The sequence below is a fragment of the Artemia sp. Qi Xiang Cuo genome, chromosome 4 (assembly GCF_049724085.1).
Source record: "Artemia sp. Qi Xiang Cuo chromosome 4, ASM4972408v1, whole genome shotgun sequence".
Taxonomy (NCBI): domain Eukaryota; kingdom Metazoa; phylum Arthropoda; class Branchiopoda; order Anostraca; family Artemiidae; genus Artemia; species Artemia sp. Qi Xiang Cuo.
The window spans coordinates 6,480,025-6,552,113 of record NC_142797.1 but is presented as its reverse complement, the minus strand read 5'-3'; the positions used below and the strand labels follow the sequence as shown (position 1 = coordinate 6,552,113).

At 35.9% G+C, this 72,089-nt stretch overlaps 2 protein-coding genes across 3 annotated transcripts in view; one reads left to right on the top strand and one right to left on the bottom strand.

Annotated features, from left to right (window-relative positions):
• Positions 1–149, bottom strand: part of LOC148952724 (transforming growth factor-beta-induced protein ig-h3-like) — a 41,420-nt gene extending 41,271 nt beyond the window's left edge. Inside the window, exon 1 of the mRNA XM_089087381.1 lies at positions 11–149. Within this exon, the coding sequence (XP_088943507.1) occupies positions 11–70 (60 nt within the window). The 5' untranslated portion in view covers positions 71–149. The remainder of the gene's footprint in view (positions 1–10) is intronic.
• Positions 150–22,574: 22,425 nt separating this feature from the next.
• Positions 22,575–64,889, top strand: LOC148952723 (uncharacterized). Of its 2 annotated transcripts, none has more exons than XM_089088055.1 (4): positions 22,575–22,655; positions 31,124–31,318; positions 52,439–52,547; positions 55,946–64,889. In XM_089088055.1, exons 2-4 carry the CDS (start codon positions 31,148–31,150, stop codon positions 56,086–56,088), a joined length of 423 nt encoding a protein of 140 aa, XP_088944181.1. In that variant the 5' UTR covers positions 22,575–22,655; positions 31,124–31,147; the 3' UTR covers positions 56,089–64,889. The 2 variants fall into 2 exon arrangements, with proteins under 2 accessions (XP_088944181.1, XP_088944182.1); XM_089088056.1 differs by having other exon boundaries at positions 22,637–22,655; positions 31,137–31,318.
• The last annotated feature ends 7,200 nt before the right edge of the window (positions 64,890–72,089 follow it).

Genomic DNA, 72,089 nt, shown 5'->3' with positions numbered 1-72,089 from the left:
ATTAACTTACCGCCAAAAAAGTCTTTGATAAAACTGAAAAACAGAAAATTGTAATTAGAAATGACTTCATTACTCCTATTCTTTCCTCCGTTAATTTTTTTTTTGAATGAAGGTATAATCCAGAACTATATATAGGAAATGATAAGATAATTTTCTTTTGGGATTGATGACACGCATTGGATTAGAAAAAGAAAACAAAGATATCCATAAAATATTAATGACTGATTTGATTCACAATGGAATTTTCTTACAAAGAGGTTAATTCAAAGTATTAAGTTCGCCTAGATAGAACTGAGGGGAAAATGGCAAATCAATCAGCACGGAAGAAAGTCAATAGTTAAGTGCAAATAATATTTGTCTATTTCTATTGCGACATAATGATTTTTCAATTACTGATAAGAATTTCATCACCAAAACAAATATTTACCTTTTTTCTTTTTATATTGTTAATTTCTACTTCCCTTTTTTTGACAGAGATTAGATTTTAAGTTTACTTCAATTAGATAAGATGTGGATGGATTTAGCTAAGGTAATCTGGATGTAAGACATGAATCAAGTTACACGACTTATTTCATTCAGCAGTACAAAAAAAACCAAAGCTATCAAATTAAAACTTAAGATTGACCAGCCCTAGGTCTGTTCATTCCTAAAACAGTGAAATTCGAAGATTTTTCTTTTTGTTTTCTTAAAATTGTGAATATTTAGGATAGTACCACATTTTTGTCATTGTTGTCACGTTGAAAATAAATAGATTTGACATTGCGTTTTCTCCGTAAAAATTCAAGCATTAACTTCTTGTTGATTCTCAATGACACCTAGACAACATGACAAATAGACAATATGAAAACTCCATGATATCATACTCAACGAAAAGCTATTTCTTCTTTAGCTGTTTGGTTCCATATGTTTTTAGTTTGTTTTTTTTACTGATCTTTTATCCACATTTCTTTTTCTTTAATTTGGTGTCTGCTTCTATGAAAACTGCAAACTCTGTGTGAAGATCCTGTTCTACTAAAAAATAAATTCCCCCATATTTCCTGATTTATATGTATATGTTTATGTTTTTATATGTTTGTAGGTTTATGTTGTTGTATATGAATACATAATATATATATATATATATATATATATATATATATATATATATATATATATATATATATATATATATATATATATATATATATATATATATATATATATATATATATATATATATATATATATATAGCAGTATCTAAATTTTCTTTGTAGTGAAACTATAATTGTCTTGACCAATCTTGGTAAAAACTAATAAATTAAACTGAATATTTTATGTATAGTGATATTAATTCCTGAAAGCTCATCAGTTCAATATTTTACTGTAATTTTAATATTTATCTTCAATATTAAGTACAAAAGAAAACATTTGTAATATAATTCGTTTTCAGTAAACCGCCAATGACGCAGTAGGGTTTAGGCTTTTGCGTTGAGACGATACCCAAACTCTTGTTTGTAGTTATTTTTATTCGTTTCAAACTTGATTTGCATATTCAATTTAATTTTCACTTGTTTTAAGATTTATTTATTCATTTACATTAATATATATTGTATGTTTGTTCGCATTGATCGTTTATTTTATTTCTGTTCGTTTTAAGTTTCATTTAAACTTTAATAGCAAACTATTTTTTTTCGTTTTAAGCTTAATTTTCATATTCAATCTAAGCATTACTCGCTTTAAGATCTATTTATTCATTTATATTATTACTTGTTGTGTGTTTTTTGCTATGATTGTTTATTTAATTTCTGTTCTCGTTTTGGGTTTCATTTATTCTCAACAGGTATTTGCGTTTACTTAGCTTAAGTGTAAAATGGCGTTTAACTTTATTTGAAAACTCATTTTTTAGTAAGTTGTTTTAATTAATTTCTTTCATTTTTGATAAAAAAATGGTTAATGTTTTTATTAAATGGAGGTGGGGGGTTGCTTACTTTCAGATTATTCTTGACTTTAAAAAAAGGATCTAGAACTTTCAATTGAAATCGAATGAGGTTTTTTTCAAAGTCTATACGATAACCTCTTTGATAAAAACCTTATATATGAACAATAGACAGCTTGCATAACTTGTGGACAGCGATTGACAACAATGTATGGATTGAAAAAATAGCAAGTTTAATTAACGCAATCTTGCGTTAATTAAGTAAATTACATTACTTTATATATATATATATATATATATATATATATATATATATATATATATATATATATATATATATATATATATATATATATATATATATATATATATATATATATATATATATATATATATATATATATATATATATATATATATATATATATATATATATATATATATATATATATATATATATATATATATATATATATAAGGGGGGGCCCTCGCCCTTCCCATGGATCCACCACTGCCTAACACTCTCTGTTTCTTTCCTTGTTAGGGAGGAGAGCAGATGCCTAATAGGTGTGTGTTAATACCAAAACATTCTAACTCTCATTGGGCCTTCAGGTTTAAACAGAATTAGTTCAAAGGAAGAGGTTGGGAGAAAGGGCGTGGGGGGGTTATTTGCCCTTCGATCAATTTTGACTCTTAAGAGCTGGACCAGAACTTCCAATTTCCAATCAAATGAGCCCTCTCTGAAGTTTATACGAGAGTCCCTTCCTGCCCCTGGGCCCTGGGGGGTTTTGTCAACGCCAGAGTTTTTTTACTTAACCTTTCAACTATTTTTAACAAAATGGCATTTTTAACCCTTGCATATAAAGCAGCTCTGGGAGGAAAATAATAAAAAAATATTGAAGCTATATAAGATTTATTCATCTATTTATGTTTGCACCGGTTATCTTTATGTTTGTAAGATAGTTAATTTTAATTTCTGTTCGTTCGGGTTTTTGTTTATTCTTTAACAGTAATTTCTGGTCTTTTTGAGTTTTAACTATAATAGGAATTAATTTCTGCTGGTCCTGAGTTCAATATGGCTCTTTACTCTTCTTAGAAAACTTATTTTTATGTAAGTTTTTTTAATTAATAATAATAATATAACATTGAAGCCTTATGGCCTTTGCTGTCATCTTAATTACATGCCTCTGAAAAATTATACCTGATTTTTTCACGCAACAATGAATGGATCGAAATAATAGCTTCTAAAAACAGTAGCCAGGTTATTCCATTTGTTGATGCAGAAAGAAAAGGATCGTTTTGATTAGACCATTTTTAAAGATAATTTCTTAAACCACATTGGCCTGACATCAGATAAAGAAAGAAAAACGAGCAAAAATGGGGTTTTTATAGGCCAAATGAAAATGCTGAAAAAACAAAGCGAATATTTCGAGAGGACAAACGCCTCTCTTCTTCAGCGCGAAACGAAATAATGTATCCAAGGAAAGCGCCGAAGAAAAAAACAACAAAAAACAAACGCGGAAAGTCAATGTTAAAAGAACCTAAAAACCAAAGAAAAAACCAAAAACTTAAAAGATGAATAAAAGTCAAAAATTAAAAGAATTAAAACCAAATACCTAACAACCATAAAAGCGAGTTATTCGCCAATATCTGCGATTTGCACAAAATCCAAAAAAATATGAACTGCCCTCGACGGATACTAGCGAACAACTGACAAAGAAAAGGAAGCAATTCATTCACTCCAAAACAAAACGAACCAGCAATTAAATAAGTTGGAGAACTATGTCATTTGATTTCGAATTTTAATTAATGCATTTCTTTCAGACACCCTTTGAGACCTAAGGGGTTGTTCACGTGTTTGATTAGATGACTGGGAAAGTGGTTCAAGGTTTATTTTAGGGATTACTAAAGTATCGGCTTCTCTTTTGAGAAAACCGAAATATGACTCGTTTATTCTTAAATCACCAGAATCTCTGTTTAAAGCTAGACCTAAATGTTTGTATTTATAAATTTCAACAGCTTCTCTGTAGTGCTGGACAATACCTTTGTCATGCGAAATAAGGCTAGCTTGATTAAACAAAATAGTATGGTCTGGTTTTTCAAAACTGTGCTCTGCAAGGGCAGAGTCAAAATTTTCTGTTTTTTTTTCGCTTTTTAAGTGTATTATTAATTGAACTAGAGTGCTGAGTAAATCTATCCTTGAGTCGCTGATCAGTTCTTCCGATATGCCAAAGACAATACGAACAAGGAATTCTGTAGACACCGGAGTTTCCACCTATCGGGATAGGGTCTTTACCTTGATAAATTTGGGACCTGATAGTTTTTCTGGGTCTATAATAAGTTTAAATGTTATTTTTCCTTAGATTTTTTGAAACGTGGTCTGAAACCCCTTTAACGTATGGGAGACCAAGATAAACTGAATTTTTCCTTTGATTTGTGTTTTCTGTGGAACTATCTGATAATCTTTTAATGCGTTTTGCAATTACAGAATTTATTAAACTAATTGGATAACCATTCAAAAATAAAATATCTCTAAGGTGGTTGAGCTCTAAATCCAAGAAGCGTGTTGAACAAACTTTCAATGCTCTATCAACTAGAGAAGTGACAACACCTCTTTTCACAGCAGGAGAATGATTAGAGGAATAACTTAAGTAACGGTCATTATGTGTGGGTTTTCTATAGACACCAAACTCGAAACATGAATCATTTCGGTGCACCAGAACATCTAAGAAAGGAAGACGCCTCTCTATCTCTGATTCCTGAGTAAATTTGAGTTTTGGATCCAAGGAGTTGAGCAAGTGAAGAAAAGAACCCAGAGACTCGTCAACATGCTCCCACAAAATAAAAAATATCATCTTTAAAACGAACCCAAAATTCAGGTTTACAAAACTTTGCAAAGTAGCCCTTTCTTCAAGGTCTTCCATGAAGATATCAGCCTGTATTGGAGAAAGGGGCCACCCATGGAGAGCCCATATTTCTGTCTATAAAAACTGCCTATATAATGGAAGTAAAAAGAATTTCTGTTACAAAGGGCTATAAGTGAAAGAAGTGTCTGATTCAAAAGAGTAGATTTTTCTGATATAGATGAGTTAGAATTAAGTTTATACTTCAAATTCAGTTCGGCCTTTTGAGGATCACAATTGGTATACATTGAATCTGCATCAAAACTGCCAATTCTTGTATTTGGTTTAACCGAAACTTGCTTTACCTTGGAAACAAAATCAGCGGAATTTTTAATATAGGATTTTTCAGCCTGAATTAGTGGGCGAAACACAACTGATAAGAATTTCCCTATTTTTGCTGTAGGAGAATTAAAAGAAGAAACAATGGGTCGAAGTGGATTACCGGGATTATGAACTTTAGGAAGACCATAAAAGCGAGGGGCGTGCATCCGCGTGGGTAAAATCTTTTGTACAACTGATCTGTAATTTCACCTTTTCCTTTTAGATAAGAAAGCTCTTTTCGGACTTCCTGGACAAAGTTTTCTGTGGGATCGGTAGCTAATTGTACATATGTGTTAGAATCATTTAAAATTTATCTGACTTTTTTGTCGTAATCATCTGAATCTAATACAACAACAGTATTGCCTTTATCGGCTTTCGTAATAATCCTGGAATAATCTTTAAGTAGTCCGTGTAAGACCAAGTGATCATTTTTACTACAAATGTTTTAATTTGGATTATTAACAGAAGGCGAATCCAACAAGGTTTCAACAAATTGTGGTCTAACCTCAGCATTAATTAAAATCCGAAATCAGATAACATAGTTCTCCAACTTATTTAATTGCTGGTTCATTTTGTTTTTGAGTGAATGAATTGCTTCCTTTTCTTTGTCAGTTGTTCGCTAGTATCCGTCGATGGCAGTTCATATTTTTTTGGATTTTGTGCAAATAGCAGATATTGGCGAATAGCTCGCTTTTATGGTTGTTAGGTATTTGGTTTTTAATTCTTTTAATTTTTGGCTTTTATTTAATTTCACTAATCTTTTATAGTTTTTGGTTATTTCATTAGTTTTGTGGTTCTTTTCACATTAGCTTTCCGCGTTTGTTTTTTGTTGTTTTTTTCTCGGACGTTTTCCTTGAATATGTTTTTTTGTTTTGCGCCTAAGAAGAGAGGCCTTTGTCCTCTTAAAATATTAGCTTTGTTTTTTCAGTATTTTCCTTTGGACTATAAAACCCTATTTTTGCTTGTTTTTCTTTCTTTATATAGACCATTTTTTGGATTTTTTGTGCAACAATAATGTAGCAATTGTCGCAAATTATGTATTTTAACCTTATTTTAAGTATGGCTGTAATTTTAAGTATTTTATAAGAGATTTACTATGTGTTCTTCCCATACAAAACTTCACCTTATTAAAGTCTTTTGAGTGGGGGGGGGGGGGGGAGCAGCGTAGTTGGCATAAAGAAGAAAACTTTAGCGTAGACAGTAGGAGAGGGGGAGGGTGAGGTTGGAGACTCATCCAATACGGGGCGGAACTTCACTTATCTCCTTCGTTCCCGATTTAGGAGATTCAAGAGACTCTTTGGGCTGTAGAATATTGGACCGTTTGAGCTGTGGAAGACGTTAAAATACTCAAAAATACTTATATTTTTAGTTATTGCAGGATTGTGTTCATAGATTGTGGAATGGTGAGCCCCCCGGGCCATGACTTGGGTGAGCCTCAACTCATAATATGCAATTTTGACTAATTATTCCGTGTTGTGTGCATATATTATTCTATATATGTTATTTTGAATTATACTTTTATCGCATTTCGTTCATTTTTAAGCCTTGAGATAAAAACTGAAACCTTAGCGCAAACAGTGGTGGGGGGAATTCTCCCCCCTCACATGCATAATTGAGCTGCCACAGAGAAAGTAATACAAATAAAAATAATCTGTCTTTTGAAAAACGAAAATAATTGTCTAAAGGAACCTGAAGTGCTATCTCTGACATTTCCGTTGATTATTTATTCCCGTTACTTTCAGATGTAAAATTTAGGATATTATCGAATGGGTTTAGTTGTCCCCTCTCTGAATAATTCGCACTTGGAAAACTCATCCCCTGGGAAATTCCTCCTCCTTCCAAGAACATTTTCTTCTTCTGCTGATAATTCCCCGCGTTAAATTCCACCCAGCTGAAATTTCCCAGACGTGGAATATGCTCCCAAACATATTCCCCTCAGATAATTTCGGATATTCATAAAAATGGAAGCTGAAATATCTACTCAACTTTTTAGGTCAGAAGCAATTATATAGCGTTACCTAAGGAAAGAGCAAGAAGGGTTCAATGAATTAACACTTCTTTATTTTTCCAAGGGCACTTTATGTGGAAGAGGTTGTCACATAAACTTTGGAATGTGGTTCATTTAATTGCAAATTCAAATTTATAGTGCCCTTACACCAGGGGCGGATCCAGGGTTTTCTTAGGGGGGGGCAAAATAGGTTTATCCGATAAACTTGCGTGAGGAGCAAGTTTAATTAACGCAATATTGCGTTAATTAAGGAAATTAAATTACTTTCGACTACGTTAGGGGGGCGACTAGTTGCCCTCCAATCTCTTTTGACTCTTAGAAAGTGAACAAGAACTGTCAATTTCCAATCAAATGAGCCCTCTCTAAAGTTTATACGAGTATCCCATCCATAAAAAATAATATGAAGGATTCGGATAATCCTTAAATTACAACCCTTGCCCTGAGGGCTGTGAGGGAGTTGTCATCCTCAAAGACCTAATTTCCAGAACTTAAAACTACGTTTAATAAAATGATATGTCTCAAAATTTTGATTGGATGTGTTGGGAGAAAGGGTGGGCGTGAGAGGGGGGTTAGTTGCCCTCAAATCAATTTTGACTATTTAAAAAGGCACTAGCCCTTTGAATTTCCAATCGAATGAGCCTTTTTTGAAGTTTCTACGACAGCGCCTTCTATAAAAACCTTATATGCTCCCAGGGTATAACTTAAAACCCTTGCCTTGAGGGTTGTGGGGGAGTGTCCTCCTCAAAAACATATTTTCTATCTGGAAATCAACTACGCTGAACAAAATGGCTATCTAAAAATTTTGATTGGATGTGTTTGGGGGAATGATGGGCGTGGGGGGGGCTGGTTGCCCTCCAATCACTTTTGACTATTAAAAAGGGCACTAGCCCTTTGAATCTCCAATCGAATGAGCCTTTTTTTAAGTTTCTACGACAACGCCTTCTATGAAAACCTTATATGCCCCCAGGGCATAACTTAAAATCCCTGTCCTAAGGGTTGTGGGGCAGTATCCTCCTCAAAAACGTATTTTCTATGTGGAAATCAACTACTCTGAACAAAATGGCTTTCTCAAAATATTGATTGGATGTGTTTGGGGGAATGATGGGCGTGGGGCGGGGGCTAGTTGCCCTCCAATACCTTTCGACTATTAAAAAAGGCACTAGCCCTTTGAATTTTTAATCGAATGAGCCTTTTTTGAAGTTTCTACGACAACACCCTCTATAAAAACCTTATATGCCCCCAGGGCATAACTTAAAACACCTGCCCTAAGGGTTGTGGGGGATTGTCCTCCTCAAAAAAATATTTTCTATCTGGAAATCAAGGTTTTGAACTTTTCGCGGAAAAGAAGTTTTTCTCTTCTAAATCTTAAATGTAAAAAATTCACACAAATAAAACCGTCGCAGAATTATGTGAATGTCTTAGAATTATCCGTCTTATCATTTTAATAGTGTATGTAAGGTTATATAAGTTTTTTCTTTTCTTTTAGCTAGAAATAGTGAAGTACCGTTCTTCCTAAGAGCCCATCTCCCTGACTTAATGTGAAGTAACTATGCTTCTGCAAATTATATATTATATATTATATAATTATATAATATATATTATATATTATATTATATACTATATATATATTATATATATATATATATATATATATATATATATATATATATATATATATATATATATATATATATATATATATATATATATATATATATATATATATATATATATATATATATATATATATATATATATATATATATATATATATATATATATATAGATATATACATATATATATATATATATATATATATATATATATATATATATATATATATATATATATATATATATATATATATATATATATATATATATATATATATATATATATATATATATATATATATATATATATATATATACATATATATATATATATATAATATATAATAGTCGAAAGTGATTGGAGTGTGACTAGACCCCTCCCCCCCCCCATGCCCATCATTTCCCCAGACACATCCAATCAAAATTTTGAAATAGCCATTTCGTTCAATTTGGAGGATTTCCAGATTTAAAATTTGTTTTTAAGGAGGGTGCTCCCCCATAGCTCTTAGAGAAAGCGTTTTAAGTTATGCCCTGTGGGTATATAAGGTATTTAAAGAAGGCGCTGTCGTAGAAAATACAAAACAGGCTCATTCTATTGGAAAGTCCGAGGGCTGGTGCCCTTTTAATAGTCAAAAGTGATTGGAGTGCAACTAGTCCCCCCCCCACGCCCATCATTTCCCCAAACACATCCAATCAAAATTTTGACATAGCCATTTTGTTCAGCGTAGTTGATTTCCAAATAGAAAATATATTTTTGAGGGGGACACTCCCCCAGAATCTTCAGGGTAAGGGTTTTAAGATATGCCCTGGGCATATAAGGTTTTCATAGAAGGCTTTGTCGTAGAAACTTCAAAACAGGCACATTCAATTGGAAATTCAAAGGGCAAGTGCCCTTTTTAATAGTCAAAAGTGATTTGAGGGCCACTAGCCCCCCCCCCACGCCCATCATTTCCCCAAACACATCCGATAAAAAATTTGAGATAGCCACTTTGTTCAGCGCAGTTGATTTCCAGATAGAAAATATGTTTTTGAGGAGGACAATCCCGAATTATAGAAGGCTTTGTCGTAGAAACTTCAAAAAAGGCTCATTCGATTGCAAATCCAAAGGGATAGTGCTCCTCAAAAACTTTTTTATAGTCGAAAGTGATTGGAGGGCAACTAGCCCCCCCCCCACGCCCACTATTCCCCCAAACAAATCCAATCAAACTTTTGAGATAGCCGTTCTGTTAAGCGTAGTTGATTTCCAGATAGAAAATATGTATTGAGGAGGACATTCCCCCAATCCTCTCAGGACAAGGGTTTTAGGTAATGTCCTGGGGCAATATAAGGTGTTCGTAGAACGTATTTTCGTAATAACTTCAAAAAAGGCTCATTCGACTTGAAAACTATAGAGCTAGTACCCTTTGTACTTGTCATAAGGGTTTGGAGGGCAACTAGCCCCACCCCCCACGCCCATCATTTCCCCAAACACATCCGATAAAAATTTGAGATAGCCATTTTGTTCAGCGTAGTTGATTTCCAGATAAAAAAATATGTTTTTAAGGAGGACAATCCCCCACAACCCTCAGGGAAAGGGTTTTAAGTTATGCCCTGGGGGCATATATGGTTTTTATAGACGGCGGTGTCGTAAAAACTTCAAAAAAGGTTCATTCGATTGGAAATTCCGAGGGCTAGTGCCCTTTTTAATAGTTGAAACTGATTCGAGGGCAACCAACCCCCCTCTCACGCTGATCTTTTCCCCAAACACACCCAATCAAAATTTTAAGACAGCCATTTTATTAAACGTAGTTTTAAGTTCTGGAAATTAGGTCTTTGAGGATTACAACTACCCCAAAGTCCTCAGGGCAAGGGTTGTAATTTAAGGATTCTCCGAATCCTTCATATTATTTCTTATGGAAGGGATGCTCGTATAAACTTTAGAGAGGGCTCATTTGATTGAAAATTGAAAGTTCTTGTTCACTTTTTAAGAGTCAAAAGAGATTGCAGGGCAACTAGCCCCTCTCCCTCCTCCACGCCCTAAATGCATCAGATAAAAATTTTTATATAGACATTTTGGTAAAATAGTTCAAAGTTCTGATAACAAAAAACTCCGGTGTCGAAAGAGCCCACCAAGGCCCAGAGGTAGGCGTTGTAAGTTATGGGGCATAAATTATTAAGGGGGGTTTATAACTTATGGGAAGGGATTTTGTATGGGAAGAACACATAGGAAATCTATTATAATTATCCAATTATAAAGTTAAAATAAATACTCTGTGATAGATGCAAAATTGCTTTGGCACACAAATTCCTATTAAGGTCAATTCCAATCCGTCTTGATCCCTTTGTGTCAGCAAGTGAAATGGTCTAAACCCCCTTATTGGAGCTATTTTTTCAATCCATTCATTGTTGTCAATCGCTGTCCACAAGTTATGCAAGCTGTCTATCGTTCATATATAAGGTTTTTATCAAAGAGGTAATCGTATAGACTTTGAAAAAAGTCTCATTTGATTTAAATTGAAAGTTCTAGATCCGTTTTTTAAAGTTAAGAATAATCGGACAGTAAGCACCCCCCCCCCCCATGCCATAAAAAATGAAACTTTTTGTAATAAAAAACTAAAAAAAATTAATTTAAAAAAAACTTTCCTAAAAATAATTTTTTAAAATAAAAGTAAAGGCCACTTTAAAATTAAGATAAGGATATAAAAATACGTTTTAAAATTCAAACTAAAAACGACCAAAAATTACTATTAAAGAATAAATGAAACCCAAAAAGAACATAAATTAAATAAACAATCATAGCAAAAAACATACAACAAGTAATAATATAAATGAATAAATAGATCTCAAAGCGAGTAATGCTTAGATTGAATATGAAAATCAAGCTTAAAACGAAAACAAATATTTTGCTATTAAATTATAAATGAAACTTAAAACGAACAGAAATTAAATAAACAATCAATGGGAACAAACATACAATATATATTAATGTAAATGAATAAATAAATCTTAAAACGAGTAAAACTTAAATTGAGTATGCAAATCAAGTTTGAATCGAATAAAAAAAAAACTAAAAACAAGAGTTTGGGTATTGTCTCACTGCAGAAGATGAAGGTGTCCTTACACCTTCCCCCCCACGCCCATCATTCCCCAGAACACACTCACTAAAAAATTTGATACAGCTGTTACGTGCGGCGGAGATGCTTTCCAGACATATAATATATTTTTGAGGAGGTTACTCCCCCACAACACACAGGCTATGGTCTTCAAGTTTTGCCCTAAGAACTCATAAGGTTTTTATTGAATGTGTGGCTATAAGATCTTCTTGACGGGTTCTTTCAATTGGAAATTCCAAGGACTAGTGTCCTATTTAATAGTCAACATCGAGCGGGGGAGACCTAGCCCTCCCCCACGACCATTAATTCCCCCAACACAACCAAAAAAAATATTGAAAAGTCCATTTTTTTCCCTGTCGTTGATTTACGGAGAATTAATATATTGTTAAGGTGGACACTCCCCCAGAACCTTCAGAGCAAGGGTTTTAAGATATGCCCTGGGTTCATATAAGGTTTTTATAGAAGCTGTTGTCGTAGAAACTTCAAAAAAGGCTCATTCGATTGGAAATTAAAGGGCTAGTGCCCTTTTTAATAGTCGAAAGTGATTGGAGTGTGACCAGCCCCCTCCCCTCCCCCCAACGCCCATCATTTTCCCAAACACATCCAATCAAGATTTTCAGATAGCCATTTTGTTCAGTAGGTTTTAGGCAGAAGCCTAAAACCTACTGCGTCATTGGCGCTTTACTAAAAACGAATTATATCACAAACGTTTTCTTTTGTACTTAATATTGAAAATAAATATTAAAATTACAGTAAAATTTTGAACTGATGAGCTTTTAGCATTTAATATCATTATGCAACAAATATTCAGTTGAATCTATTAGTTCTTTTCAAGATTGGTCAAGACAAATATTGTTTCACTACAAGCAAAATTTGGATACTGCCCCCTTCTTTAACTGTAAAACCTAAAGCCTTCTGCGTCATCGGTGCTTCACTGAAAACGAATAACTCGTATATTACAAATTTATTATTTTCCAGTTCTTTGAGCATTGAAAATTAAAATAAAAATTACAGTGGAAAAAATCTTGAACTGATGGATCTTTCAACAATTAATATCATTATATATCTAATTTTCAATTTGATTTTGTTTATACTTTCCAAGACTGTTCAAGACATATAGTTTTGCCATTTTTTTAACTCTTCCATTTTTTGTAACTAATCGTGTTAGTTTGTTATGAAAACATTTTATGGCTTCTAGGCATTTCTATTTGAGTGGAAAACTGCACCTCAAACTTTGTGGAACATGCATTTTCTTGCATGAAACACCAAAATATAATAAAATGTTAAGTTTCGGAGTGTTCCACCACTCGCAAGCAAGGGCCATTGGTATTTTTGAATCCGCATGGTCAATTTAGGGGGTGGAGGGTAGGTTAATTCTCGTATCAGCCCCATTGCGTATGGGTTCACATTTTCAACACCTGGCGTCCGAAAATATTAAAGTGAAAATATTTCAAAGAATTGTTTTCAGTAAAGCGCCAATGACGCAGTAGGTTTTAGGCTTCTGCAGTGAGACGATACCCAAACTCTAAATGAAACCCAAACCGGACAAAAATTAAAATAAATATTAGAGTCAAACTCAAAACGAGCATAAATTAATGTGAGTGGGGTTCAAAATCCCTGTGCTTTCTAAAAGCCAGAATATAATTTTTACTTTTCTGGAAAAAAAAATTCAAATGAGTTAACTGAAAAAAAATTTGCATTGTCAATTTAATATACATATACTGATGTTTATTCCCTAGAAACTTCATTAATTTTTATTTCTTAAAGTTACAAAAGTGAAAACATTCCAGAGAATTGTTTTCATTAAAGCGCCAATGACGCAGTGGGTTTTAGGCTTCTGCAGTGAGACGATACCCAAAACTCTTGTTTGTAGTTATTTTTATTCGATTCAAACTTGATTTGCATATTCAATTTAAGTTTCACTCGTTTAAGATTTATTTATTCATTTACATTAAAATATATTGTATGTTTGTTCGCATTGATTGTTTATTTAATTTCTGTTCGTTTTAAGTTTCATTTATACTTTAATAGCAAAATATTTGTTTTCGTTTTAAGCTTGATTTTCATATTCAATCTAATCATTACTCACTTTAAGATCTATCTATTCATTTATGTTATTGCTTGTTGTATGTTTTTTCCTATGATTGTTTATTTAATTTCTGTTCATTTTGTGTTTCATTTATTCTTTAATAGTAATTTCTGGTCGTTTTGAGTTTTAATTTTAACAGATCTTTGTGTCTCCTGAGCTTAATTTTAAAACGGGCTTTACTTTTATTTGAAAATCTTTATTTCGGTAAGTTTTTCTCAATTAAATTCAAGTAAATGGAGTGTTTCCTACTGCGTCAGATTGGTTTCAACTTATTTAAGTCGATGTATTTTGTCCAGTCTTCCTCTTGATTACGTTGGCTATTTCACAATTATGATCGATCCAACTCCCAAGGTACTTAAAATCGTTGACCAGTTCAATTGCTTTATCTTTGCATTCAGTGTCAGCAGAGAGTCAGATGTAAGCCATGCTCTTTGTCTTAATGACATTCACAGTAGCCCCACTTTTTCGGCCTTTTCATCTATGGTGTCGAGTAGCAGCTGGAGTCGCTGTTTCGCTTCTCTAAGAAGAACAAGATCGTTAGCAAAGTTCAAGCCAGATACCTGTTGGATGCAAATCTTTACTCCAGAGTCCGAAGACTACCTCAGAGTGTAGTCCATAACAATAACAAATAGGGATAGGACACGTCCGCGTTCGACACCAGACATTATCATAGGCAGCGCAATAGCGCTGCCTAAGGAAAGAACGATGTTGGCACAATGTATTATTTTTTTTTCTTGGTCTTAGACCAGGGCACTTCGTATCGAAGGAGCTGTCGTAGAAACTTCGAAAAGGGCCATTCGATTGGAAATTCGGAGTGGTTAGTGCCCTTTTCAATAGTCAAAAGTGATTGGAAGGCAACTAACACCCCTTCCACGCCCATCATTTCCCGAAACACATCCAATCAAAATTTTGAAATAGCTATTTTGTTCAGCGTAGTTGATTTCCAGATAGAAAATATGTTTTTGAGGAGGTCACTCCCCCACAACCCTCAGGGCAAGGGTTTTAAGTTATGCCCCGGGGGCATATAAGAACGATGTTGGCACAATGTATTATTTTTTTTTTCTTTAGACCAGGACACTTCTCATCGAAGAAGTTGTCGTAGAAACTTGGAAAAGGGCTCATTCAAATTGAAAATTGGAGTGGCTTGTGCTCTTTTTAATAGACGGAAGTGAATGGAAGGCAACTAACACCCCTTCTTGACTTACTTGACTTGAGGCTCCTGTCGAGGGTTCGGAGTAGAGAATGATGAGACTAGGTGCCTCCAGGTTAACCTATCGCTTGCCAGGCTCACAGCTGCTTCCAGCGGGATGTGGGCTTGGGTGAGGAATTCATCGGCTTTGTCTTTCCACCTAGTGGTTGGGTGTCCTCTGGGTTACTTCAATTCGTGTAGGTTTGGGTCGACTTCGAATGCGACCCGTACTGGGGCGTCACGTGACATGCAAAGGAGGTGGCCCTACCTCCGAACAGTACGCTGGGCGAGCTGCGTCGAGAAAGGAGTTTGAGCGGTACGTGACATGAGAGCCTGGTTGCTAACGAAGTCAGTCCAGTGAAATCTTTCAATTCTTCGGAGATGTTTCGTCGGTGTGATATCGACGGCACTGAGGATAGATTTTGCAGCCGGTCACGTCTCCACTCCATACAGCACCACGGTGCTGACTGACGCATTGTAAATGTGCATTTTGGTAAAGCGGCTTATGTTTGGCTTTCGCCAGATGCTGCTAAGCCTCCCAAAAAGTGCTGACGCTTTGGCTATTCGAGATGTAAGCTCTTTTGTGATCAAGCCATCCTTCGACAGAAAAGATCCTGGGTAAGTGAAGTCTTCAACCACATCTATTCGGTTGCTTCCGATGTTGACTTCCTTTACAGTAGAACGGAACGTGGGGGGGGGGGGCTCAAAGAGCGAAATTTCGGTTTTATGCCAGTTGATCTTCGGTCCAACTTTCGAGGCTTCTTCTGAGAGCACCTGGAGAACTTTGGTGACCTTTTCGACTGTGTCCGCAGCTAGCGCTATGTCGTCGGCGAAGTCAGCATCAGAGAGTAGTCGGTCTCCGAACTGAAGACCAAACTAAAGAAGATTCGTCGTGCTGGTTGTAACATGGTCTACGACGCAGCTGAAAAGCTCGGGAGCGGCGGCGCATCCTCGCTGGACGCCAGTCTTCACCGAGAATGTGGGACTGCGTCTTCTATTGACTTGCACGCAGCTTTTCGTATCCTCATATAGCTTTTCAAAAAGTGAGCAATATTTCTTGGGTATACCCGTAGTTCTTAGTATCAGCCAAAATGAACGGCGATCAACAGAATCGAAGGCAGCCTTAAAGTCCACGAATCCGATGTACGCTTTTCGGTGGAACTCTCGAGTCATCTCGATCAACTGGCTCATAGTAGAAATTAGCTCCGTCGTCGACCTTCCGGGCATGAATCAGGCTTGCTGGACTCTTTTCTTTCTACGCAAAAAGGGTGGAACACCTGTCCAAAAGTGACGTGGCAAAGAGTTTACCAGGAACGGAGAGACAGCGTGATCCCACGATAGTTGGAGTAGATTTGACGGCTGCCCTTGCGTTTCTAGAGCGGCAATATGATGAAAGCACGCCAGTCATTCGGTATGCTTTCCGTCGTCTGTACAGCTGAGAAGATTAGCTGGAGCCACAGAATCATCGCTCCACTGCCGTACTTGAGGAGTTCTGCAGAAATACCACAGATCCCGGGGGCACGATTATTATTTAACCGTTTTACAGTATTTCGGATCTCGGAGGTGGTAAATGGTTGCGATACGAGGTTGGAAGTAGCCTTAGGTGGGACCATGACTGCTTTAAACAGATCTGGGTCGGAATGAGTAATTGTCTAAGCGTTCAGAAGCGTTGAGAAGTTAATACTCCAGGCGGAGATTTGGCCTGCATCGTCATCCAGTATGCTGCCGTCAGAAGACAGAAGACGGCCCACGGTGGAAGTCTTCCCTTCCGTCAGCTCGTGGAGGTGTTTGCACAGGGAGCAGCTGTCTCCTTTCCTCGAAGCATCTTCAAGATCGCTGACTATATTGTCTACAAAGGTCTTCCTATCACTTTGCAGTAGGCTATAGTGCAGGCCATTGAGTTGTCTGTACTCTGGCATATTCTTTGCTAAGCAGGCCTTCCAGCTCAGCTCGATTATAGAGAGAGTCTCCTGGGATATCCAGGGTTTATTCTTGCGTCTGGTGCGGCCAATGGTACTGCCAGCAGAATCAAGTATGTTATCTTTGAAAGAATTCCATGCTACTTCAGGGTCGTCCAGAACTTGGAGGCAGCTAAATGGGTTAGAGATATCAAGAGCATACTTCTGTTGCATCTCAGGTGTCGCTAGACTACTCAGATCGAGCTTGGGAGGCCGTCTTTCTTGTCGTTGTGCTCTCAGGCGTAACCTCAGTGTGGCGACTACCATCCTATGGTCTGTGTTTCCAAGCTCGGCCGACCTATGTTTCCAATATTCGGCTGTTCGTGTTTCCAAGCCCGGCAATTTGTTATTGACGAGCACCAGCGACCCGAGATCATAACATAATCGATCATCTTCTTTGTCTGGTCGTCGCTACTATACCAAGTGTATTTGTGTATATTTCGTCTCTGAAAGATCGTGTTTGATATGACCAGATTATGCATATTGCAGAGCTGGAGGAGTCTTTGTCCGTACTCATTCAGTGAACCCGGAGTCACAGGTCCAAGAACACTTCTCCACACGCCCTCCTTGTCACTTACCGTCGCGTTAAGGTCTCCCAGAAGAGTGACTATGTCATGGGGTGGGACTCTAGACAGGGTCGCTGAGAGCTCCGCATTGAACTGATCCTTCACTTCCACAGGACTCGGATTGGTGGGAGCATAGCATACAATAATTGTTCACTTTCCATGCTTGTGCTGGAGCTGAACCATCATTATTCTATCTGAAATTTTTTTATAGGAGAGAAGGCATCTCTTGGCTCTGGCGTTCAGCGCGAGGCCTACACCATTTGTCTTGCTTTTTGGGTCACCAGACCAGATCGGGTGATATCCTTCACCAATATCCTCGGACTCTCTTACGACAAGGCGGGTTTCTGTAAGAACCAACCACAGCTATATTAAAGCATTTTAGCTCATAGGCAAGCATTGATTTAGCTCCAGGAAAGTTGAGTGTGAGTACGATCCAGGTGGCGAGTCGTATTCCACCTTGGTCAAAAAGGTTCATTCGATAGTCTGAAATCGGTCCAGGGACATGCTGGGTTTGGGGAAGGTAAAGGGGGGGGGGGTAGGTCATCCAAGGCAGTATCATCGTTTTTGTTGTGGTAAAATTTTAGGGTGGAGGGTTGCAGGCCTGAGATCTAATTAGAGCTAGGACTTGCCTAGATGCTGAGAGTCCCTGGGGTGGGCTCTACCCACCTCATCAGGTTGAGGCTGCCCATTAATATGGACCGTTTAGTTAGGAGAAACCCCATAGCGAGAAGCACGTGGTCAGCAGACATAGTCTGCCTCATTCCGGACGAACTCCATCCGCCTCCACCCCTTCCACGCCCACCATTTCCAAAAACACATCCAATCAAAATTTGAGATAACCATTTTGTTCAGCGTAGTTGATTTCCAGATAGAAATTATGCTTTTGAGAAGGACACTCCCCCACAGCCCTCAGGGCAAGGGTTGTAAGTTATGCCCTGAGGGCACATAAGGTTTTTATAGAAAGCGTTGTCGTAGAAATTTCAAAAAAGGTTCATCCGATTGGAAATTCAAAGGGCTAGTGCCCTTTTAATAGTCCAAAGTGATTGGAGGGCAACTAAACCCCCGCTCACGGCCACATTTTCCCCAAACACATCCAATAAAAATTTTAAGATTGTCCTTTAGTTCAAAGTAGTTGAGAATTCTAGAAATAATTTTTTTCAAGATGACAAACCCCCCACACCTCTCGGGGCAAGGGTTGTAAGTTATGCCCTGGAGGCATATAAGGTTTTTATAGTACGCGTTGTCTTAGAAACTTCTAAAAGGGTTCATTCGATTGGAAACTGAAATGGCTAGTGCCCTTTTTAATAGTCGAAAGTGATTGGAAGGCAACTACCCACCATTTTCCCAAACTCATCCAATCAAAATTTTGAGATTGCCTTTTTGTTCCGCGCAGTTTAAAGTTCAGAAAAATATACCTTTGAGCAGGGCACTCCCTCAACAGGCTTCAGGGCAAGGGTTATAAGTTATGCCCCGGGACATATAAGTTTTTATTGAAATCTTTACCGTAGAAACTTGAAAAAGGACTCATTGGATTGGAAATTCAAAGGTCTAATACCCTTTTTAATAGTCGAAAGTGATTTGAGGGGAACTAACCCCCTCTCACACCCACCTTTTCCCCAAAAACATCCAATCAAAATTTTAAGATAGCCATTTTGTTCAACGTACTTGTCGTAGAAACTTCAAAAAAGGTTCATTCAATTGGGAATTCCAAGGGCTAGTGACCTTTTAAATAGTTGAAAGTTATGGGAGGGCAGCTAACCCCCTTCTCACGCCCGCAGTTAACCCATACACATCCAGTGAAAACTTCTATGTAGACATTTTGGTCAATGTAGTTTAAAATTAAGGAAATTAGGTATCTGAAGATGACACCCCCCCCCCCCACAGCCCCTAGGGCAAGGGTTGTAAGTTATGCCATTGGGGCATATAAGGTTCTTATAGAACTTCCCAAGGCCAGAACAAAATTGGCACTTTACTGGAAAAAATATAAATTTTTTACTTTTATAACTTTAATAAATCAAATAATATTAACATTTTGATTACTAAATATCAGTATATGTATATTAAACTGACAATGCGTATTAATTTGCATTTTTTTCAGTAAATGCAAATTATTTTCAGGCCTTGGGAAGGCATAGGGGTTTTGAGTCCAACTTATGTTAATTTCTGCTCGTTTCAAGCAGAAATCGCTTATTAGTGGTAGTTTCACGCCTAGTAGATTATTTGATTTTATTTTTGCTCATTTTTTATTTAATGAAGTTTTTTACTTTTCTTTGAAAAACTTATGTTGTGGAAAAAGTTTTTTTAATTAATCTAGAAGAAACGCGTGTCTCCATTTTATGTGCGCACACACCATTCATTATCTTGATAGAGTGTGATTTTCAATTTGACTTCTTTAGCAGGTACTCCATAATAATTCAAATTTTCCACAAAATCTGTCGATGAGCAGAATCAAATGCCTTTTCAAAATCAATAAAGAGCATGCATATTTTTGTTTTTGTTCCTCTCTTAGGACTCATTAGCCATTAATCTAAGAATGAAAATAAGGCCGGAGCAAGACCTACCAGGTCAAAAGCCATGTTGTTCTTCCCTGAGGTGAGTCCAGGGCTATTCTTAGGCGTTGTATTTTACTAGGTCTAGGCCTATTTTACGTTAAGTTAATGCCACTCCAGTTGTCAAAGAAAAGCACAGAGTTTGAACAGTATCCCCCTGATCTAATATTTTGGGAATTTATTGTTACTCAAGATAACCATCAATTATAACCTAACCTAATTCTTATAACCTAAGAATTAGAAGCAATCAAATGGGACAAGATAATTAATAATTTTTAAGAGACTAAAGTAAGAAAATTTATGTTTAAATCAATGAATTTTTTTTTATAAACGAGAATTTTTTTAAAATTTGGCCGAAAGATTCGGGAGAAAGGAGGGGGGTGCAAATCAATATTACGCCCCGGGTACGAGAGAGGCCAGAACCGCCACTGATTTACTTCATACGAAATCTAAAAACGTTTCAGTTTTTCTAGCTGAAAAATCATCTAATACAATTTTGCATGCTATTTCCAAAATAAATAAAGGTTTTCTGTATGTGCCTGGTGCCCTGTCTTGTATGTGCCTTGTTTATCTTATGCGACCTCTTTTAATTACGCGACTATGTTTCATTTTGCGATTATCGTTAAATTTGAATTCAAGCAAAAGATTGCGGTTTTCCGCGAAAAAAAGCTTCCGAATTTGCAAAAATATCTTTAGTGCTTGTTTAATATTGGGTAGGCAAAGCTGACATCATTAGCCAACCAACTTTTATCTACTTTTACTTCTCCCAGCTTTTTAGGATTTACATTTATCCTTGCATTATATACAAGTTTTTGAATAAAATAATGGAGATTTTGAAATCCTTCTAGAATTTTCTATTAATTTTTTTTTTAATTTTGTGTTCTTAAAAGTTCTTTAGTAGCTGAAAACTGTGATTTATTATTGAAATGCAAGAAATGCAAGTAAGCCTACTTCAGGTTACTTTTGAAATATCGTAGCATTGTCGAAACTAAAGGGCTAGAAAGACAACACTTTTCTTTAAGCGTTTTAAGAGCGTATACGCTCCTATACCGCTAAAAGGATAAACAACAAGGCGAAGGGCAAGATAAAGGGCAGGAAACTAAGGGCTAGATAGACAAAACTTTTCTTCCAGTGTTTTAAGAGCGTCTACGCACGAGTAATGGACTTTTTTTTTTTGTTTTTTTTTGTTTTTTTCTTTTTTTTTTTTTACAGAAAACGTAGTGTATTTTCGGTAAGTTTTTTAACATTAGACCCGACAAATTGCTTAGTAAAGACAAAAAATATCATATTACCTAAGCTAGTAGACACTTCGAAAAATATAATTTTTAAAATATTTAATCATATTAATAAAATATCTTAGGCTTCAAAGTCAGTCCAAGGAAAGGTCCAAACAAGCTTCAGCCTAAAATAAAACGGTAATTTATAAGCTGGTGTGTGAAACGCGAGGATCGAACAAATACGGCCATTCTCAGCTTAAAAACGCTACTTACATCCAGTCCTTGACCACAAAATCTAGTAAAAGTTAAAAAATTGCTGTTTGTTTGTCCTGCTAAAAATTGGCTTTGTGAAGCCAGGGGAAATGTGCATTGCTAGCGGAGATACTTCAGCATCACTTAGTTTGTTATAATGATTTACTCTATAAGAAATACTGTATTGAAATGACCAATACGGTATAAGAAAGACTGATGTGTAACACCCTAAAAAAACAAGAAAATATAACATCAAAGCGTATACAGTCTAAGCGGATATTTTGGCTATATATACAACAGCCGTATATAGCCAAATATGGCTGAAATATCTGCTTATGTTGTATTCACTGTCTTCTAAAATTTCTTCGTTATCTCCTCTCCTTTTTTATAATGGGAAGGCAGTGAGGTCTCCGTCAGGTAAGCCATTAGGTAATGTATTTGGCTGCTCTCGATGTTGACTTCCTTTATAGTAGAGAGGGGCTTGGCAGGCTCTATGGGTATAACTTTGGCTTTCTGCAAGTTAACCGATAGACCAAATTTTGAGGCATCTTCTAAGAAACATGAAAATATCTGGTAGCCATTTCGACGATGCCATTGTTTACAGCCATGTCATTGGTAAAGTAAACATTAGAAAGTACCCAATCTCCAAAATGAAGACTGAATCGAAGGTGATTTGTCGTGCAAGTTATGACGTAATATATCGCTCAGCTAAAGATCTTGGAAGCGGGGGATCAACCTTGCTGAATACCTGTCTTCAACGAGAATATTTGGCTGCATCTGCAGCCTTGCTTGTCCACAGGAAATCAAATAAAGCAGTAAAATTTTTTACTGTGTCGACAAGGCGTCTTTAGAGCCATCTACGAATGTGTAAGTTATGATGCCAAAAGAAGAAATGATATGTTGATCTCCATGTTGAAATAAAGGACTGAAAAGTATTCTGACTTTTTACCATCTTTTGACATTACTGATTAATTTCCTACGGTAATTTTTTAGATTCCAATTAGTTAATAAGGTGTATGTTTTGATAAGAGTTGCCGAACAGAGAATTTATTTTTCATAGGCTATAATTCTATATGAGAGCCTTCCTGTTAGGCTAGCCGATCCTTGAAAGAAATTAAGCTATGAAAATGAATAAAGGATACATTTTAATAAAAGTTGTTACATTATATTTCGTATTTTATGCTTCTCTTCAATGTAGCGTAGCCTAGCCTATCCTTATTTCCATCTGTGCTGCCTGAGGCACCTAGGGCATCCATGAGATTTTGCCTAGCCTATTGTTTCTGAATTGGGCTGCTGCATTTTTTGTCTTCCTAATGAGGCCAAAGAGAAGCATGGATACTGTGCAGATCAGATTGGTATGTTTGTTGCAATGTGTTCCAAGATCTTCCCTGTCTTTGACTTCTGTTTGGGTGCCAATGCAAAGTGGCTTTTGGGATCTGAGTGTGCTGGTAAATTTCTACCAAATCATATTATTGACTTATACATAAAGTGAATATACCACTTGATGCCTTTTTTTATGCTGATTACTAATATAGTAATCTTTTTTTTTAGAAATGATTTTCCGCCCCCCCCCCCCCCCCTATATATGCCAATTCAGGGTTTAGCCTATATTTCTACAACCTAACCCTGAATTGGCATATATAGGGGGGGGGCTGAAATTCATTTCTGATAGAAATGATTATTATATTTGTAATCAGCATAAAAAAAGGCATCAAATGGTGTATTCACTTTATTCCTCACTCAATAATATGATTTGGTAGAAATTTACCAGTGTGCTATCTGTAAATGCACTCCTCTTTTATGGTCCCATAGTCTATATAGGTTAAAAGACCTCTTTTTGGGAAAGACCACTTTTCTTTGGCATTTTGGAAAAATAGCAATGGGTTTTTGGACTGCCCCTTTTTTACTACAGTATGACACAATGCAAGTGTAGACCCAATCATCTCTCACTAGAGCCAGCCCAGTGGGAGTAATTTGTCATCATAAATCCAATATGTGGTCTCTGTTTTGACAAGTAAGTGAAATGAAAGAAATATATATTTAATATCTGTGATTTATAGAATAAAAATCAAGAAATAGAAGTTATATTTTTAGAATCAGAAGACAATCAGCTTTCTATTAATATGTGAATAATACTGAAACACCAAAAAGATATTTACATCAAAATAGGATAATTGGTATTTCCAAAAAGAGGTCTTTCTAGTTAAGTCAATAAACTAATCATTTTCAGTGAATGATCTTAAATAATTTTAATAATAACCATGTTGTTGCATAGCTTGGATTTTTAGCTATTCATTGGCCTATACAAACCTTTACAACTCTAATTTGATAACAAGATATGAGGTTTTAAGTTTTACATAATTTTGCTCAATTGGATACTGGTCTTTTACCCTAGGCCTAGTCCTACAAATGTATTTTTCTCCATTAGTTTAATCTAGCCACACATCATTGGTTCTTTTATCTCAAGCCAGTGATAATTCCAGCAGTGCCCACCTTTTTGGTGGGCCCCCAATATGTCTAAGGCACAAACAGCAAGTTTACACCATTTCCTAGGGTTCAAGAAGTTTGTTTTTCCCTCCACTGATTTTTTGTGAAATGATGCTACTGAGCTCAATGCAAATTAAAAATAAGAAAGGGTAAAATGTATCCAAAGGACAATGCAGCTCATTGAAAAGGCATAACAGCTATATCCAAGAAACAGCTCTACTAATGACTATGCTGTAAGTAGCCTACATTGCAAATAGCCTATTCTCCATTGTATTTGGCTAAAAAGGTAAAATTCTACTTTAGCTACTTTTGGCTATCTTGGAAAGGGGTTAGATTAAGAAAATAAAACTTTCAGGAATGGGTCTACAGGCTAAAGTATATTCCAGGAAGGTTTTTGAAGTACCTGCCTCCACTCCTCCCTCTAGAGGGTCCTGAAATTTGCCTACATGACAGGTTTGAAATTTTGAAAAATTGAAACAGGTTTGAAAAATTGAAATTCTGACAAAACAAAATTTTACCTTAATTTTCAGTTATCAGTTTCTCTTTTTCTGCCTTTAGTTCTGAAAATCCAATTCCTGTTATTTGAGTAGAATTTTCAGCCATATCAATGTTTTTTTCTTCAAAATTTAGGAAATGTATTTACATATCTTTAAAACCTTATTGTTTGGGATTGAGCAAAGTTGTGATGCTGAAAACAACTTAGTTGTACTTCATTTAAGCAGAAGATCTATTTTGCGAGGTTTCACTTTTATAACACACACATTTCTAAAGGTCAGTACCCTCTAGAGGGAGAAGGAGTGGAGGTAGGTACTTTAAAATACCTTCCCATGACATACTTTAGCCTGTAGACCCATCCCTGAAAATTTCATTTTCCTAACCTAATCCCTTTCCAAGATAGCCAAAAGTAGCTGAAGTAGAATTTTAGCAAACTATTTTAGCATAAGCACTGTAAATATTTCTTGTATTTTAAGCTAATCCATCTTGATTTCCTCCTGAAGTTGGAGGCAATGCTGTAGCATTGCCTATAGTAAAGGCCATACTACTCCAATGTTTTATTTTTTTTCCCAGAGGCACTTCATACAGAAGGGGTCATTGTAGAAACATCAAAGGGGGCTCATTTGATTGGAAATCAAGAGTTCTAGTGTCCTTTTTAATAGTAAAAAATGATTGGAAGGCAACTAGCCCCCCCCCCCACCCATGCTCATCATTGCCCCAAACACATCCAATCAAAATTTTGAGATAGTCATTTTGTTCAGCATAGTTTATTTGCAGACAGAAAATATATTTTTGATTAGGACACTCCCCCACAACCCCCAGGGAAAGGGTTTTAAGTTATGCCCTGGGGGCATATAAGGTTTTTAATAAAAGGCGTTGTCATAGAAACTTCAGAACAGGCTCATTCAATTGGAAATTCAAAGGGCTAGTGCCCTTTTTAATAGTCAAAAGTGATTGGAGGGCAACTAGCCCCCCCCACGCCCATCATTTCCCCAAACACATGTTTTTGAGGAGGACACTCCCCCCCCCCCCAACCCTTAGGGCAAGGGTTGTAAGTTATGCCCTGGGGGCATATAGGGTTTTTATTACCTTAAAAATTACCTTAAATCGCACTTGCTAGCAATATGGATGAGTCCAGTGTACGCCAGTTAGTGATGATAGGGCCGCGGGACATCAGCTTCATCCCATTGCGAGAGCCATAGTTTGGTTTCCCATTCCTTATCGAGATTGGCTTTGAAACTGTCAACGGATGGTGAACTCACTGTCGTTTTGCTAAGATCGCTACAGAGGCTTATGATGCGGTTTGAGAAGAAAATGTTACTCTTCTTTGTATTATCACACTTCTAAAAAAGCTTTACTGAATGACCCCTGGTTCTTGACGACTGGGCAGGCTAAAAGAGGTCCTTGTCATCAGACTTGAGCAGTTAGTAGGTCATTATCATATCATCTCTTCGCCGACAGTATGTCAGAGTTGGTAGCTTGAGGCTCTGCAGTCGGCATTCATACTCCATGTCTCTGAGCCCCTTTACGCATTTTGACGCCCGTCTTTGGACAGACTTGAGAGCCATCTGGTCTGTTTTATTAATTATATATATATATATATATTTTAGGATATAGTTTATCTATTTTTGGTGTATTTATAATAGTTTTAATTAAATAGTTGGGGTTTATGTAAATAGTTGAGTTATTAGGTAAGTAGTTACATGGAGTTTCGCGCAATCGCAAACCTTCATAGGTTTTCTCCAGCATGAAAGTGTTGTTTAATATATTTATTTGTTTATGAATGTGGATTAACAAACTTATGAACTTATAACTTTCCACAAAAATTTATTTGTTAAAATGCTTCCATGCTTTTCATTATAAAACAATATTACTTAAACGCTATTATTGTTATAAAACAATATTTATATATATATATATATATATATATATATATATATATATATATATATATATATATATATATATATATATATATATATATATATATATATATATATATATATATATATATATATATATATATATATATATATATATATATATATATATATATATATATAAAATAATAATAATAAAAAAATATAGAAAAATAAATAAATAACTGAATTAAAAATGATAATACATAAATAAAATATGAAAAATTACTGTGTGCTTATAAATAACTAAGAGATCCTTGCTGTCCACCTAACATATATAGTCTGTTCTGACTCCCTCTACATTAAAGCTATTAAAACGACATTTGTTTAAAATAGAGGACTATCACCCATATACTGTCCTTTGCCTCTTCAAAAAAGACTAGAATACTGTACAGACCACTGAGTAAAAGCTCCATCCAAGTCTTTGGCAGATGGATTGCAAACTTCAATTTTGCTGCAATCTGTGCTATAACTGACATCAATGAAAAGGTCAAGACACTATATTCAGCTCTGCAACGAAAATACAGTGAATTCTTTCCTGACAAAATGCACTTGGTCTGTGAAACAGATAAGCCATGGCTAAACACAGAGCTCAAAATAATGATCAAAAAAGATGCAATCTCCATGCCATAGGAGAAGTATCAGAGGGGGACAAGTTGAGAAACAAAGTCGTTTCAGCCCTCTGCATATCTAGGAAAAGGTATATACAGGAAAAATTAGCTCCACTCCTCAAATCAGATTCCCACAAGTGGCATGACGCAGTAAAAAGGCTTACTGGAAAACAGAAAGGGACTGAAGTACAAATCAGCAACATAGATGGGAGTTTAATCAGAACCTCGGATGTTAATAAGTTTTTTTTACACAAATTTGCACTTCTTACCCCACCATAAGTGATGAATAGATTAGCGATATCATCAACTGTTGAAGTGCTGATGATATTGTAGAAGTGTCTGAAATATCAGTATTCTGTGAAATCAAACGACTATGTAACAACTGTGCCACATACCCAGGTGAACTCCCTGTGAAGCTACTGAAAGAGTACTCACCTTTTCTAGCCAAACCCATGGCATCAATCATAAATCAGTGTTTCTCAGAACAATTGTTCCCAAAATTGTGGAAAGCTGCCTATGTGTGGGTCATTCTGAAAGTAAAGGCACCCCAGTCCTGCAACCAGCTGAGACCTATATCCATAACTCCCAACTTGGCTAAAGTGGCTGAAGGTTTCATCCACCATGCCCTATTACAGCAGATTGCGCCCTCAATAGACACTTACCAATATGGCTGTATATGAGGCAGTAGCATGGCAATATACCTAGTGCAGATGTACTATTTGATAGTTTAGTGGCTGGACAGCCCAAACAGTGTTATTGATTTACTTTTGGCAGACTACAGGAAAGCATTTGACCTTATAGAGCACCTCATTGCACTGACAAATCTAAAAGAGATGGGAGCTGGAAAAAACTTGCTGCTATTAGTGAGAGATTTTCTGCGAGGACAATGGCAATTGGTATATCCATTATTTGCTGATGATACCTGCTCTGAGTGGACCAAACTTACTTGTGGCTGTCCCCAAGGAACGAAACTAGCTGCCGTTTCATTTCTTGCAGTCATCAATAAAATCCTTGCAGAATTTGAGGAGTGTTTCAAGTTTGTTGACAACTTGTCTTTGCTTCTCAAATACATAGTAGAAAATGCAGTAGCAAAACAGCAGTTAGAACCAACACTTTTTTCGGACTTCGTTAACCAGTGTAAATCTAATAGCCTGCAACTGAACAAGCAGAAATCGAAAGCTCTAGGCTTCAACCTGCTCAAACGAGATATTACAATACCAGATGTTCCTTTTCCGACTGTTCTGTCTGCAACAATACTAGCCGTGACTTTTACAAGCAATTGCTCGAATAAACTGCACGTAGACAATATCGCGCACAAAGGACACTACTCAATCCAAAGACTAACAAGTATGCAAAGGCTGGGTTTCTCAGATCGTCAGCTCTTACTGGCTTACACAACATACATCAGGCCAATCCTTGAATATTGTTGTCCTGTCTGGGGCCCCCAAGCACAAAACACTGCCTATATGTCAGAGGAACTAGAAGACGTTCAAAAACATGCAAATAAAATAATTCTTGGACCCAGGTATGAGAGTTACGAGCATGCCCTTGTGGTTATGAGCTTGCCCACTTTGTTCGCCTGAAGACACGACTTGATAATGAGATTCAGGAAATCACTCATGTCAAGCGAGAAACATTGCTCAATTCTTCCTCCAACCACACTGACCCCAAACTCACCAGGCATCTGAACAGACTACAACCCATCAAGTGCCGAACAAACAGATTTGCAAATTCCTTCGTACCATATTTTGTTAGTGTATTAAATAAGTGATATTTTTTTCTTAAATGACTGTAAAGAATAGCATAATTTAGTGTTCAGTTTTGTTTGCTACAAAAGCTATTTGATTAAACGAATACGAAAATAAAATTCAACCAGTGATTCTAATGGAAACTTCCAACTCTTCTCCAGCCAGCCATCTTGGGATCAAAGGAAACACCTCAGTTGATATGGCAGCAAAAATGCATCCCCCCTTCCATACATAAGCCACTGACATATTCTCTTCAGAGACACTCTAACTTGGATCTTAAAGCATATTTAGTTGAAAAATTGATTTTATTTAAAATAAATGTTTGTTAAATTACAAATGGCAATAAATCTAGTAATTTCTTTTAAAACGAGCCATTGAACGACTCTCTACGATGTTCCAATGCCAAGCAATCTGTGGAAAAGAAAAAAGAAAAAAAAAGGATGCCATTTAGGCAGAATGCTGTAGTAGCTGCCACTTTTCTTGACTTTCAAGCAAATATATTTCCCTTGTTGTTCAAGCCAAGGGAAATTAAGTTTCCTGTATAAGGGTTTCAAGGAAAGCGGTTTTATAACTTCTTGTATATGGGGTGTGTTAAAAACCATTTGAGCAAAAAAAAAAAATATTTACAAAGTAATCTGATTTTTTATTATTTTTTTGTGAAGCAACTTCCTTCATACATTGACCAATTCATTTTCAATACTGATGAAAGCTGCAAAGAAATTGTCACTTGTTTCTGTTGTTAGAGCATAGTAATGTAAGGTGTTGACAAGTAATTATGCTTTCCTTAATGTAACTGGAGTAAGCAGCTCTTCCTTTTTATCCTCCTCCTCATCTTAAGAAGAGGAGGAGGATCTATGCTCTGTTGTTAGAGCATAGTAATGTAAGGTGTTGACAAGTAAGGTGTATGCTTTCCTTAATGTAAGCAGCTTGGAGTAAGCAGCTCTTCCTTTTTATCCTCCTCCTCATCTTGAGAAGTCAACAATTAAGCATCAGTTAAAACACCATTGATAACCATTTCATCATCCATGTGAACAAAATCATCAAAGTTAACCTCATCACAGTTTGGTAGAAGTAACCATTCAGTGTATAAGGGGATGAAGACTGTTAATCTTGTGACTGATGACTGTATTGGGTTTTTTGTTTCCTTAGCAAACACGCTTTTTTAAGCAGCTATGTAGGGTGCTAGAACTGACATTTTTCCAGGCCTCATCAATCATAATTATAGAGGTCAAAACTGTTATTTCATATTCTCACTTTTATCAATGCTATGCAGCAGAATTTATATATTTTATACAGTATTGCCAACCAAGATATCCTTGTTACAAATTCAAAATATCAAAGTGTTTCTTTTTCAATTTGTCAAGTGTTTTTCAATGGACTGCAATAAAGTTCTAATTATCAAGAGATTTAAATGATCAAGATTTGACTGTGTTTAATGTTTGAATTCCATTGTAAACATGATAAAAGAGCATGCTTTCCCCTGCTTTAAATATAGGCTAGATGTTTGTATTGCCATTGAGATAGGACCTTGGTTTGCTTTTCTGGTCCAGAGTTTTCTTAAGGTGCCAGACCCCTATCTTGGAAATTAATTTATTCTGGCAGAAGTAATTTCCAAAGAATCATTCAACAATTAAAAAATGTGTTTGTAGATCATTCCTTGTTGGGAAATAGTGACTTTAATGAGATTTATTTTTAATTTGATTTGTATTTATGCTTTTTTCTAAACATATCAAAATTTGTTTATATGTATATTTTTGCGCTATAGGAGTTGGACAAAAATTTCTTGGGGGGGGGGGGGGTCCAAGAGTGGTCCTTAAATTTTCCTCCTAATTTTTTTTTCACTGCATTAATGAAAGGGGCAGTCGTGAACTAGTTTTTGGAAGGATTTTGTAGGAAGATTGTGCATAGAAAAAAAAACACTTCATTACCAAATTAATTAAGATTACCATGGCATTGGAGTGAAAAAACTACTAAATATATAACTCATTTTCGCGTCCAGGCATGTATGAAGGAATATTTAGTTGTTTTTGTAGGGGGGGGAAGGGCTGCTCCCTTGTACTTTTATTTCTAGCATAATCATATTATACAAATTCATGTTAAAAGCATAGTAGGTAATATTCAGTTATAGGAACAGTCATCTGTTCACCTGCTGCTTAATGAATTTCATTGTAGCTTACTTAACATTTCAGGAATTTGTTCCAGAACATTGAGCAATGTTTCCCATGACCAAAAATATGAACTGTATGACATCAAGTGATAGATGTATTATGAAGAAATCCCCACCTGTGGACATCATTGATTGCCAAAAGCTAGGCTCTTCTCAAGATCTTGGCTATGTATCTGCTACTGAGAGTCTAACAAGTAGCAATGCTGGCTTCTCTCAGGTATTTATTTTTTTTATTTTGAAAAGAATATATGACTGAAAGTGGAATGTTGGGATCATCCTTCTTACAAAAAGCTTATACACCCACTAGGGTTTGGACACGTGTGCACCTACTGTCCTTAATATAATGTATCTTCAGCCATTTTGATGGCCTATTTGAATTAGGGGATGTACCTTGACTGCTATGAATTTTAGCATTAGAGACTAATTGCTGATGTAACATGTTTTTTAAATCCAATAGGATCTCCAGGGAAATGGTCAGATTCTGGGATGTAATCAAGCTTGAGGTTTGATTTAAGATAAAAAAGATAAGGTCAAAGCTATAAAGGACTGCATATTTGGATGTAAAAACTTGCCAAAAATAGGTATCTTATATACATCTCCCTTAGGGTTTGGACCTGTGTGTGGACCTTTCTTCCTCTGTTCATTGTTTCCTTAGTCGTGTTGATAGGATATTTGAATTTCTAGAAAACTACTTGTATCTTGGCTGTTATGAATTTTAGCATTGAATTGTTGATGTAATGTGGTTTTTATATGAAATAGAATGCCCAGTTATTGAGGGAAATGGTTTGATTATGGCATGCAAGTGACTTTGAGATTGGATTTAAGATGATTCATCAAAACTAATAATATTTGTATATTTGGGTGCGAAAATTCGCTAAATACAGGCCTCTGATATGAGGCCATACATATGAAGTGTGACAGAAAAGTAATCACTGAATTTTAATTTAGCAAAGTTTTTTTTTCTAACATCAATGTTATGTTCCCTTGGGCAGCTGCACAACAATGGAGACGTTGTTCCCATTATTTGTAGCAGTGTTGAAAGTCTTCAACCATTATGGTCTTCAGCATGTCTGTTGCAGTCTTTCAGATAATTTCAGAAATTCCAAAGTGATGGTCTTTGATAACGTTTTTCAGTCTAGTTTATATGACCACCCCCTCCACAAAAATTTTTTATGTCATAAATAGTCAATTTGCATAAGCTACAGCCCTTGCCTTGGGGGCTGTGGGAGATTTGTCAACCCCCGAGTTATTTGACCTTTGGACTATTTTGAACAAAATGGCTATCTACAAATTTTGATTGGATACATTTGGGAAACAGGGGCGTGAGGGGGTGGCTGGTAACCCTTCAATCACTTATGACTCTTAAAAAAGGCACTTGAACTTTCGACTTCCAATTGAATGGACCCCTTCCAAATTTTATACAACAACCCCTTCCATAAAAACCTTATATGTTAATAATTTTTTTGTCCACACTGCTTTTCCATTTACGAAAAAATTAAGCAAGAAAAAACGGGTTTTAATTTTAATAAAGCAGTTAATAAATAACAACAAAATAAACACCTAATTAAAAACACTCCGAATATTTCGGCCCCACGTCCAGGAGCCTTTCTCAACGGAAAAAAAGAGAAAAACAGAAAAAAATGATCTATATTTAAAAATAACACATCGAAATACAAGAAAAGTAAACACACGAAGAGAGAGAAAAAAAGAAGAGAAATATAAATAAGTAAGTAGGAATCAAACTCACATCTTAAATAAAACTCCCACGCACTGGCGTATTTAACGCAATAAACAAAAGCGAATGTCTATAATTTTCTCTTTTGTTTATTGCATTAAATACGCTAGTGCATGGAAGTTTTATTTAAGATGTGAGTTTGATTCCTACTTATTTATTTATATTTTATCTTTATTTTGTCTTTTCTCTCTCTTTGTGTGTTTCGTTTTATTGTATTTCGATGTATATTATTTTTTTTAAGAACATTTTTTTTGTCTTTCTCTTTTTTTTTGTTGAGAAAGGATCCCAGACATGGGGCCGAAATATTCGGAGTGTCTTTTATTTAAGCGTTTATTTTGTTGTTATTTATTAACTGCTTTATAAAAATTTGAACACGTTTTTCTTGCTTAATTTTTCTCATATTTTAATAAGTGCTAGTATAATAATTAATAAAATAAGCCTACCACAATAAATGGTATAGAGCAAAAGAAAGGAAAGAGGGGGAGGAAATTCACTTATTTAGAATTTCAATTATATAGGGGGAAAGGTTCACCTGTATCTTTCTACTTAAAGTTGTATAGGAGCAACACTGGGGATTTTTATTACGGTGTAACGAGACAGCTGAGCTCTAAGGTGAGGAGGAGGGGGGATTGACTTGGAAAAAGCGAATTTGTTTGGTAAAAACAGTATTAATTATAATAATAAAAATAATCTTATTATCTATTTTAAAAAAAATACAAGTGGAATAAGCAACAGAAAAGAAAAGTAAAAAGTTATCAAAACATGACATTGATAGTTTTCAATATTGTGTTTCAGCATTTCTAAGTACAAACATGATACAATGGAGCGAACTTATGATGCACAAGGGTAAAACAGGGGTTGAAATCGCGTAGATACAGTTCAATAAGGATTTGTAACTTGACTAATACAGTAAAGAAATGTGTAGAACAGTTAGCAGTGGGTCGTGGGCTGGTAGGACTAGAATGGGCATGTCTGTTTCATAGATTTGACTTGAAAATTTAGTTATCTGATTGGGGTGGGTGGTCCAGATAATCGCGAATCCTGGTTACTGAGGGCCAGATAATCACGTTTGTACTGTACTTATCACTGGTCCACTCTTAAGGGAAAGATGGTTTTTTTTAGAAGGGGTTCGGGGGGGGGGGGGTTTAAACGCCAAAGGTAGTTTTTATGCCACTGTTTTTCGACTATTCCAATGTTTTCCATTTTGTTACTAGGCTGTGGCTAGTATAAACTTTATAGCATGGTTACGAATTACAATTCAGCCTAATCTGAAAGCAAGTTTTTTTTTATAAAGTTCTTTTTTGGAATTTTGACTATTCTTCAAAAAGGAGGGGGTTAAATGCGCGAAGAGGCATTTTCAGGGTGCTTTTAGAAGGCTTAAAACATACCACGTTATAAAGAAGTGTCAGCTCCGCCAGCTCCTTGGAGACTATTTCTGGGGACCTAGACGTTGTGCAGTCCTTCCATCCTCTAAATGTGGGATAATACCTTGATTATTCTTGGTTGTAGAGTATGTAATGGGTGGTAATGATGAGCTGAAACTGGTGATTCTCGTTTCTATCTCTCCTAGGTACATATTGGCAAAGGGTAACTTTGTTTTAAAAGGTTTAGGGGCATGTAAGTTTTGGGGTTTAGGGGCATGTAAACAGGAAAGTTTCTCCTCATTTTTTTTTATTGCTTTTGTGTGTGGCTTTGAAATTAGCTTTGAAATACACATCTATGTATGCATAGCGTCAGGACTAAACATTCCTACATCAAGGACCAAATAGTGACATCAATAGCGGAAGCTGCCTTGAACTTCCACCTGTTTGTATAAGGGTCATGTCAATAACATCATCCTTTATGAAGGTAAGGATTCCAATAGGGCAATGTAACAGTCGTAGGGGCACAGATTGTCTATTAGGTTTCATCAGATATGTCACTTCAAAATGATTGCAAACCGCAAAAGCCATCCGATCAGATCCGGGGGGTGGGGGTAGGGGGGTTTAAACCCCCCCCTCCGCAAAATGGATATAAACAAATTTTGTATGCGTTTTTTTAGTTTTTTTATGTAACCCCCCCCCAACCGAAAAAAAAACTTTGAGTAAAACCCCCTCGAAAAAAAAAATCCTGGGTACGGCCTTGGATCAGATGATTTGCCTTCCTAAAGGTTGGCGATATCCAATGACATTGCATGGGCGGAACGTTGTCCAGTCCAAGGATGGGTGGGCTGTTATCCAATCCAATGACGCGGAATTGCCCGGGCGGGTGAGTTTTGTTAGATAGCCAATGCAATTGAGGATCACTTCGGCCCTTGTATTTTGTTGAAAGTGAGATATCTGTGTAAGCATCAATAATCTGTGAAAAGGGGTATAAGCTCATGTAGTTCCGGCTGACGGAGATAGCAGTGATTCAGATGAATGTTACATACAGTTTCAATAACAAATAGACAGGATCCCAGGTAGAAATATTATGTTTTATTAGGCGGATTTTAATGCCTGGTTGGCAGGAATAAGGATAGACGGTTTCCTAGCCTAGGTGAATTTGGTACTGGTAAGGAAAAGGGTAATGGATATAGGACTGCTGCAATTTTGTATGTATAACAATCTACTTATAGTCACTGCAATTGGTATAAAATAACATGATAGTTAACATGATACTCATACATGATATAAAATAACATGATGATATGAGGGTCGGCCTTAATAATAATAATAATAATCTGTATTTAAAAGCCAATTAAAGCCATATACAAAAAGACAAATACTAAAGAAAAATTACACTTCATTTGACATCCTTCCCATCAATACAAAATTTCCTACTGCCACAATATAACGGGGAGTCCTAGACCTCATTAACTAACAAGGCAGCCTATCTCCCCCCTCCTGGATAATTAATCCCCTTAAATGAGATAGTTGCTTACACCGGAGGAGGAAATGGCCCAACCCATAATCATTTTCCCCACATCTCAAGCAACTACACCCGGCCTCCGGACCTTCCCTCTTTTTCCTTGCATCCTTAGTATAAATTGAAAGACAATTTGCTCGAATCTGAATCCAAATCCTCAAATATTTAATGGGCAATCCCAGCTTCAAATAAAACTCCTGACCAAAATTCTCTTTTACTTCTCTATACAAAGTAAGACTCGGAGATTTGTCCACAGCTGCTTGCCATAGTTGCACTTCTTGGTCTTCAAGTCTTGCACTAAATTCCTTGAAGAACTTTTCATGATCCTCTAGCCCTTTTCCCTTCTCCCACGAACTTGAAAATCCATTCTCATCTAATATCCTTTTGATTTGTGCTGCCCATGATGTTTTGTTACACTGAAGGAGAAGATCTTCATATGCTGCTCGGGCAAGTCTAGTCTGGGGAAGTTCGAGGAGTCTTAACAAAAATTTTATGATTTTTGTATATCTTTTTAGTTTCAGGGTAAATTTATCAATATCATATTTAAATACTAACGAAAGAGTTATTTTCTGTAAGTCAAAAACTCGGTTATAACATTGAAGCTGAAGGGTTTTTAGTAGAACTGCCGGCTGTTATCCCCATATTTCTGATCCGTAATGTAGAGTAGGCATAATTTTAGTATTAAATATATGTTTGTGGAGGCTTAGCTCACTTATTTCGCTGACTGGCAGGATCGATACAAGACACTAGGGTGTATAAGGGTGCTGTTAAAAGTAAAGATCATCTAGTAATTTCTTGAGTTAATCTGAAGCTCAAATTTAGAAACGATTACTACTTCCTAGGAAGTAATGACGGTGGTAAACTCTAGGATGAGAATTTGATTGGAACTTTCTAGGACCAGTTGAATATGAAATTGAAGAGTTAAAAATTTGACAATGTTGAAGATGGATAAATAATAGTTAGAAAAATGGAAAGAAAAATAGTTTTCAAAGTAGCAGAAGCTGTCCTATGGAGAAAACAGCAGCCAGCAATAGTGGGAACCATGGCCAGGGATATTAGCGGAAATGCTTTAAGCTTGGTTGGAAAGGTGAGGCTTTTGTTCAAGAAGTTTTTGAGCGATGGTATGAGAATACGGGGAAAGTAAAAAAAAAGTAGAGAAGGTATTAAAGTAGGATTTAAGGAGACGTGAAATGGAACCTACGGAATTTGCAGAGGTTTAATTAAAATTATTAAATATTATGTGATTTATAAAAACATGGAAAATTTTTTCCATGACATTTTCCAAATCAATTTTTGTGACAGTTTGGAAGTGAAGGAAGATTTATTTTGGGAAGAAGAGCTAGGGACAGTAATAAAAGAATTAAAAAAAGAAGTCTCAGCTACTGATTGTGGGGTAAAGGAGTTTTTGAAATATGGTGTCAGCAAAGTTAGAACTACATTTCTGAACATCATTAATATGATTTTCGAAAAGGAGGTAAGTATTTAGTGATTTTAGGAAAACTTTAATTAAACACGTCTATAAGAGAGGTGATAAGAGTGACTGTAGTTATTATAAAGATATTAACCTAGCTTCTGTAGCAAGAAAATCATTTAGCATGATAATACTTATTAGACAAAGAGATGCTTTAGATTAAGTTTTAAGATAAGAACAGTGCAGCTTTAGGAAGGGGAAAGGATTTGCCGACCAGATTTTCACATTAGAGTTAATAATTGAGAAGTGTTGGAATCACTAGACCGCTTTAATCTTCAGTTTTGTAAATTACAGGCATTTGGTCTAGCCAATTCGAGAGCTTCGGCAAAGGCTGTATGCATCTATGCTATACCAAGTATGTACATTTAAGTGAGTAGTGCTAGGTACGAGAACAATTTTGGTTGCGGCTGAGGTAGGAAGTGGGGTTAGTAGTTGGTTTGGTGTTGAGTCAGGAGTTAGGCAGACTTGTGCCCAAGGCTGCATTCAAGATTTTGTTTGGGGTGGGGGTTATTAAAAATATTTTAAAAAACGCATCAAAAATCTGTTTTCATGCATTTTGTTACGTTTTTACGAGTCAGACGAAAATTTCGGGAGAGGGGAAAGGGTTCAAACCCAGGAACCCACCTTCCCATGATACGGCCTTGGTTGTGCCCTGTTCCTGTTTATATGGATTATTTTGTAGGAACACGGCAAAGGCTATAGGAGAATATGGAATAATCTGGGATGGTAAATTTCTCATTAGACTTGGATTGTGTAGATGGTTTGAGTGTTCTAGATAATTTCTTTTTTTAGCAAAATGAATAAGTTTATGAAGGTTTTGTGAGTTCACGATGCAAGAATAGGTTTGGAAATTAATGTAAAAAAGACTAAGTCGCTTGGACTGAAGAGAGGGTGTTGTGTGACGAGAGGTTCGATAAAGTGGGCAGTTTCACTTACCTGAGAAGTGAAAATTGTGGATTCAGTGGAAACTTAAACAGTAGAATTGCCCAGGCCTGTGTGTTTTTTTTTCGCAGTCGAAAAAAGTTTGGAGGAATAGAAATATCAGTCTGCGAACCTAAATTAGAATATTGGAACCTACGGTAATGATAATGGTCAAGCTTTGTTCTGAGACGGGGGCGCTTCAAAAGGCAGAGGATGATATATTAAATTTTTCCGAGAAGAATTGTCTAAAAATAGTTTTGGGTACCCGTTTGACTGACTGTATGTCATAACAAGACTGTGTATGACTGACTGTATGTATGTCAAATAACAAGCTCTACGAAAAATGTGTTCTATCCCACTTTCTAGGGCTATAATGAAAGAAGGGCTGAAATGTCTAGGACACGTTTTTACACATGACAGATTGCCAAATATTTTTTTGTTTGGCCATCCATATGGGACCAAACGAAAAGTGGGTCATCCCTGAGAGGGATTCTCTCATAGGGTCGTCCCTGAGATAAAGAAGGATTTAATGGAAATCGGATTATTTCAGGGGGCACAGAGAAAAACTACGAGTAGATAAGGGTGAGGGAGGAGCGTGTGCAGCTTTGTTGGCCTCAGAAGAGCTGAGGCCAACAAACTGCAGAACTGTTTGTTGTACCTCATATGCTTAGTTTCCGTAAATTCTCAAATATAATAAATCAACAATATTTCAGATAAATAGAAGTGTAAACGTTTAAATTAGAGTTTACAAGATCTACATATGTAACAATTTTGTATAAACAGTTGTCAAAGTATTTAACGCTCGGGTAACGGAGCTTAAACTTGCCCTAATTTAAGGTTGAATTTTAATTACGACAACGGGTTACAAGTCCCAAGATCAAACTCTCCTTTAGTTTCGCGTTGAGTGGAAGTTATGTTGAAAATAGGTAGTATCCTCCAGCAAAATCTGTTTTTTTATAATGGCTCCGTTGGTGTGCAAGATTTGCTTAGCAGTGCTGAACCTTAATGTGGTTATAACTCCCGTCTGCTCAAGACATTACCAATCTTTACAGTCTGCTGAGACGTTAAGTTGAACCTTCGCCCCCTCCCAACAGACTGAGCAATCCAAGTTCTTGTTTTTCAACTGGTGCCATTGTCTAGCCGCAAAACAACAATGGACCGGAAATTTGGCGGTAATTATGTATTAGCTGGTACCCACGCGAGAAGTCAAGTTTGGTTAATTCTAATGAAATAAAACAGAATATGATGAAAATATAATAGTTTAAAAACAAATTTGGGCTATATATTTGTACATTAGGAGTGGGGGGAGCATAGCATATATTAAACACGTAACCTAACCTAGATACTCCCCCCTAAACCCCAAACAACAATAGTTTAAATATTGTAAACGTAATGACAAAACCACGCTTTGTGATCCATTTCTCTATTGACAGATACCCGTTTGACTAGTTTCCTTTAGCACAATATATCGCATGGGTACCAGCTAATACATAAATACCAATTTGGCTAATAAAATGGAAATTGTGTTCGAGTCACGGTACCAACACCCCATTTTACTTACTGGCTGTGAGCCGTGATTTTATTTAGGGGACAAGAGCAAGACCCTATCCATGGAGGGATACTGGGTCCGCCCCCTCGAAATTTTTTCCGACTCTTAGAAACGTAAAAATATAAATAAAAAAGAAATGAGTGTTTTTATATTTTTTTTGTACCCCCCCCCCCCCCCTCGAACAAAAATCCTGAATACGCTCTTTGGCAAGTACCCTTTTCTTTCTTAAAACTGTTGAAACTTTCTGATTGCATTTTAAAAATTAAACTTTTTTTGACATCTATTTAACAAAATGTTAGTGGAAGTGAGATTGTTTAGTTTGGGAGGGATTCTGCAGGTAAAAGGTGATTGTGGAGTAAGAAAACTAATTGTGCACTTTTGGGCAGATAAAATTACCTGAAACTGCCCCGTTGGCAAGGCTGTGTCTAAAGAACAAAGTTTATTATTCAAATAATTTACGAACCTCATAACTGAACGTCTTTATAAGTTAGGGGGTTAAATTTGAAAAGGGATTTTTGCCGGTTTCATAATGTTCTTGGAAGATAAGTTGGAATGATTGTACCAAATATGTAAGTTACGTTATTTATTCTTACGCCCTTTATCTTAATTTCAATTAAAGTCTTTTTGGAGACTTGCAACTTTTATTGTAGAATCCAATTCACTGGGCAACGATTGAGTAACTGCTAGGATCAATGAACTCTTAATAGGGAGGTTTCAGGAATACCGTTATACGCTATTGCGCTCACCTTGTTCTTTTACGGTAACCTTAAATGATGATAGTGATGTAAAATAAGGTAAAAATCCTCCGTACTGATTTTTGGTCTCTGATCTTTTACGCTATTCTATGTACTCACGACACATTGCTCAGCTGTAACTTAATACGTAAGAAGCTCAGTGCTCTTGCGTAATTTATCAAACTGCAAGAACTTCAGGATTCTAAAGATAATTTGTATTTCCAAATAAAGCTGTTAAGTCAATTAAATAAAGTCATTTAATGAATTAATAAGACTTGCAAGTTTTGGACTGCATGTTCAGGATTTAAGTGTGCAATGGAATATATTTCAAATAATCATGGTAATTATTTCAATGTTGGGCTTAAATCATTTTTAAGTTGATGAGCTTCAATATTCTGTTTAGCTAAGCACAGTAAAGCCTATCATGTAAAATTTATTCATAGATAATTTTGCTCTTTCAACGGAGGTAAAGCATAGTATATATTATCACGTAACCTAACCTGACCTAGGTACCTTTCCCCCTAAACCCAAAAACAACAGTTTAAATATTGTATACACAATGAAAACCACGCTATACATTGTATTACCCTATAGCGGTGTCTTAAATTAACCCTTCAAAAACCAGTTTCTTCGTGACTGGTTTCCATAAAAGAGTGCGCTTAATACAGTAGTACCCAAAAAGACCTATCACCTGCAGCTTCACCGAAAACTAGGTTAAGTTACGAAACTAGGTCACTAATTGATATTAACTTTCTTTCTACTTAAATATACCACGTCGATTAGATCTTATCTAAATTTATTCTGATATTTATAATGAACAAAATAATAATCAGTGAAAAAGAACTTTTTTATTAGCTTTTAAAGTTGCTGCCTCATTTAGAGTTAGCGGGAGACGAGCTCAAAATAAATTTAGAAACCTCAATTTCTGTACGCTATTTTGTATAACGTTTTACCTTATTACGTAAAACGTTATACAAACGGGAGGTTCAGAAACCTCCCTAATGATGAGGACTAGACATGAAAGTAAACGAACTTCTCCCAAATGTAAATTCGCGGAAATTTCTAGAACGCCACTATGAATTTTTTTAGTTATTAGATTTGTCAAAATACTATCACATTTAGAGCATAGGCCCACAAAGCCAACATTTATTTGGGGATTGGGATAAGGGGTGGGAGTACAAGGCTTCAAAAGTCGTCCTTCGGATCTGTTCTGCTTGCCACTAGAAATTCCGCTTAACTAGGATTTTATTTGGATTTAGATTAAAGTTTTTTTTTTGCAAAAAAAACGAAAAAAAATGTTTTGTAAAATACCCCCCTAAAAAAGTCCTGGATACGTTCCTGGTTAGGTTTTATTTATTTATACTTATTCTTTTTTTTTTAGCATTAGGGTATTATCTTTTTATGGTACACATATCATGTATACGCTGGAAATATGAAAATTAATTCAAAATATGCTGGGAAGGGACGTAAATAAAAATTCATTTGGAGGGGGCAAGTTCGTCTAAACTCCCAAAATAGGTTAATTATATGAAAAAGTTGGACCTTTTAGAGAATTCCCTCCTGTACTGGCATGCTTTGGTAATGCTTTAGTAAGTAGGCTGAACGAAAAATGTTGTTCAATGTCGCTTTCTAAGGCTATAACGAGAAAAAAGTTTAGATGGCTAGGGCACGTTTTGCGGATGAAGGATGATGGATTGCCAACCATCTAGGGCTAGACGTAAAGCAGGTCGTCCGCGATTCGGGTGAGAGGATGTGTAAGCAAAGATTTAAGGGAAGTGGGAATTTCTTGGGAGGGTGTATAGAGGGAGGTTTTGAATAGATTAGGATAGAGGAGGAGCGTGCGTAGCCTTTTTTTAATTACCGGGTATAAAACAGATATCGTTGGCAAGTAGTTTTTAAAATAGCCATTTGGTGGTCTAGCCTATCAAATATCACCCCCCCCCTCCTACAAAACTTTGTAAAAACTAAGGTTTATGTGGTCTTATAACTGCAATAAATGCTCTATTAATAATATATTTTTATTTAGTTTCTAAACGTTATTTTGTATAACGTTTTACCTTATTACGTAAAACGTTATACAAACGGGAGGTTCAGAAACCTCCCTAATGATGAGGACTAGACATGAAAGTAAACGAACTTCGCCCAAATGTAAATTCGCGGAAATTTCTAGAACGCCACTATGAATTTTTTTAGTTATTAGATTTGTCAAAATACTATCACATTTAGAGCATGAAAGTAAACGAACATGAAAGTAAACGAACTTCGCCCAAATGTAAATTCGCACAAGCATTGCTTCAGGGAATCGATGATGTATATATATTTTTTTTTTTTAAATAAACCCATTGTTACTTAAAAAAAAAAAAAAAAAAAAAATATCCTTATAAAATTCTAAAATTTCATTTGCAAGGATAGGCCATTGGTTTTGAAAAATACCATATTTGTATTAAAGACACTGTAGTTTATCCTCCAAAGCCGTACTGAAATTTTATATAGGCTTTAAGTTTGTGCAAGTCCAATTTTAAAAATAAAAGTTTCTCTGAATACAGGGGCGGATAAAGAATTAATGTTTTTGGGGGGCACTGATAAAAATTTGGCTTCCCCATTGGTATGTTTCGCACCTTTGACGCTCTATTTAGTGTAACTTTCCACCTTCTGGGAGGGGGGCATGTGCAACTTCAAATGCCCACTCGATTCGGTCTACATGGTAGGCCATTTATTACAAATGCCGTGACCGTATTAAAAAAAACATGGTACTCCTGTACTAAACGGACTCTTTTATATACTGCAATGGAAACCAGTCACGAAGAATCTGTTTTTGACGGGTTAATTCAAGACACCGCTATTGGGTAATGCAATATATAGCGTAATTTTCATTGCGTATAGGATATTTAAACTTTTTGGGGGGGTTTAGGGGGGGTACCTAGGTTAGGTTACGTAATGATATATGCTAAGCTTTACACACTCCCACCCTCCCTAATGTGCAAATATATAGCCCAAATTTGTTTTTAAACTATAACATATTTATCCTATTTAATTTCATCAACACTAACCAAACTAGCAGTATATAAAAGAGTCCGTTTAGTACAGGAGTACCAAAATCGTAATTTACCCTCTAAAACCCCAATGTACTTTTTTTTGTCATTTTTTCTGATAAAAATAAAATTCTTTCATTTAGAAATAATAGTTTGATGGCAGTCTCACGCAGGCTTTTAAAAATAAACCGGTTTTTCTTGGCTAATGCGCAGTACTCGCTCCTTTGTTACGTCAAATGTTTTGATTCAAGGACTTCTTTGTTAATGTTAAAGAGAAATCGTTGGCCCCAGATGCAATATTGATTTGGAAGTAAAAACATTAATTTTCCTTTTACTAATAATAGTGGTGGCTACGCTAGAAAAGAACATCATGTTTTTGAATGGATTGAATAAGTTGTCTGATGGTGAAAGAAGTTCGGGGGCTTCCAGTCCGGTAGGTTTCAATTTTATTTTGTTATGGAAGTATGTTTTGAGTCAGCAACTTGAGTTGGTCTTTGACTGACCGTGTTGCATTATTTTCTGGGTAACATGTCTCTAGATGGCAGTGGCGGATCCAGGATTTTTTTTTGAGGGGGGGGGAAAAATAGGTTGATATGAAAAACTTGCGTTAGGAGCAAGTTTAATTAACGCAAGCTTGGTAAAATTTTCGTAAATCATATTATTGACTTACGAATAAAGTAAACATACCACTCGATGCCTTTTTTATGCTCTTTCCAAATATAATAATCATTTTTGTCGGAAATGAATTTTATCCCACCCTCTGTATAGGCCTAGGCCCATACCAATTCAGGATATATATTTGCACATTAGGGGGTAAATTTTATTTCTGATGTAAACTTGCGTTAATTCAGTAAATTACACTAATTTAGACTATTTTAGGGGGGACGCCCCCTCCCCTGGATCCGCCACAGCTAGATGGGTAATGTTTATATTAACGGACTAATCAACCTCTATAGTCAGACTTTGGTAAATATTTACCAAATCATATTATTGAATACACCACTAAAGTGAATATACCATTCGATGCCTTTTTTATGCTGATTACGAATATAATAATCATTTCTATCGGAAATGAATTTTAGCCCCCCCCTATATATGTCATTCAGGATATATATTTGCACATATGAGGGTGGGGGTTAGGTTAGGGGGGAGGCTAAAATTTATTTCCGATAGAAATGATTATTATATTCGTAATCAGCATAAAAAAAGGCATCGAATGGTATATTCACTTTAGTGGTGTATTCAATAATATGATTTGGTAAATATTTACCCAGATTTGTATCCTGAATCCAAATTTAAAACTCATTGCGTCGGAAAAAAGTTTCACCCTCACCCTTATAGGCAATATACCAATTCAGGGATATATATCTGCACATTAGGGGTAAGCGCAAAATTTATTTGTGACGCAAATAAATCAGTGGCGTAATTTCGTCAAAATTCTGGGGGGGGGGACAAAGTTGGAGCCAATTTTCCAAAATCAAGCGAAAATGACAATAAAAACAAAAAATGAGCCATTTGGTATCATTAAGGTATTCTAAAAGTACTATAAAGTTAAATGTGAACTAAAAAACTCATGGTAAAATTTTACTTTTGCTACTTTTGACTATCTTGGAAAGGGGTTAGGTTAGGAAAATAAAACTTCCAGGGATGGGTCTACAGGCTAATGCATGTCCTGGGAAGGTATTTTGAAGTATCTACTTCTACTCCTCCCTCTAGAGGGTCCTGAAATTTTCTTAAATGACAGGTCTACCTATGCAAATTTTGACAAAACATTTTACCTTAATTTTCAGTTATCAGTTTCATTTTATCTCTGGCTTTAGTTCTGAAAATGCAATTCCTGTTATTTGAGTAGAATTTAAGCCAAATCAATGTGTTTTTTTTCTTCAAAATTTAGGAAATGTATTTACATATCTTTAAAACTTTATAAATTAGGATTGAGCAAAGTTATGAAGCTGAAAACAATTTTGTTGTACTTCATTTAAGCAGAAGATCTATTTTGCAAGGTTTCACTTTTATAACACATAAATTTCAAAGGCCAGGACCTTCTAGAGGGAGAAGGAGTGGAGGTAGGTACTTGAATATCCCTTCCTGAGATATACTTTAGCTTGTAGACCCATCCCTGAAAGCTTACCAAAAGTAGCTGAAGTAGAATTTTAACAGGTCCTGAAATTTGCTTACATGCCAGGTCTATGTATTGAAATTTTGACAAAACAACATTTTACCTTAATTTTCAGTTATGATTTTCTTTTTCTCTGGCTTTATTTCTTACAATGTAATTCCTGTCATTTGAGTAAAATTTTAAGCCATATTAAGGTTTTTTTTCAAAATTTAAGCAAGGTATTTAAATATGTTTATAACATTATAAATTGGGATTTAGCAAAGTTGTGAATCTGAAAACAATTTTTTTGTACTTAATTTAAGCAGAATATTTATTTTGCAAGGTTTCACTTTTATAACACAGATTGTTAAAGGTCAGGACCCTCTTGATGAACCCTTTGACGGGTACCGACCTTTGGTGATTTTTGACAAAACTTTTTAGTATACAAATAAAACTTTCAGAAATAGATCGCATAGAATGCCAAAGTAAAGTGTTTAGAGGGTCATAACTTTCCTAAATCCTGGTTTATACAATTTTTAAAGAATTGAGGAAAATTCAAGTTTGACCAGGGAGTTCCAATAAGGCTTAGAATCCCAGGCATTAGCCTAGAATTGGGAATATTGAGAAGGAAAAATGGTAAGAAAACAATTCTTACTTTGTAATCTGTATAAAAATTGTAGTCAACAAATTTTGAAAGCAATTATACTATACCCCTCTCCCTTATGTGCAAATATATAGCCTAAGAAGTATATTTTCAATGTGTTTTGGGTTCTTGATTTCGTCAGAGTTTATTCAATTTATGGGTACATGGTTTGAGACAACAGTGACGCTTAGCAAAATGCATGGGAAATATGTAATTTGGGATATATATTTGCACACTAGGGAGAGTTGGTGGTAAAGTATAGTGGAATCGCTTTCAAAATCTGTTGACTACAATTTTAATACATATTATGAAGAAATAATTCTTTCTTAACATGTTTTCTTCTCAGCAGGGGCGTCCCGAAACTCATTTTATTGTGAGACGATCTTTGTTAATTTTACCGAATCGCTACCTGATTTATACCGAATTTTCTGCAGAAATATAGAATCTTGCTAAAATTCTGCTGATTTTCCAAAATTTTTGCCGAAATTTTCGCCTTCGGCCAACTTTTTTTCTTGGGGGTTGCGACCCTTCCCCCCACCTTCGTAACGCCCCTGCTTCTCAGTAGTCCCAATTCTAGGTTTATACCAAATCGTAATCAAATTCTAGAAATTGGGTCTTCAAAACTTAGTCAAAGAAAATAAGCTTTAAACTATGATCAAGGCATTTGAGGGGGGGGGGGGGCTTATCAGTCATTTCAGAACTGAGCTGCAGTCTTGATGTCCTCTGACTGTGGTTGAAGAGACAGCTCCACACTTGTCGTGTCCAGGCCATACTGCCTTCGTTCGCCCTCATCTGCGCTTCTTCTTGTGACGTCCTTCATATACTGTCTCTGGGAGTCAGGAATCCCTACTTTCAGTGCTTATGTCCCATTCACCATGAGATTTCATCTCTACCAAGATTTACCAAGCTAGTGTTGATTTCAGCCGATCACAAAATTCTATGACAAATCTGTTTGGGTCAAATTAGTGTTTGCTAAATCTCGGTATCAGGAAAATCTTATTGTGGATGGGCCTTTAACCAACCACTTATTCCAATATAAAAAGACAAGTCCCATTTTTCATTGATTAGTGGCAGTCAAATTAAAACCGTTTTGTGACATATATATATATATATATATATATATATATATATATATATATATATATATATATATATATATATATATATATATATATATATATATATATATATATATATATATATATATATATATATATATATAATGATGATAATCATATGAAAAATTTAATATATGTAAAAGTGTTTGGCATGAAAATCCTATTTTTGTTTGCCAGGAAGCTTGTATGTCAAAACAGATGTAAGAAAATGTCTCTTACAGATCAAATCACTTAGATAATTTTAAGTTGCAATATTCAAGAACCAAATATTATAGCAAAGCAGGATGGCGAGATTCTATGCTTCAAATTTTAATGGAAAATTCAGGACTGCTAATATTTGTTGACAAATCTATTACACAAATTCTGGCTTACCAAACGTATTCACCATTTTGTTTTCCTTGAGAGCCCCTTATACCCGCAAACAATTCCTAAAACTTTCAAGTTTTAGGGATTCACTTTCAAGTTAGAACTCTCATTCCAGGCAATATAATGGTCCTATGTCAAATTTAAAATTTTGGTGAACCTGCTTGAGACTCTAGGCAGCCTTTCCAAAAACTAACACACACGTACTTGTCCAATAAGAGAGTCATACTTACTCCCACCCACAGTAGACAGAATATACCAGTAAGCTTATCGCAGATCATTTCTGGTCTTCGTTCTCGGTGCGAACAAAAAGCTCCTCCCACTTATTTCTGCATTAGCGGGAATGCGGGTTAGTCTGTTTCCGATTGTTTCAATGCAATTTGATGGAAACAATCGGAAACAGACTAACCTGCATTCCCGCTAATCTGACTTCGCCTATGTTTATATCTGCAAAAACGTTTTCCGGAGCACTCGCACCCCGGTCCGGGTTTTTATAATGGGTGAGATAGAGAATGATCATACTGCTAATTATATGAACTGTGCTCCCACCATTTACCCGTGTCATTTAAACATTTTTGTTTCTCAATTACTCAGACTATCTGTATTGGCCTTCTTCCTACAATTAGCCATGTCTTGATGCCTACTGCAAAATACTGGCTTTTCAGTTCAAAATTTTGAATTTTTGGATACCCTGTCCAATTATTTCATTTCAGCGAATTGTTAGTCAACAATTCTGTTCCGCCATCCTAGTAAAAACTGCTAGCTTACAAGTGGATGGAGGGAAAGACCTTTAACTTAGGGAAAAAACATTGCTAGCTTATAAGTGGATGGAGGGAAAGAGCTTTAACTTTGGAAAAAAATTGTTCGTTTATTACGACTTATAGTTTTAATCCTATAACATTTCAGACTAATTAAATCAGATATCAATTTTTTTTCGGAATTTTGTACTTATTATATATATATATATATATATATATATATATATATATATATATATATATATATATATATATATATATATATTATATTAATTATACTATAAATATAATATTATATTTATAAATATATTATAAAAACTGATATATATATATATATATATATATATATATATATATATATATATATATAGACCCTGGCGCCGCGCCGATAAGGGAAGACCGGCGGCGGCGGGGCCAAAAACAGCACGCCGCGCCGCCGGTAGGACGCCGGCGGCGCACCGTCGGTAAGATGTCGGCGGCGCGCCGCCGACGCGATCAGTGTTGACCGCAAACATTAATGTTTTCATTAGTCTTTCTCAAATCACAGCTTAAATTTACAACAGATTCAAGCCTATTCATGAGTTCAAAAATTCACAAGTCGCTGGCGGGAACTGGTCTCCTTCGTTATTCATAAAGAGAAGTATAAATGTGGTAGAAACGAAACGGCCGTGGCGTTTCAGAACCCTTGCATAATACGAGTAGTTGAAGTATCTATTAGCTATGTATTCTTAACATAAATAATTATCAAAATTAGTAGTTTTTTTCATCGAGCATTACTGCATATAAACTTCAAATACCGTATCACAAAATTCGTTATTTATCTTTGTAAAAACTTTGAATATAACTTTGAACTTAGAAGCTTAATTTTTTCATAATGCCCTTTGCCTATATCTATTTTGGCACCTTTAAAACAGTTAAAATGGGCGACTTTGATATTGAATGTTTTTTTTTTTGGCTCTTTTGGATTCCTAAAGCCTTCTTGTATTAAAAACTGGTTTTTAATAACAATTTAAAAAAAAATACATTTTAAAGTTTTTTTTGGCTTCTTTATAGAATATGTCATGTAGGCTAAGGCTGAACTGCTGCTTTTTCATTGGTTTTGACTGCTCTTTTGGATATTATTCATTTTTTCTTTTGGGGATTCATTCGAAATTATAAACTGATAAATACCTAATATCAGTCAAATTATAAACTGCAACTAAAAGGAGTAGATTTATCAAATTGAAAATTACATTATAAACACTTCACATGAGAATACTTCAATTACAATGACACAAAAAACACTTAATTGTTTATTCGCTATGAAGAAAAGTGAAGTGCCAGCTAATTTCTTAGGTAAAAAATGAAAAGCTCATCAAAAATGAAAAAATTAAAATGTAATTAAATGAAACAATATGCAGACTGGAGTAGCTCCAGGAAGAAGTTGAAATTTTCATCCTAGTTCGTCACTTTTAATCCAAGCAAAATGTTAGGACACTTAGTATCAGTTATTGAGTTTAAGCTTTGATTTCCAAATGCTCACAAGAATTACCAAATTTAAGAAAGTTGCAACAATAAGTCACCTGTGGTCAAAATACTATAAGACTCCTGTTTGATCCCCACCCAGACTCAAAGCTTCTGCTATGGACATTTCCATGGAAATCTCCAAAGAGTTTCTTTTTAAAATAGCTTTCAAGCGTAGTTAGGCGTATTTAGATTTTTTTGCTTTTCTTCAAAGCTTTGAAAAAAGTGTTATAATATTCCAAATGTTTCATTTGTGGGGTGATCGAATTTTCTAAACCACTGTAGATACGTAAGAACGTTGCAACATCTAGTACCCTGAGGTCATAAGACTGTCAAAGACTCCTCTGCGCCATTGTTACTCGAGCGCAACGTTTGGTGGGGATGTCGATATAGCTTTCGTCACACCAATTCGTTTTAGTGTGAATCTACCTGGTACATATGAATGAATGTTTTCAAAGTAAACCCGTTTCATCAATAGAAAAAAAAAACGGATGTCCGTTTCCCTTTGGACGATAAAACCATGCAAGTGCTGTATCAAGGATAACTCACGAAATATTGTTAATTTTTTGTCAACTTTTCGTCATCCCTGCTTTCAATAAAAAAAAAAATCAAAATACTATCAATTAAATATAATAACTCCCAATGCACTCCTCTGTATAACATCTTGACAGAATACCGTCTGGGCTTTAAATAAAAAAAAATAATTAAGTCATTGGCACCCCTGCTTAAAAAAAATTGAGATATTATCATTTAAATATGATAGCTCAATACCCCCCTCTGGATACCACCTTGATAGGATGCCGTCTCTGCTTTAAATTAAAAAAAAATCAACTTTTTGGGATCCCTTCTTTCAATAAATAAAATTTCGAGCTATTATCATTTAAATGTAATACCTCCCTACCCCCTCCCCCTCTGGATACCACCTTGATAGGATACCGTCTCAGCTTTCATTAGAATAATAATTTACTTAATAATTAACTAGGTCACTATACGGTTCAAACAAACACGCAAAATAACGTTAAACAGCTTAGTGTTCCTTGAAAAAAAAATCGAGGGTATAAGTAAAGGGGTACAAAGACAACAACAAAAATGTCGAAATTATTTAGATATACCTCAAATTATTGGAAAACTGAGTGATAGATTCGCAATGGCACTCGATAAGATCCAAAGAATCTAATTAAAAGGGAGCGCACACATAAGCCAAATAAGGCCAGTAGCCTATGATAAATTGAAAAATACTCAAGACAGTGAACAAGTCCTAATGGGGGACCCTGGGTCTATCACAATATTTCAATTGTTTCCCAAGGCATTTGATATCATTTTCTTCTGTCTCCACTTTAAAAGAAAAAAATAATTATCTTTTTGGCATCCTTGCTTTCAATAAAAAAAGATGTATTATCATTTAAAAATGATAGCCCCCTATCCCCCTCCCCTATAGGCAATAATTTACAATTTATTTATGAATTATATTTTTGGGGTAACTTCCGGTTCAATCTTTAATTCCCCAACCTTGTACATAGCTTAGTCTATAGCTAAATTTTGTCTCAGGCGAAGGTTGTTTTTTTTGGGGGGGGGGAGGGGGTAAAAATGTTCCAGAAAGAAGATTGTATTTTCTATCAGGCGTTTAATAATTGAGTACTAAACATTAAGAAAATATTATCTAAAAACAGAAAAAAAAATCTGCAAACTTAAAATTCAGCTGTAGAAACAATCTGTCGGCTATCAATTTCAAAATCCAACAAAAGGCTGAAGCTGTATAGTAGTGAATGCGTTCTATAATTCTATTCAGCTTGAAAATAAAACTCTTGACTATGAATGATGTAAGAAATAGCGATTGGGAAACTGCATTAAAAATAATTTAAACTCATTTCATAAAGGCGATACTTTTTTTGTCAACATGTGAAGAACTGTGTATATTGCAATATTTGCAATTGCATATTGCATCTGTCTGGTTTTTATGCAAAGTAACAAGAGACGAAAATTAATGAACAAGAGAATAGTAAAGAATTATGGTATGCAAAGTAATTTTTGGCAGGGAAAGTCACTGGTGATAAATCGCTAGGGGTGGCATCGTGATTGGGTGATTTTCGGGGATTCGGGAAACAATTTTTTTTTCAGGGTGACACATTCATTTTCAAGGAAACACCCAAATATTCGGGGATAGTGCAACCCACGCCTGATTTTTCATCAGGAAAATTGAAATACTAAGCCACACGAGAATGAAAAGCTCCGACATTATAGTTAACACAGTACAGACCTGACGCAAAAATAATTTAAAGTCGACCAAACGCCGCCGTCTCTGCCGGCGGTGGCGTGCCTGCGGTGCGCCGGCGGCGTTACGACACTTCGGCGGCGTTCGACCGGGCCTCTCGTCGGCGGCGTTCGGTCGATCCGCCGGCGCGGCGCCGGGGTCTATATATATATATATATATGTACGTATATATATATGTAAGCAGTGCTCTTACACTTTTTTTTTACCTTTTGTATGCTTGAAGGCTTATAGATAATATTTTTTTTCTTTTTCAGGCCAATTCTGAAGGTTATCGTACCCCACCCCGAAGGATCCCAAGCTGGTCTGAGAGTTCAGGTAGTCCCCGATCGTACTCTCCTTTTAACAAGGATATATCATATGCTGGTAAGATACCACTTAATTTATTTGTTTTGCATTTCACATTGCAGAACAGTAGTGATTAAGTTCCCCATGTTCACCATCGTCCTAATTAGTATAACAAGGATCATTTATGCTTCTAAACTTGTGGAAGCTTATACGTAAATAGTGGGGCGTGCGTATAACTCAACCCCATGCAGTTCAACTCCTGTGCAATATAGCCCCATTCCATATAAGAAAACATTCAACTTAATCTGTTGCAAGAGTTGGAGTTAAATTAGGGTTCAGATGAACAAGCGTTGATTGGAACAAAGCTTGAGTTTAACAGGGGTTGATTTGAAGGGGGGGTCAGTTGAAGAGGGTCGAATTAAATGGAACTAAGATTAAAAGAGGCCACGCCCTACTCAACGTTCAATCAATAGTAATCCTGAACCTGTATCAGTGTATTGTTTTAATGTAAGTCGAATAAGAAAAATAGTGGGGGGTTCTGCTTTTAGCGTTATTAGTGCTATTAATCTTATTCATATTATTGTCCGAAAATGAGAAATCCTTAATCATGTTGTTTGTTAATTAAGACCAGCCATTACACCAGTTGAGACAGGGGCGGATCCAGAATTTTTTTTTTAGGAAGGGGGGGATAGGTTGATCCGATAAACCTGCGTTAGGAGCAAGTTTAATTAACGCAAACTTGCGTTAATTAAGTAAATACACTACTTTAGACTACATTCCCCCTGGATCCGCCACTGAGTTGAGACTGAACTGGGCGATGGGGCCAACCTGTCACTTCCTGGGTGTGTTTTAAAACTAGCTCTAACTAAGCACCCTCGTTTGGATCTGTTTGTCTGGGTGTGTTTTTTTCTTGTTTGAATTTGAGAAAGCCCTCCCTGGTGTTATCAGAGCCAAATTATTGGGTCTATCAATAGGGGTATAATAAGACAAGGTTTTCACAAAAAAACATTCCCAAACTTGCAATGCTTGTCAAAAGGACAGATCATGCAATTAAAAAAACGAACTAAAATCTCAATGAAGGAACACTATAAATGGTGTTTAGAAAAATTAAGATTAGTACGCCACGTTTTTAGGGAAAGAAATAAGATTATTTATTTTAAGGGTATGCCCTTGTAGTAAGCACCACCAGCAGGGCCGGATCAACTAGGTGTGGGGTCCTATTGGAAAAATTTTCGTGGAAGAATATTGTAAGTATTGCTTTCAAATATTGATTGTCATTTTCACTTGTCTTTTATCCGAGGCTATTGCCCTAGTGAAGCAACAGGTTGATTTAAATCATCCTCCACTTTTCGCATTTTCTTGTAACATTTAGCATAGTTGTTAGTGTTCGCAATATTTCTTCCAAGAGATCCATTGGGTTACAAGAGATCCCATGATCTAAAGGATGTTCAAGGTGCTCTTTAGCAGCTTCATCGGGTTCTAAAAAGTAGATTTGGGGATATGGATGTGGTTCAAAATCACCTTCAGGGGTTTCTGATGGATGTGCCACCAAATTGATTTTGGGATAAATTTGTCCAGCTATTTTGAAGCTGAAAAATTACGGCTATTGATAATCTAATCATCGCTTACGTTGAATGAAGCTAAAGCAAAACATGAATTTAAGTTTCGTACTTGTCTGTGGAACTCTTTAGATAGTAGGCCTAAGTGATGCTTTATAACAGGCCAAACTGATTTATTTGGGAATTATGGAGGTAGGAATGCAGTTCGACCAAGCAGGCAGCAACCCTCAAATGAATTACCTTTGTTGGCTACTTTTCATGCGGGAAAATGGAGGACTCCGCAGTGAATACATACAAAGTTGAAGGGTCCCAATCACTTGTAATTAACACTTGCATAGTTCGCGGCCTCTTTGTAGAATTTTTACTTGGTTTTGTGCCACATTTAGTTAGTGTTGAAGATTGTTATGGTGTTGTTCTTCTAACGTAAAATTTCTTTCTTCTTCACATTCATTTTTGAGTCATTCTGATTCTCGCTGTCCCATGTCCTCTAACAGCGCAATTCTTTGTCCTTCACTTTAATTTTTGACACGTTCTGATACCTGCTTTCGTGTGTCTGATAACCCTACAATTCTTTGCTCTTTACTTTCATTTTTGACACGTTTTGATTCCCGCTGTTGTTTTTAATACTCACTGCAACTTATCTCCTAATTGCATATTTCTTTGTTTTTGCTGTCCTATATCTTCTAATCACACGTTTCTTTGTTCTTCATTTTTGATCTGTTGTAATTCTCGCTGCCACTTATCTTTTAACAGTATATTTCTTTGTTCTTAATTTTTCGTTAATCATTGCTTAAGACATTCTTTCAATGTCCCTTGCCTTAGCTGCTCAGATTTGTCTTGTCACTTTTGATGGTCCAGGTTGTTCATTTTCACCCTTGTATTTACATCTCTCAGGTTGTTGTCTTTATCTGGCCTCAATTGATGCTCAAGTTTGCTTATTTTGAGCTCAGGTTTTTGTCCTCTTGTTCTTTTTTATCCTCAGTTTGAGTTTACGTAAATTTACGCTTTTTCCCTCTAGATATTTTGAAACTGCTGAAAATGCCTTTTGAAATTTACATTAGAAAATATGAATAACTGAATTTACATGTTTCTAGGTTTTGTTCTGTAAAATCTTCTAAAACTGTCTCAAAATCTAATTTCCTTCCGTCTCTTACATTCACTCGACATAATTCCTAAACTGTTTAATCTTTTCTGATTCATTGTTTATACCAGATAATTTTTTATTTGTTTCAGCCTGGAAAATGATCTCTCTGCAAAGGTAACGCTTACTGGAATTGTTAAGAATATTCCACAATTTCGAAAAAACCCATTTTGATGGCAGCGCGTGGCCCCCTTTCAAACGTGGGCCCCGATTGGGCCCAATCGCTCTGTATCCGGGCCTGGCCGCCAGGGTGAAAGAAACGGGGGAAAAGTGCAATATTTAGTCATAATACCCATATATACCCAATATTTAGTCATAATAATTATGATAAAAAATGCAATTATAATAATAAAACAATATATTATAATAAAAAATGCAATTGTTCTTCCTGTTTATTTTTATTACTAACTCAAAGTTGCGCCATGTTTTTTTTTAAACCTCCATTTATTTTCCAAAACCTGCGTTTTTTTTGGTTGTCTAATTTTATATTAACTTACATCTGAATAAAAAAAATACACGAAAATTTGAATTTTTATTTCATAATATGTAAAATTTGTACTTGCACGTAGGGGGCGGGGAGCGGAATGAGTAGACAAGGGGACAAATGGTCAAAAATAAATTTATTTTATTGTTTTATCATAGCTTTTCGCAAGGTATGTCCTCGTGAAAATCCCCCCCCCCTCTTCAGTGCATGCAATGAAGATTACGTGCACTATTTTTTACACTCTCATGAATTCGTGAGGAGTGACGGAATAATATTTTGTATCTTTTTTCAGGTGCCAGATTTGATGAGCCACCAAGTCCAAGAGTTTTGCCAATGCCCCCTGTTTCTTGGATTCCTGCCAACCCAGCCGCAACGTCTCAGCGGCGTGAAGTTATGGAGCTAGGACTTAAGAAGTTACTTGGCATTGAAAAATAAAGACCATCTCACCCTCATGTCCTATTCAGTATCGTCAAGTTAGACATTGCATTAGTGTCATATGTGGCAATGCTGACTTTTAAGTTGGGTGTTTTGATCTCAATTGGTGTTTCAAGTTAATTGATGATTTTTTAACTTGTATTCTGGATTCAAAGGTTTTAGAACGCGTTACATGATTTATCGGAAGGTTTTGATTTTTTTTATTTGCCTATGATGAGAATCGCCAATTACTTATTCAAAGTTTTGGGCTACATTCCAGTCAACAGTGACCTTGCTCTGGACTTTGGGCTGCCAAAAACATAAATCAAAATATTCGTTTTTTTCTCGTTATATGTTTCTTTAATTAAAAAAAAATGATCTAAAAAAAGCCCAAGGTACAAAGCATTGAAACTTCAAAAATTTGTCATGTATGAGTGATTTAGTTTTATGTACGGTCATCTCCAGTCCTTTTGTCAACTAGTCATTGTTTTGAAGTACTGGGGACTTCTTGATTTTTGGTGTGAATTTTACGCGTTGATTTCATTTCTGCTAGCATAACCAATTCGATTTGTCAGGGCTAAGTGAGTGAATAGAAATAGGTTCCTAATTGAAATTTTTCTTCTTTTTTGTTCGTTTTTCATCGTTTATCAACCCTTTTTTCATCTTTAGGTATTTTAAATCGAGCTTTTATCCATTCTGCAATAATTTCCCTTAAAAACAGACTTTTTTTATATAAATAAATGGTAATGTCTATGAAACAGACGTAGATAGGGAACATGTCGGGAAGTATCTTTTTTAAAAGCTCCAAAATCTGGTTATTAGTAAAGAATCTGAATTAGAAGTGAGGCATCCTTAGTGAGGCTTTATTACCCAATCCTTTGGATGTATTTCATGGATTTTTGTTTTAGTTCAAATTATTGACAGAAATTCAAAAAAAAATTCTGTATGATGTTTGTTCGACATGTTTACTTTCTGCAGCATATAAATTAACAGGACAAGTCTCTGTTATGTTTTCTTTCATAAATCGAATTAAATTTAATTGTTGACAACTTAGGTTTATTTTATTAGACTCATTAAAGTAAAGACTTCCCTTTTAAATGCTGGGACCAGTTTTGATAATAAAGTAGCATTTCAGGAAGTAAGTAAAAATTTTATCTTAAATTTGATTAACAAAAGTAATGGTATAAATTAATAAAAATTATGACAATAAATAAAGAATTTATATCCTATTTTCCATGTGAAAATATCATCACATCAAAATGTAATAATTACTGCGCGACTATGGCGTAAAAATTGTTAAGCAGAATTTCGTCATCAGGGTATCAATAGGTCGTATCCCCATAATTGTAAATTTTCAGAAGAGCAAACAAAAAACCACATTTTTTTGTTTCCCCTCCGATAACCATAAAACAAAAACGGATTGATACGTAAATCAATGCGTGTCAATCTGTTTTTGTTTTATAGTTCTCAGAGGGGAAATAAATTATAACGTTTTTGTTTGCTCTTCAAACAAAAACGAAAATTCAGAAAATTTGCAATTATGGAGATACGACCTTTTGATACCTGACTCAAGATTGACTCTTAGTTTAAAGCCAAGCTCGATTTAGATTCGCCTAGCTTATGTGCACTGTATTTGCACATTTTTTTTTTCGTTTTTTATTTGGCTCAAAAGAAGGTAAAATCTCGTTAAATGTTTGAATTTCGGCCAGGAAAAGTGATAAATTATTATATTTTGTCTCTTAATTTGCCACAATGTACACTGTGATACATGTACAACCAGCTCAGTTTTGAGCACAAGTGCCTATTGTATTGAAACAGTCCTTAGTTGTTATATGATGGTGGTTTCTTTTACGTAGCTCGTCTGTGAGATCTTATGATGGAGCAGAAAATAATTGAGTTATTTTGAAAAAAAAATATTTGAGCTATAAACAGGGTGTGTTTAAATACCATTATGACCTATTTAACATCTTTGTAATGCCAATAGCCGAGTGTGTTTTTGTTGTGTTGGTTTTTTGAGTGTTTAATTAGCAAATACTGCAAAACTTCAACTAAGAGCTAAAAAAGAGGTTTTTTAAAAGATGCGTGGTTAATATTAAGCTATATATATCACATGTTAAACGCGTTAAGGGGTTGTTTTTATTATTTGCTTTCATTTTTGTTTTACGAGAACACGAGGAAAGGGCGTTCTAGAGCTAATTTTTTTATATACCATGAGGAGGTCAGTTGGACTAGACGGGGTATTTCAACCCTGTATCAGGTACGCCTAGTCCAACATAGAAATGTGGTTTCCTCAACTTTGTAACCTCTTTGACTCTCCCTTTTATGCATCAGTTAACGCGGCGACTTTATTTCTCTCGGTACTAATATTACAAATGCATTTACTTCAATAACAATGAGCAAAGAAAACTTAAGAATCTATTAAATTTTCCATGTATATTGTTTTACTTTGGGAGATGTGAAGAAAACGTTCAATTATACGAAATTATGCATCTATCTGTGATTTAGTTGAATGTTGATTTTTGTGATAGCCAAGTTATCAACATTTAAATACTCTATGAAAGTCAAAAATAAAAATATGGTATAATTGTTCGTTTTCTACATTTATTTGCGAAATTCTGCGATTTGTTTTTACTTCAATGTTTAAACTGAATTTGTTTTAACAAATTTTGATGACTTAGCTTCACACAGTTGATCTAAAAATACTTATGTTGGCATTTTGAAGCCTTTCTTTTTGAGCTCTTAGTTCTGCTAAAAATGTTTTGACGATGCTATATCTGGCAGATTCAATGAATTACTCAGGTTCACACAGGATGAATTCAGGCACGGTAATTTTAGTTGCCATTTCGATAATTTTACCTCCACAATTTGGCTATTTTAATTGCCAAATTAGCAACCATAGTTAACCACCTTCAAGATTCTACTTGCTTTGTCAAATAATTTATTTGGCTGCTAAATTTCAACTTTTGTCGGGTGACCGAGATATTCTTCTATGTAACATCATCATACGTGGAAAAGGCAATTTCGTATGAAAATAAATGCTACTAAAATTATTCATGGTAAAATTTACGAATTACCTTGTGGTAATTTTTTTGTGTGGACCTAAAGTTATGAAAATGGAGCCTAATCCCATTAAGCATTACCATCTGTATTTAGTCGTTTCATTTGTCATCACTCATGCTTAAAGTTTATCAGATTGGGTAATTTCCACCAATTGAGGCTTAAATACCTCTGATTTATTTATTTTTGATAAATTATTTTAAAATATAGATTTCAATGCTTGTGAAACAAACAAATCATTAACTGCAGATAGGATCCAGAAATCCTGAACAGAAATAACCAATTTATTTAGATACACTTTTTTTAATATTCAATCATACGTATTTACAAAACGTAAATTTAAATATTTTTGATTAGTTATTCCCCATGATTAACTAACCACCTCTAATTAAGCCAATTACATAGTATACCAAAAGCCACAATGTTTATCGTCTTAATGTTTGAAGTAGTTTTGACTGCTTGGGTTTAAGGCCAAACTTTGCTCATGTTTAAAGGCCCTGTTGTCAATCACAAAGGACATGGTGAGCGGTGCAAAGGCAAGGGAACGAGCCCAAAAACAATTTCTACCGCTTTACCCAATGCTTTTGCTAGTCTTGCCAAAAAGGCAGAAAAAAAGCCAGTTAAAGAGTAGTAACAGGAATAATATTAGTTTAATATTAGTATGTGTCTTAAGCTCTAATGTTAAAAATTAGCCTAATCCGTCATTATCGATGTTAGTGAAGAATGACATTAAGAAAAATGAAGGGCTAATAGGATGTTAAGGAAAAAAAAAGAATTAATAGGGCGCTAAGGGAAAAAGGACTAATAGGATGTTGAAAGGAAAAAAGGAAATTGAGAAAAAAGACTAATAAGTCCTAATAGTAATGCTTAATAGAAATTAGGGTCCATTATAAGTCCACGATTTATGCTTCTCTTATTTTATGTTAATATTAAGGATAAACAAATTTCTTCAAGATTAATTGATTAATTAAATCGCTTAAATAATTATTTAGTTAATTATTTTTCCAAGTGCTGAATGAAGAAGTCGCTAAGGAAGTGTTAAAAGGAGTTAGTTTATTCTTTCTTAGTTCTGTTTATTATAATGTATTGTATCTAGGCCTATTACAGTATGTAATAACTTGATGTGGTTATTCGTGAATTTGAATAATTGTTGAGGAATAAGAATTCCAGTAAGAGATGTGAAATTTCCCAACCAAAGCTATTTCCGTTTGGAAACGTATTTGTTTGGAGATACATTGTTGCATGTTTAATACTCATCGAGTTTTTGTCTTCCATGTGGAAACCACCTTAAATATAGAGACAGTGCAGTGAGTAAAGTCTAAGGAACTGTTTACAGTGAGATGGTCTTTTGGACCAGTACAAAAGTGCTTTTTATCTATTTTATTATCTGTGATTAATGGACTGGACACGTCTTTGGACTGAATTAACGGACCCGTAAGTGGTGATCAAATGCTGGATTTATCGACACAACTGCAATAGCCCGGATTTATCAACACAACTGCAATAGCCCGGATTTATCAACATAACTGCAATAGCCCGGATTTATCTGCAACTACATACCCTCCTATCCATAGAACCAAAGGCTCTTTTCAGAGCCACCAAATTTAGAAAGAAACACTTGCTGCGAATAATCACAAACCATTGCTTTTCAGGTTTTTTTTTTGTTTGCTAAATAGCAAATTTTTCGGACAACACGTGCAACAGCAACAAAAATTCATGTAAACAAATCTTTGTTTTTCATTTGTAACCCCCTCCCCCTCCTAAACGAAAATCTGGTTATCAGAAAACAGTGTTAATCTGGCTCTAGTATAATATGTCAATAGGGTCTTCCACATTTTCCAAAGCAGTCTAGACTTATTGTATTGCAGTTTACCTTATTAAAAAGAAATTCGTAAGTTAAACCGTTTTTTTTTATTACACATATCTGTATGTCTAATTTCAATCATCATCCATAGAATCTCCTATAAACGTAGATATGAAATTATTGTTCAATTGATCTTCGTGAGTTATTGCTTCACCGGCCGTGGTCAAGAATTTTTTTCAATTTTCCAAAAAAAAAAGTATTTTTGGCAAAAAATACAAAAAAATGAGTTTTTCTAAAAATTTGGTTCAAATACGCGCCTAATTGGCACCACTGATCTCTAGTGGCAGCAGCTAATGAAAATGTTTGAGGGGGGGGGTATATTTTTCAAAATCTGGGGAGGGGGTCATGTAGTTTTCTTTTCCAATGGCAGCGCAGAAAAAAGGTATTTCAGAAGTCAATCCGAAATCAAAATTTGTCAAATCTGACTTCTATTATAGTTTTTTCAGCCAGTACATCTTAGAAATTGTTTTAAAAGCACTTTTTCCTCAAAAAATAACATTTCAGACACAAACAGGGATCCCTCTGTTGCCTAAACCACCTCACATACTCCTCATGACAGTGGCTATGTAGCTCACCTAATTTAAATTATTCACCTTCGATTGTTAAACAAGATTGAAACAATTTTGGAATGAGTTTCTTAGATCGTCCTTCACTGTAAGCGGTGTATGTCAAAAGATGAATCTAGACTTTAACCCCCCCCCCTCCTCTGAAAAATACTCCTCCAGAAAATACCCTCATATCCCAACGCAAAATTTAGCAGTCAAAGAGAGAGTTTAAAAATAGGTACCTCAAGATGTCCTGAGGGGTAGGAAAGGGACCAGGCAGTTTTAGGACAAGGGCTGGTTGGTCTCCAATAACTTTCTACTAATAGAAAAAGGAATAAAACTCAATATATGATCGAATGAGCATCCTTCGAAGTTTCTACGACCATGAGGCTGATGCGGGAATGAGGAAAGGGCAGTCCCCTCCTATATGGAATAAATTCCGCTCATTTTGGGGTTTAATGTTACTCTTTACTTTCATAATAACAATGTTTCTCCCAATGTTTCTCCCTTGGTTTCTCCCAAGATGCACAAAAAAAATTGTTTTATTCATAACTCATGAAAGATCCTCATAACCTCCGGAGAAAGTTGTGCAATTGGCGTAATTTTTGACTTATTGATAAATATAATGCTGCCACTTCTATTTTTTCTAAGAGTAGGGTCTTCTGTCAGTCCAAAAGTAGGATTTCGTGCGACAATGAATTTTTTTTTTAAGAGAGAAGTAGATTCACGAAAAATGATCGTCTCCGTAAATTGGGGTCCTTGTGTTATCTTTTTCTTTAAGCCTACCTTCTCTCCTATCAGAGATGTTCAGCTAGAATTTTCTGGTTTCTAGCAAAGATGCATGAGAGGCAAATTTAAAGAAAAATACACATTTTAGTGGCAGATCCAAAATTTCACAGGGCTTTACGCTAGAAAAGCTCCTGTTCTAGAATATTCTTCCAGTTTGTTTGCCAGGAAATAAATAAAATGGCATTTTTGACTGCTGAGTCTGTATAATCTTAGACGGTACAATTTCTAAAATATTTTAAAAACCTTTTTCTAAAGGGGAACTACAAGAAATAATTCACTTTTCTCGATTTATTTCAAAGATTTCAGCCACTAAATTTTACGTTTGATTTTCCAGGGCAATAGGATGGCTAACAAAATGTGGCCGGAAGGATATTTTGAGAAAACTCGATTTTACTACTTATATAAGGAAGTATGCCGTTGTACGCAATCGCCATTTTGGCCCATCGGACCTTGTTTGTGAGGAAGAGGGTCTTCACGGCAGATGTCAGGCTAGAGGCTGTTTTCTGCAAGTGACTGTGTTGTGAGGAAGGAGTCTAAGACACTAAAAGAAGATGTCAAAGCAACCTTAAGTGATGCCATGGTTGCAATTCCAAAAATTCGCAAGCTGAATGAAGTTAATTTCACTTTCGTCCCTGCCTTAGAAACCATTAACGAAGAAGAAAATATGTCCCGTTCTTCAGAGGTAACTGATTCTTCTAAGCAAAATACATATTTGCCAACGCTTTCTAGCTGTTCCTTCGTCGCAGTTTGTGATTTGAATCAAGAAGTTTCCCCGAAGGACCAAACCGGGTACGCCATTCTTCGGGACTGGGTAGAGCTCACGAAATCAGTGATGGTAGGGCCAGACCGGCCATCACTGGCATTTCCGGTCTTCCTGGCTAGACCGGGAAGAAAGAGACTTTTTCTAAATGGCAAGACAAACGCTCTTGTCTCTTATAACCAGTTTGATGCAACTCTTAGAGAACGTAGATTCCCCAAAAGAGGAAAATGAAGCTATCCGTGAAAAATCTGTCTTGACAACGCCAAAAAGTAAAGGGCACCATGACGAACCAAATTCCCCCTTGCCTAAAAAAGTTAAAAGGTTGTTTGAAGAGCTGCCTCAGAAATCAACGGGTTGAAAATTAGGGATGGGGGAGATGGTAGAAATAGAGTGCACGGAGCAGTTTCTAAGCTTGAAAAAGACAATGGTATAATGTCAACTCGGGTATACTCGTAAAAAGAGGTTTAGACAGATCATCAAGAATCAACAAAAAATGATATCGAGATGCCGTGCTGGAAATTGTATATTGAAAGCAAAACTGTTTCTGAAACTAGCAAAACAGAAAGGATTCTTGATGTAGCAGAAACCCATCCTAGTGGTCTTACACTAAGGATGATCCAGTCTGAAATTCGGAGAGTTGTGCCTTCGATTGTTCGGATGCGACCTGACCTCTGTTGTGGATTGGGAGGGGGAGTGGGGTCTCTAAATTCTTGTTATCAGGACATATACCAGTAGAGATTTCAAGATCTGGGAACTTGCAGGGTAGTTGTTGGAACCCTTGGTCCCAGTTTTTTTTAGATAAATGTCCCTCCCAGATTTATTTCTTTCGGCCGCTTAATTATTTTCCTTCCTTAAATATTAAATATTAATTTTCCTATTATTTTTTGACGCCATTTTGAGTCATCTTAACTTCGTACGTGCTTAATAGACCACGAGGGACAGAATTGCGCAGTTAGGGAGGTCGGCCAGTAGATTAGTAAGTCCAAGGATTGGCTGGAAAGATTCATTACCACCCTCATAACCCCCGCCGCGGCACGCGGCTAGCAGGCTGGGAGGAAGTGTCCATTTTTTAGTCGGTTCTTTTTATACAGCGTGATTGTTAATACAGTAAGATTTTTCTATGTACTCTTTTAATTTTTCAGCTTAGGTCGAATCTAAAAGAGTTGGTTAGAAAACATTATCCATAAACTTTGGCTTTGAATTTGGCCATAGACCATCCGATCACGTTAGTATACAGAACCGTTGGAGTAACCGCGGAAATCCCACTAATTTGGGGCCAAAGAGGGATCTTCCCCCTCCAGTAAGTGGCATAGCAACTTTGCGCCATTTTTGCCTTTAAAAGTGGTGACCCCGCACGATAAACCTCCAATAGTAGTCTATACTAATTATACTTTTCTGGTTTCAGGATCCGACCCAACGTCTGAAGGATCGCTAAATTCTTGTCACCCGATCATTCAACAAGAGAGGTTATCCTGTGTTCTAGTTGCAACTTGTTGGAACCCTCGGTCCCAGTTTGTTCAGATAAATGTCCTTCCCAGATTCTTTTCTATTGGCCCCTTAATTATTTTCCTTCCCCTAGTAATAATTATTAATTTTCCTTTAATTTTGGTGGCTCCATTTCCTGTCCTCCTAATTGCGTAGTTGGTTATAGACCAGGAGGTATTAAATTGCGCAGTAAGGGAGGTTGACCAGTAACTTAGTAAGCCCTCGGATTTGCTGGGGAAATTCACCCACCACCCCCATCACCCAACGCGCGGCTGAGCGAGTTGGAGAACTGGAAGTGTGATTTCGTCAGTTCCGTTTTGAGTTCCTTTTATATCGTGTCTTTATTATAGTAAGAATTTTTATACTATATAATCTTTTAACTGTTCAGCTTAGGTCGAGTCTAAAGAGATAGTTAGAAATATTACCGGTAACCCTTGGCCTTAAAGTTGCCCTGGGACCATTCAATCATGCTAGTACACACGGAACCGTTGGAGTAACCGTGAAAATCCCACTACTTTGGGCCGACAAGGGGTTCCCCCCCTCGAGTAAGTGGCATAGCAACTCTTTGCGCCATTTTTGCCTCAAAAAGTGGTGACCCCCGCATATAAACCTCCAAAAAGTGGTGGCAGCTAGAAAAGGAGCTATCAACAGCACTGACAGCAAAAGAATTTTGCGTTTTCGAAGAGACGGGTTAATTTGGCCTAGAAAGTAGCCTATTGTGAGTACATATAAAAAGACAAAAATGCGCAATCAATTATAGAATTATGAAGGTCTATAATGGGCTGTGTGCCTTGTTAGACAAATATACAAAAGAATAACGTGAAACTAATGAGTCGAGTTTACAGTGGGGGAATCTCCGTATTTAAAAGTATTACAGGGTTTAAGGACAGATAAGAAAACTTTGAAAGTTGGGTTATTATTTGAGTGAAGTGGCGGAGTTAGATATAATCTTCAGTGACGAAGGTTATAAGAGCAGATTTTACAAAACATGCTATTGTATCTTTATTCGAAAATCATATAAAGATCCTCCCTCCGCCCTCCCCTACATTTTCGTGAATTGACTCCGTTTAATGAAATTATGATTACGATGGGTAGGCCACACCTTATGGATGAAGGAACCAAACAAATAGTAGGTCTGGGGTGGAGGAGAAGTGTGCGTTCCTGTTTGTCACTCTGGTGGCTCCGTGCTGCAATGAGTTGTCAGTAGTACTAGTAATAACTATAGTTAACAAAAACTAAAGAATTTAACCAAAGACCACTAACAAGTTTTCTAGGACACACTAGACGGTCAATCATTTTGATCAAAAGCTTCCGTAAATCCATTGATTAAAGCATGATTGACCGTCTAGGAACCGATTGAGTCATTCAAACTTTCTATCAATCACCATCAACGCTTAACTCGAGCGTCAAACAGATCCCTAGACGGTCAGTCATGCTTTAATCAATTGATTGACGGAAGCTTCTGGTCAAAATGATTGACCGTCTAGGGTGTCTTAAGGTTTTGAGATATAAATTAAAATAAGGAATGATTATTTCTATTTCATCCTTTATTTCAATAATTTAGTTGTGTTTAGCAAATTTCCCTTTTTTATTCGTATTCTTAATCAATCCTTTATACTAGTTTTTACTAATTGTCTAATTATTAATTAGGTTTGGGTGGGGGAGATGTACGGACATTTTGCGGTTGTTTAAAGAAAACACCAGAAGAGGAGATTGCCCATCAAAACCTAGATGGGCAATTGACACCCCTCCCCCCAAATTGGCAATTTTGCTTTCGTTATAGCCATAGAGAAGGGTATCGAACCGTATTTTTGGTGTAGATTAATTTTAAAAACTTTCCACAACATAAGTATTTCAAAGAAAAGTAAAGAACTCCATTAACCAAAAAATGAGCAAAAATAAAATCAAATAATTTACCAAGCGTGAAACTACCATAAATCAGCATCGATAAATAAATGAAACCCAAAATGAACAGAAATTACAAAAAATAACCGAGTCAAACTCAAAACGAGCAGAAATTAACACAAGTTGGGCTCAAAACCCCTATGCCTTCCCAAGGCCAGAAAAAAATTTGCACTTTACTGAAAAAAATTAAGTGTTTTACTTTTATAACTTAATAAATCAAATAATATTAACATTTTGATTACTAAATATCAGTATATATAAATTAAACTGTCAATGCACATTCATTTGTATTTTTTCAGTAAAGTGCAAAATATGTTCTGGCCTTGGGAAGGCATAGGAGTTTTGAGCACAATTTATGTTAGTCTCTACTCGTTTTGAGTTTGACTCGGTTATTTGTTGTAATTTCTGTTCATTTTGTGTTTCATTTATTTATCGATGCTGATTTGTGGTAGTTTCAAGCTTGGTAGATTATTTGAGTTTAGTTTTGCTCATTTTTTGTTTAATGTAGTTCTTTACTTTTCTTTGAAAAACTTATGTTGTGGAAAAGTTTTTTTTTTAAATTGATATCTGTTCGTTTTATATTGACATAGTCTTTTCAGGGAAAAAGAAAACAATACTTTAAAATTTCTCGTTTTTTAAGACTTTATAGTTTGGCCTGGTGTTTGTATACTGGGGAAAAATTTTCAGCAATTTTTAACAAAATACACCCTTTTAAAAATCTGGACACAAATAGTAGTGTTTAATTTAGTTTCATGCCTCCTCTGGTTGACCTGAAATGGAAAACTTGATACCATTCGCAAAAAAATCTGTTGACTTTCTTCGATTGCTTGGATACACTTACGCTATTTTGATTTGGTTAAATTTTAAGAGCAGAAGTAGCCCTGAAAGTTTGGACATAATACCATCAGTCGTTCTTGGGATACTGCTGAGATGCAGTCGTTCTTGGGATACTGATGAGATGCCTTATTGAGAATTAGCATTAACACAGTGCATTTTGATTTAATCTTAAGGTAACAATTAGTTTTTATACATAATGGGAAAATGAGAAGGTGGGCGTGGGAGGGGGATTAGTTGCCCTCCAATCACTTTCGACTCAGAACGGGCATCAGCCCATTCTATTTTCAATCGAATGAGCCCTTTTGAAGTTCCCACGACAATTCCTTCGATACGAAGTGCCCTGGTCTAAACAACAACAAAAAATAATACATTATACCCACATCGATCTTTACTATAAAAATGTCAAGCCTTCCAATCTCTTTCGACTATTAAAAAGGGGACTAGGCCTTTCGGTTTCCAATCGAATGAGCCCTTTTTGAAATGACAACGCTTTCTATAAACACCTTATATGCCCCCAGGGCATAAATTACAACCCTTACCCTAAGGGCTGTTAGGGTGGTTGTTATTCTCAAAGATATAATTTTCAGAACATTTAACTATTTTAAACAAAATGGCAATCTCAATCCAGTCATTGAATGGGTTTTGTGAAATGATGGGCGTGAGAGGTATTTTATTTACCCTCCCGTCAGTTTCGACTATCAGAAAAGACAATAGCACTCTCAATTTCCAATCAAATGAGCCCTTTTGAAGTTTCTACAATAACACTTTCAATAAAAACCTTATATGCCCCAGGCCATAACTTAAAACCCTCTCCCTGAGGGCTGGGGGGGGGGAGGGGGTGTCATTCTCAAAGACCTATTTTCCAGAACTTTCTACTATGTTGAACAAAATGACTATCTGAAAATTTTGATTGGATGGGTTTGGAGGAATAGTGGGCGTGAGAGGGGGGTTAGTTACCCTCAAATCACTTTCAACTATTAAAAAGGGCACTAGCCCTCTCAATTTCCAATTTAATGAGCCCCTTTTGAAGTTGTACGACAACTCTATCTATAAAAGCCTTATATGCCGCCAGGGCATAACTTACAACTTTTGCCCTGGGGCTCTGGGGGGTTTGTCATCCTTAAAGACCTAATTTCCAGAACTTTCAACTACGTTGAACAAAATAGATATCTAAAAATTTTGATTGGATGTGTTTGGGAAAATAATGGGCGTGAGAGGGGCGTTAGTCGCTCTCCAATCACTTTCAACTATTAAAAAGGGCATAGCCCTTTCAATTTTCAATTGAATGAACCCCTTTGAAGTTTCTACGACAACACTTTCTATAAATACCTTATTTGTCCCAGGGCATAACTTACAACCTTTGCGCTGAGGGCTCTGGGGGGGGGGGATGGGTTGTCATCTTTAAAGACCTAATTTTCAACTACGTTGAATAAAATGACTATCTAAAAATTTTGATTGGATGTGTTTGGGGAAAAGGTGGGCGTGAGAGGGGGGTTAAGTTGCCCTCAAATCACTTTCGACTATTAAAAAGGGACACTAGCCCTTTGAATCTCCAATCGAATGAGCCCTTTCAAGTTTTTACGACAGAGATTGCAACAAAAACCTAATATATTCCCAAGACATAGCTTATAACTCGTGCTCTTGACAACGTGGGGGAACTTTTCTGGTGAACTATATACTGTCGAGAACATTAAACTGTGTTAAACAGAATTTCTCTCTAAAAATATTTATTAGATATTTTTTGAAAAATATGGGAAGTAAAGGGGTGTTAAGTGCCTTCAAGTTACTTTTAACGATTAAAAAGGGCGTCAGCCCTTTTGACTTCCAATCGAAGGTTCCCTTTTTGAAGTTTCTATAACACGTTATGTCAAATCCTTTACGCCCCCAGGGTATAACTTACAACCCTTATCCTGAGGGCTGCGGGGGGTTGTCATGCTCAAAAAAGTAATTTACAGAACTTAAAACTATGTTGAACAAAATGGCTATCCCAAGCTTTTGATTGGATTTGCTTGAGGGAAAGTTGGGTGTGGGAGGGGGGTTAGTTGCCCTCCAATCACTTTCGACTATTAAAAAGGGCACTAGCCTTTTGAATTTCCAAGCCCTTGGATTGGAAGTATTTGGGAGAATGATGGGCGTTGGGGGGGGGGGCTTTTGCCCTCCAATCACTTTCGACTATTAAAAAGGTCACTAGCCACTCCAATTTGCAATCGAATGAGCCCTTTTTCAAGTTTCTATGACAAATATTTCAATAAAAACCTTGTATGCCCCCCAGGGCGTAACTTATAACCCTCGCCCTAAAGACTGTGGGGGGAGTGTCTGGCTCAAAAATATAATTTCCTGAACTTTAAACTGTATGGAACAAAATGGCTATCTAAAAAAATTGAATGGATATGTTTGGGGAAATGGTAGGTGTGGACGGGGTGTTCGTGGCTTTCCAATGGGTTTTGACTATTAAAAACGACACTCGCCATTTCAATTTCTAATCGAATGAGCCCTTTTTGAAGTTTCTACGACAACGCGTTCTATAAAACCTTATATGCCTCCAGGGCATAGCTTACAATCCTTGCCCTGAGGATTGTGTGTGTGTGGGGGGGGGGTGTCATCCTCTAAGACCTTATTTCCAGAACTTAAAACTACGTTGAATAAAATGGCTATCTCAAAATTTTGATTGGATGTGTTAGGGGAGAAGGTGGGCGTGAGAGGGGGGTTAGTTGCCCTACAATCACTTTCGACTATTAAAAAGGGCAGTAGCCCTTTGAATTTCCAATCGAATGAGTCTTTTTTTGAAGTTTCTACGACAACGCCTTCTATAAAAACCATATATACCCCAGGTCATAACTTACAACCCTTGCTCTGAGGGCTGCGGGGGATTGTCTTCCTCAAAAACATAATTTCTATCTGGAGATCAACTACGCTCAACAAAATGGCTATCTCAAAATTTGATTGAATGTGTTTCGGGAAATGGTGGGCGTGTTAGTTGCCTTCCAATTACTTTCGACTATTAAAAAGGGCAGAAGCTATTCCAATTGAATGAGGCCTTTTCGAAGTTTCTACGACAACTTCTTCGATACGAAGTGTCCTGTTCTAAAGGAAACAAATAATAAATAATACATTGTGCCAACAGCGTTCTAAAACCCTTGCCCTGAGGGTTGTGGGGGAGTGTCCTCCTCAAAAACATATTTTCGACCTGGAAATCAACTACGCTGAACAAAATGGCTATCTCAAAATTTTGATTGGATGTGTTGAGGGGAATTATTGGCGTGGGTGGGGGGGGGCTAGTTGCCCTCCAATCCTTTTCGACTATTGAAAAAGGCACTATCCACTCCAATTTCCAATCGAATGAGCCCTTTTCGAAGTTTCTACGAAAAATCCTTCAATACGAAGTGCCCTGGTATGGAAAAAAATTAGACAAGTAACACATTGTGCCAAAATCGTTCTTTACTTAGGCAGCGCGATTGCGCTGCCTATGATTAATGTTTGATTCACAGTCTATCAAACAGACTTCTTCGCAGCCTTGTTGATTCATTCTCTGAGAGACCGCTTAGTACGTCATTTAGCAGCCTTTGCTAGTTAATCTCGTGAATTAGTGCTTTAAAAGTTTCCTTTCAGTTTTTGCTCCACGCGGGGCAAGATAAGTATTTGCTACACTACTGCGTAGAAATAGCGCACTAAAGGGTGTCTCAAAAAGAACGCCGGAATTGAAATTATTTGTTGTTGGCAACATTTTTTTTGCATGTTTTCTTACCACTGATCCCTGAGGTTATGTTTGATACTTGCTTTTGTTTTCCAGGTTAATGCTTGTCGTATATAATCATAAATTTGATTCATAGTAGAATCAAATACGGCGTTCTTTTGAGACAACCTTCACTTGGTTCCCAGTTGTTGATCGTATGCCAAGATGTCCCTTTGTTAAAAATAGAGCAAAAGCCAGAGAGCGAAAATTTTAAATTAAATAAGTCGGTACCCTTAGAAACTCAGAATACGCATGAGCATGCGACAAAATAAGGATATAAACAACTTTTAGATTCTGGAGAGACATAATGGATGCAGACACACGTGGGAAGTAATGTTGACTTATAATAAATGCGGTGAATTATGACAAAGGGAATGAAGACTTACGTCCTACCTGTACTAGAATACGCGTGTCCTGTTTGGGGCCCAAGGGTCTAGTTACCCTCCGGGCTAAGCCAAGATACTGAGGCCATACAAATACATGATTGTAAAATTATGATTGAAGAAAGCTTAGCTATACCTCCTACAAAAAGGCCCTTGAGTTGCTGGGACTTAAGTCACTCCACAACCACCGCCAAAAACTTACAATCAAACTTTGACAATACATTCCAAGAAGCTTAAAAACAGGTTTACCCCCCCCCCTTTCCGGAACGCAAACCTGAACAAACTCACCAGAAGACAGGACAAGTTGGAACCAGGTTACTGCGGCTCAACAGGGTATCAGCATTCTTTTGTTCCCTTTTTCACGGGGATGTTGAAAAGCACAAAGTAATTGTAATTCGTGTTTGTGCAATTTTTTATGTACCTTGTAAACAGATCAGTTTTAGTGCTACTTTGTGCTATATCGAGTGTGAAAATAAATATGTCTATGTCTATGAATTGTAAACCATTTATCCCAGGTAAGACTAAATAGAACTTGAGCTTATTTTAAGCCCACGCTTCACTTGGGCGGGCACTCTGACCTTAAAGTATCACTTTACTAAGGCAAAGCTTGATCAACTAGTGATAGCACTGTTTTCCAATCTTTTTTTTTTTTTTTTTTTTTTTT

Bases quoted from the DNA above. Each gene is read 5' to 3' on its own strand.
- LOC148952723 (XM_089088055.1), top strand. From the start codon at position 31,148: ATGTTTCCCATGACCAAAAATATGAACTGTATGACATCAAGTGATAGA. The intron at 31,319-52,438 runs GTATTTATTTTT...TTTCTTTTTCAG, and splicing joins GCAATGCTGGCTTCTCTCAG to GCCAATTCTGAAGGTTATCG. The intron at 52,548-55,945 runs GTAAGATACCAC...ATCTTTTTTCAG, and splicing joins CAAGGATATATCATATGCTG to GTGCCAGATTTGATGAGCCA.